At 33.0% G+C, this 58,265-nt stretch overlaps 1 protein-coding gene across 1 annotated transcript; it reads left to right on the plus strand.

Moving 5' to 3' along the window:
• The first annotated feature begins 41,219 nt into the window (after window positions 1-41,219).
• Window positions 41,220-52,500, plus strand: LOC145280043 (uncharacterized). Its single transcript, XM_080131712.1, has 4 exons — window positions 41,220-41,348; window positions 42,648-42,793; window positions 48,434-48,577; window positions 52,239-52,500. The coding sequence occupies exons 2-4, from the start codon at window positions 42,668-42,670 to the stop codon at window positions 52,320-52,322; spliced, it is 354 nt and encodes a 117-aa protein (XP_079987838.1). The 5' UTR covers window positions 41,220-41,348; window positions 42,648-42,667; the 3' UTR covers window positions 52,323-52,500.
• The last annotated feature ends 5,765 nt before the right edge of the window (window positions 52,501-58,265 follow it).

The raw sequence follows: 58,265 nt of genomic DNA on the forward strand, positions 1-58,265 counted from the left end.
TTCTTTGAAGTCAAAAACAAAAAACAACAATTTCTCTTTACAAAACAACCAAACCAAACATCATGAATAAATATTTAAATATATAAAATTTGAAGCATAAAAATCTTTTCTTTTTTTTTCAAAATTACTGGATTTGGCATTAAATAACCTGAAAATGGTTGATGTGCCGTAAAACAAAACAATTCAACCAAACACCATGAATAATTATTTGAAGATATAAAGAACCTGAAGCATAAAACGTTTTTTTTTTGTTGTTTTTTTTTTCAAATTTAATGGATTCAGCATTAAATAACTTGTAACGGGTTGATATGCCGTAAAACAATAGAACTAAACCACTGAAGACGTGTACAGATTGTATATAGTTGAATTAAATGACATTTTAGCCTGATAAAAAATTTTTTTTTCTATACTTTCTTTTGTATGATAAGAATGCAATCCACTGATGTAGACTTAGTGTATGCATATGCATTCTTATTTTATTTGTGCAGTAATCGGTGTGTTCGCATGCAAAGTTTCTATCTCTGCAAGAATATGACTGAGTGTGTGTCTTTATGCATGTGTGTATGTGTGTGTGTGCTTGATTGCTGCAAATCAACATTAATGCATAAACGTCTGCACATAAGTGCACGTGTGAAATCGTGCATAAGGATGCATACACAACAATTTATATGTAGATACATACATATGCCTGTATACGCACATGCATTGTGTCATGTATGTGTATGCATGAGCTCAAGTGCATATAAGTATACACACACACACACACACACATATATATATATATATGAGCATGTACATACATGTATATACATATCTGTCCACCTACATGCATATGAATGCATATGCATCCATGCATATATGTGCACGTATGTGTATGTATGTGCATAAGTGCATATGTGTTCATGTGTTTGCATGTGTGTGCATATGTTAACATGAGTACTTATGCCTTCGGGTGTATTGGTGCATCTGCATATGTACACGTCTGTGTGCAAGGCTATCCACATGCATTTGGTCTGCATTTGCATTTGGCGTGCATATTTGCGTCTGCACGCAATGAGGACAAATGTCAAACTCGTCAAAAAAATTTTAAAACAAAAATAATTTTGAAAATCTTTCTTGCATTCAAAATCAAACAAAAAAGAAGAAAAAAGAGAAAAATGTCCGATTTTGTCCTACTTTTTTTGTGTTCTTCTTTTTGTGAAACAAATTAAACTAATCTAACCTCTTTTTATACAAAAAAAAATGTGACTTTATCATTAAAAAGAAAGTGAAGTATCTGTTCCGGTGCTACATTTAGTCAATTTTGTCTAAGTTTAATGAAGGAGAAGTCCTTCTAGACCAGATTCTAGACCAGATGTTCTCACCCAAGGATAAAAAAACTAGCTCCTGGCCAAGATCATATTGTAGTATCTGTTCTGATGCTACACTTAAATTAATTTGTCCCTTAGTCAATGGAGGGGAAACCCTTCTATACTAAGGCAATTTTTATTTTTGCCTACTTCCAGAGTGCTCCTTTTTGGGGAGCTGGTTTTCCTCCACATTAAAACCGACTTTGTGTTACATTTTGCTTTCGTGGGGAAGCAAATAAATACCTTTACCCCTATGGGGGTGAATAATTATATAGTCGGACGGTGGGTGAATAATTGAAGTACCTGATAATTTTTAAATAATTATTTCTTTTCAGATTGTGCCATGTCTAAGAAACGTAATACAGATTAACTTCATAATTTTCTGTTTAGAAAAAAAGTTTGATTTTCTTTTGTGATATGAATGTATAAAACTAATTGTATACAAAACCTAAAGTTCTAAACCATGAAAAGGATTATATCATTTAATCATTAGAATTCTTTTGAGATGAGTAATTTGTATATTTTATTTATTTATTCACGAACTATTATCCTCATATCTTATAGTTGTTGTTTCATGACGTTTCAGCCAACTATTCCTCTGGCCTTTGTCAGGTGGTTAACTGCGACGAAGGCTAGAGGATTAGTTGACCAAAACGTGATGAGACGACAACAATTACAGAAGGCAGTAATTACTGAAGATACGGTCGGGTTAGTTCAACAATTTTGAACTTTGAGAACTCTACCAAACTCCTCCGCCAAATTTTGGTTATAAACAATTGAAATTTTAGATATAGGTTCCTTGGACATGGATCTAACTTAATAACTTGATTTGAGCCCAAAACAATAAATATTAAGGGGCCATAATAAGGATCAAAGTTTTAAAAAACTGACCTTCGTGGTCTCTACCAAATTACTCAGACAATTTCTGGTCTAAACATTTGAAATTTTACATAAAGGGTATTCAGAGATAGAGCAAGCTTTTTAATCGGTTTGGGTCGAAAATTTGAGCTACCAATATATAAATATATGTATGTATGTTTGCATGTCTACCTAAAACTTTCGACAATAGCGACGGATTTTCACAAGATCAGTATTATTTTGAAGCTCAACCCTTCAGACGACAAATACCGAAAAATTGGCTAAAAACATTAATTCCTTCACCCTCAACTGAGCACTTTTCTACACGGAGGGGTCGCTTTTTTCGTCGATATTTTCGAAAGTCATCTCCTCTTTTCGATTGTCTAGCCTTAATTTAAACCTACGTCACTTCCGGTTTGGTGGTCGTCGTAACAGTAAAGACGTCAAGTTTTTTTCCAGTTTTTTACCTCCTTCGCAGTACGGGTTTGAGCCTGCCTTCCTACTACCACTTGTTTTTGTTTTTTTTTTACTCAACACACACCTCCAAACACCCGGGCAACGCCGGGCACCCATGCTAGTAAATAAATAAAATAAAAAGTCTTCTTTTTACCTTCTTGTTTTTCTGTCACCTTATGCTCGCTATGAATTTTTTATATAGAAGTAGGGGGGTAAATGGAGAAATATATAAAGCCGAAGGTCAATTATGGAGAAAAGGTTGAGAATTACTGTTCTAGACTAAGGTGACTTTTAATTTTGTTCTAATCCACAGTTTCCCTTTTAGGGGAACTGGATTTTCTCCACTTTAAAAACCTGTCTTGTGTCTAACTTTTCTCTCGTAGGAAGGCAGCAAATAGGAACTTTACCATTAGATAAGAATGCTAGTAATGTAATAATTAGGGCTATGACCACAGCATATTCTTTTCATTGTTTTGACTCTCGAGTATATATATCTGACACAGTTAGACATGGTTAATCAACCGAAAACTACATCACTCTATATAAAAGCATATAAGATATTAATGGATACACACACGAGAGTCAAAACAATGAAAAGAATATGCTGCTGTCCTAGCTCTAGTAATAATGTAAATGTTGATGAACTAAAATCCCTTTACTTTTCAATTGAACATTTCATTGAAAAAGGACACTATATTAAGTATGTACCATATTATTTCATACAAAGAAACAATATTAAAGTATATAAAATTTGATGGGAATAAATCACTTTATACGATGTATATAGAGTCCTATCTGATGTGTTCAATAGAAAAAGATCACTATGTAAGGTATATCAAGTGCTATTTGATAGGAAAGATCACTGTATATGAAGTATGTAGAGTCCTACTTAATAGAGGTTATTATATAAAGAATGTAGTTCTATTTGATGTAAAATAATAGTCACTCATATTTTCTCAGGTCCTATTTGATAGAAATGAGTAACTGTAGATAAAATATAGAAAATCATATTTGATAAGAAAAAGGTGGCTTTTTATAAAGTTTATAAAGTCCTATTTAATTAGAAAACAGTCGCTCTTTATAAAGTTTATAAGTCCTATTTGATAGAAAACAGTTACTTCGTACTAGTAGGACCTGTTAACTGGCGTTGCCCGGTGGAAGCTTGCCCTCCTCCACCCCCTCCCACACACAAAAAAGTAAACTACGGTTGTTGTTAGTGGCCACTGCCATCCCTGAACTGTTACGGACACTAGCAGTCATGACCCGAAATGAAATAATCTGATTTTCACTGGCAATTAGTGCTGGTTTGGGGCGATAACATGGAGGTACTGTTTGAATTTAAAAAAAGCAATTAAGGGAATGCGTAAATCAGTATGAATTAATAAAAAGGTTCATTAGAATAAAAATGGAAAGTAAAAACAGAAGTTTTAGAAGTTAGGGATTCTCACTGTATTTGAACTGTTTAGAGTGATCGAAATCAGTGGTAGCAGTCCTAATTGTTTCCATTTGTTGTTCAAGTTTTCCTCTTCTTTTTAACTCTTCCACCAATAGTATTAAATTAAATTAAAGTTTCATGTCAGCTTTTTTTTAATGTGTAAAACAATTACGACTTTTTTCACTTCACTTCCTTGAGTATTGTCATGTTAAGAACCGCGTTTGGAATAGACATACCAAACTCTCCATATTAAGAATGGCTTTCACAATAGACACCACCAACCTCTCCATCTTAAGAACAGCGTTCAGAATAGACACCCGAACATACCCATGTAAAGAATGGCTTTTGGAGTAGACAACTCTCTTTTGTTAGGGTGGGGGGATGTGGAAAACTAATTCCCCCAAATTCCACCATGGTAATCGTTGTCAGCATACCCACCCACAAATGCTAAAAAAAAATTGTTGGGTGGCAGTGTCAGTAGGAGAGAAGTATATTTGTTTATTGTGTGTGTGTACAAACCCGGCAGGCAGTGAATTACAGTGCATAGTACAGGTATTTATATCTGTATAAGTACTTGTCTACGCAACATTTAAATGAGATTTTCTTAATCAGCATAGTCGAAAACCTATTTAAGTAGGCATTATAAAGAAAAATGTAGAGATAGACCTAATGTACAACCCCCCCCACAAAAAAAACTTTACATCAGTGCAATGTCAAGAATCCCTATGTAATGAAATTTACGTTAAAAATCTAGTGCAGGTAATCAGTGTAAAAAATCGGTAATTGTTAATAAAACCAGATCCTTACTTTCAAAAACGCATGCAGGTCTGTCAGTTGAGGTAAGGACAGGAAAAATGAAAAATATCTAATCAGTTTGACAAAATATATAATATAATAACTGAAATAATAATAACTGAAATAATAATAACTGAAATAATAATAACTGAAATAAACAAAATTATTTGGAAAGATACGATAAGACATGTAGAAATAAATTGTTACAAAAAAAGGTTAGGAATTTTTATATATTTTTTATTATGGGGGGGGGAATATAGTTAAGTATATTTTATTATAGGGAGGAAAATATATTTTATTATAGGGAGGAAAATATAGTTAATTATAAAAATAGTTTTACAGTTTTAAAATGGGAAGAATATATGCAACGAGATACAAATCGTCGACGAAATGTTGCATCCTTCTGCCTGTTCTACAAGTATTTTAATGTTGACTACTCTGATGAACTACAAGCCCTTGTACCCTGACAAACCCGACAAGCAGCTAAATCCCACCCCTAGGAATTTTTATATATTTTTTATTATAGGGGGGGAAATATATAGTTAAGTATATTTTATTATAGGGAGGAAAATATATTTTATTATAGAGAGGAAAATATAGTTAGGTATATTTTATTATAGGGAGGAAAATATAGTTAAGTATATTTTATTATAGGGAGGAAAATATATTTTATTATAGGGAGGAAAATATAGTTTATTATAGGGAGGAAAATATAGTTAAGTATATTTTATTATAGGGAGGAAAATATAGTTAAGTATATTTTATTATAGGGAGGAAAATATAGTTAAGTATATTTTATTATAGGGAGGAAAATATAGTTAGGTATATTTTATTATAGGGAGGAAAATATAGTTAAGTATATTTTATTATAGGGAGGAAAATATATTTTATTATAGGGAGGAAAATATAGTTAAGTATATTTTATTATAGGGAGGAAAATATAGTTAAGTATATTTTATTATAGGGAGGAAAATATAGTTAAGTATATTTTATTATAGGGAGGAAAATATAGTTAAGTATATTTTATTATAGGGAGGAAAATATAGTTAAGTATATTTTATTATAGGGAGGAAAATATAGTTAGGTATATTTTATTATAGGGAGGAAAATATAGTTAAGTATATTTTATTATAGGGAGGAAAATATAGTTAGGTATATTTTATTATAGGGAGGAAAATATAGTTAAGTATATTTTATTATAGGGAGGAAAATATAGTTAAGTATATTTTATTATAGGGAGGAAAATATAGTTAAGTATATTTTATTATAGGGAGGAAAATATAGTTAAGTATATTTTATTATAGGGAGGAAAATATAGTTAAGTATATTTTATTATAGGGAGGAAAATATAGTTAAGTATATTTTATTATAGGGAGGAAAATATATTTTATTATAGGGAGGAAAATATAGTTAAGTATATTTTATTATAGGGAGGAAAATATAGTTAAGTATATTTTATTATAGGGAGGAAAATATAGTTAAGTATATTTTATTATAGGGAGGAAAATATAGTTAAGTATATTTTATTATAGGGAGGAAAATATAGTTAAGTATATTTTATTATAGGGAGGAAAATATAGTTAAGTATATTTTATTATAGGGAGGAAAATATAGTTAAGTATATTTTATTATAGGGAGGAAAATATAGTTAAGTATATTTTATTATAGAGAGGAAAATATATTTTATTATAGGGAGGGAAATATAGTTAAGTATATTTTATTATAGGGAGGAAAATATAGTTAAGTATATTTTATTATAGGGAGGAAAATATAGTTAGGTATATTTTATTATAGGGAGGAAAATATAGTTAAGTATATTTTATTATAGGGAGGAAAATATAGTTAAGTATATTTTATTATAGGGAGGAAAATATAGTTAAGTATATTTTATTATAGGGAGGAAAATATAGTTAAGTATATTTTATTATAGGGAGGAAAATATATTTTATTATAGGGAGGAAAATATAGTTAAGTATATTTTATTATAGGGAGGAAAATATAGTTAAGTATATTTTATTATAGGGAGGAAAATATAGTTAAGTATATTTTATTATAGGGAGGAAAATATAGTTAAGTATATTTTATTATAGGGAGGAAAATATAGTTAAGTATATTTTATTATAGGGAGGAAAATATAGTTAAGTATATTTTATTATAGGGAGGAAAATATAGTTAAGTATATTTTATTATAGGGAGGAAAATATAGTTAAGTATATTTTATTATAGAGAGGAAAATATATTTTATTATAGGGAGGGAAATATAGTTAAGTATATTATATTATAGGGAGGAAAATATAGTTAAGTATATTTTATTATAGGGAGGAAAATATAGTTAGGTATATTTTATTATAGGGAGGAAAATATAGTTAAGTATATTTTATTATAGGGAGGAAAATATAGTTTAGTATATTTTATTATAGGGAGGAAAATATAGTTAAGTATATTTTATTATAGGGAGGAAAATATAGTTAAGTATATTTTATTATAGGGAGGAAAATATAGTTAGGCATATTTTATTATAGGGAGGAAAATATAGTTAAGTATATTTTATTATAGGGAGGAAAATATAGTTAAGTATATTTTATTATAGGGAGGAAAATATATTTTATTATAGGGAGGAAAATATAGTTAAGTATATTTTATTATAGGGAGGAAAATATAGTTAAGTATATTTTATTATAGGGAGGAAAATATAGTTAAGTATATTTTATTATAGGGAGGAAAATATAGTTAAGTATATTTTATTATAGGGAGGAAAATATAGTTAAGTATATTTTATTATAGGGAGGAAAATATATTTTATTATAGGGAGGAAAATATAGTTAAGTATATTTTATTATAGGGAGGAAAATATAGTTAAGTATATTTTATTATAGGGAGGAAAATATAGTTAGGTATATTTTATTATAGGGAGGAAAATATAGTTACGTATATTTTATTATAGGGAGGAAAATATAGTTAAGTATATTTTATTATAGGGAGGAAAATATAGTTAAGTATATTTTATTATAGGGAGGAAAATATAGTTAAGTATATTTTATTATAGGGAGGAAAATATAGTTAAGTATATTTTATTATAGGGAGGAAAATATAGTTAAGTATATTTTATTATAGGGAGGAAAATATATTTTATTATAGGGAGGAAAATATAGTTAAGTATATTTTATTATAGGGAGGAAAATATAGTTAAGTATATTTTATTATAGGGAGGAAAATATAGTTAAGTATATTTTATTATAGGGAGGAAAATATAGTTAAGCATATTTTATTATAGGGAGGAAAATATAGTAAGGTATATTTTATTATAGGGAGGAAAATATAGTTAAGTATATTTTATTATAGGGAGGAAAATATAGTTAAGTATATTTTATTATAGGGAAGAAAATATAGTTAAGTATATTTTATTATAGGGAGGAAAATATAGTTAAGTATATTTTATTATAGGGAGGAAAATATAGTTAAGTATATTTTATTATAGGGAGGAAAATATAGTTAAGTATATTTTATTATAGGGAGGAAAATATAGTTAAGTATATTTTATTATAGGGAGGAAAATATAGTTAAGCATATTTTATTATAGGGAGGAAAATATAGTTAGGTATATTTTATTATAGGGAGGAAAATATAGTTAAGTATATTTTATTATAGGGAGGAAAATATAGTTAAGTATATTTTATTATAGGGAGGAAAATATATTTTATTATAGGGAGGAAAATATAGTTAAGTATATTTTATTATAGGGAGGAAAATATAGTTAAGTATATTTTATTATAGGGAGGAAAATATAGTTAAGTATATTTTATTATAGGGAGGAAAATATAGTTAAGTATATTTTATTATAGGGAGGAAAATATAGTTAAGTATATTTTATTATAGGGAGGAAAATATATTTTATTATAGGGAGGAAAATATAGTTAAGTATATTTTATTATAGGGAGGAAACTATAGTTAAGTATATTTTATTATAGGGAGGAAAATATAGTTAGGTATATTTTATTATAGGGAGGAAAATATAGTTAAGTATATTTTATTATAAGGAGGAAAATATAGTTAAGTATATTTTATTATAGGGAGGAAAATATAGTTAAGTATATTTTATTATAGGGAGGAAAATATAGTTAAGTATATTTTATTATAGGGAGGAAAATATAGTTAAGTATATTTTATTATAGGGAGGAAAATATAGTTAAGTATATTTTATTATAGGGAGGAAAATATAGTTAGGTATATTTTATTATAGGGAGGAAAATATAGTTACGTATATTTTATTATAGGGAGGAAAATATAGTTAAGTATATTTTATTATAGGGAGGAAAATATAGTTAAGTATATTTTATTATAGGGAGGAAAATATAGTTAAGTATATTTTATTATAGGGAGGAAAATATAGTTAAGTATATTTTATTATAGGGAGGAAAATATAGTTAAGTATATTTTATTATAGGGAGGAAAATATATTTTATTATAGGGAGGAAAATATAGTTAAGTATATTTTATTATAGGGAGGAAAATATAGTTAAGTATATTTTATTATAGGGAGGAAAATATAGTTAAGTATATTTTATTATAGGGAGGAAAATATAGTTAAGCATATTTTATTATAGGGAGGAAAATATAGTAAGGTATATTTTATTATAGGGAGGAAAATATAGTTAAGTATATTTTATTATAGGGAGGAAAATATAGTTAAGTATATTTTATTATAGGGAAGAAAATATAGTTAAGTATATTTTATTATAGGGAGGAAAATATAGTTAAGTATATTTTATTATAGGGAGGAAAATATAGTTAAGTATATTTTATTATAGGGAGGAAAATATAGTTAAGCATATTTTATTATAGGGAGGAAAATATAGTTAGGTATATTTTATTATAGGGAGGAAAATATAGTTAAGTATATTTTATTATAGGGAGGAAAATATAGTTAAGTATATTTTATTATAGGGAGGAAAATATATTTTATTATAGGGAGGAAAATATAGTTAAGTATATTTTATTATAGGGAGGAAAATATAGTTAAGCATATTTTATTATAGGGAGGAAAATATAGTTAGGTATATTTTATTATAGGGAGGAAAATATAGTTAAGTATATTTTATTATAGGGAGGAAAATATAGTTAAGTATATTTTATTATAGGGAGGAAAATATATTTTATTATAGGGAGGAAAATATAGTTAAGTATATTTTATTATAGGGAGGAAAATATAGTTAAGTATATTTTATTATAGGGAGGAAAATATAGTTAAGTATATTTTATTATAGGGAGGAAAATATAGTTAAGTATATTTTATTATAGGGAGGAAAATATAGTTAAGTATATTTTATTATAGGGAGGAAAATATATTTTATTATAGGGAGGAAAATATAGTTAAGTATATTTTATTATAGGGAGGAAACTATAGTTAAGTATATTTTATTATAGGGAGGAAAATATAGTTAGGTATATTTTATTATAGGGAGGAAAATATAGTTAAGTATATTTTATTATAAGGAGGAAAATATAGTTAAGTATATTTTATTATAGGGAGGAAAATATAGTTAAGTATATTTTATTATAGGGAGGAAAATATAGTTAAGTATATTTTATTATAGGGAGGAAAATATAGTTAAGTATATTTTATTATAGGGAGGAAAATATAGTTAAGTATATTTTATTATAGGGAGGAAAATATATTTTATTATAGGGAGGAAAATATAGTTAAGTATATTTTATTATAGGGAGGAAAATATAGTTAAGTATATTTTATTATAGGGAGGAAAATATAGTTAAGTATATTTTATTATAGGGAGGAAAATATAGTTAAGTATATTTTATTATAGGGAGGAAAATATAGTTAGGTATATTTTATTATAGGGAGGAAAATATAGTTAAGTATATTTTATTATAGGGAGGAAAATATAGTTAAGTATATTTTATTATAGGGAGGAAAATATATTTTATTATAGGGAGGAAAATATATTTTATTATAGGGAAGAAAATATATTTTATTATAGGGAGGAAAATATAGTTAAGTATATTTTATTATAGGGAGGTAAAATATATTTTATTATAGGGAGGAACATATATTTTATTATTGGGAGGAAAATATAGTTAAGTATATTTTATTATAGGGAGGAAAATACAGTTAAGTATATTTTATTATAGGGAGGAAAATATATTTTATTTTAGGGAGGAAAATATAGTTAAGTATATTTTATTATAGGGAGGAAAATATAGTTAAGTATGTTTTATTATAGGGAGGAAAATGTAGTTAAGTATATTTTATTATAGGGAGGAAAATATATTTTATTATAGGGAAGAAAATATATTTTATTATAGGGAGGAAAATATAGTTAAGTATATCTTATTATAGGGAGGAAAATATAGTTAAGTATATTTTATTATAGGGAGGTAAAATATATTTTATTATAGGGAGGAAAATATATTTTATTATTGGGAGGAAAATATAGTTAAGTATATTTTATTATAGGGAGGAAAATACAGTTAATTATAAAAATAGTTTTACAGTTTTAAAATGGGAAGAATATATGCAACGAGATACAAATCGTCGACGAAATGTTGCATCCTTCTGCCTGTTCTACAAGTATTTTAATGTTGACTACTCTGATGAACTACAAGCCCTTGTACCCTGACAAACCCGACAAGCAGCAAAATCCCACCCCTACACAGAGATCCCTAGGTGTAAGAAAACTTTCTACTCCAATAGTTTCTTTCCCAGAACTGCGAGACTTTGAAACTCCCTTCCGAGATTCTGCTTTCCCAACTGTACTGACATGCAGAAGTTCAAGTGTAATGTGAACAGACATCTTGCTACTCATCTCCCTTCATAATATCCCTGCAACTTATGCCCCTGATAGTAGCCCCCTACTTCAAAGTGGCACTGTGCCTTGTTTGGGGTGAAAATGGAATTTTAAAAAATATATATATATAATTTATATAATTGAGCGGAGAAGTTTTGATTATGATTTTCTGAGCCATGTAATACACAGGCCTTAAACTATCAACTTTGACTTCTTTGATTTCTCAACTAATGAATGCCCCTTGTTTTACAAGGACTCTAAAATCTTCACGAACATTCTATGTTTTTGTTATTGCTGTAAACATTTTAAGCATATATAAAATATCTCTTTTGTGAATGCATGTCTTCTGAACTCATTATTCTTTTTTGTTTATCCTGTAACATGTCTCTTGTTTTCTCAAATTTAATTATAAACCTAAAAACCTTTCTCACTTAAAATATTTCTTTTGAAACTAGCTTATTCTAAAATATCTCGCCCAAATAAAGACCCAAAGAAACCATTTCTCTAAATCTTTATTCTGAAATCAGGAACTTATACAGAATTTTGAACTGAACCACTAATTTAATCCATGGGGATAGAAGATTCAATCCTAACTAAGTGATTAGAACTAATAATAATATAATAATTGATTAACACTTCTATCTAGTTATGGCTGATGGAATGAGAACAATTTACTCACGTGAATAGAAAATTACAGGTAGAAATGTTAATTTATTTTGGTATTAGTTATTATCGCCTGTAGTAAGGATTGAACCTGCAACCTCCAGAAGATTATAACTTACAACTGAACTGGGCCAAATATTTCATCCACTATACCATGAGTCCTTGCAGACTGATACACCTGAAGAAGGTCGGAGGTTACATTAAACGTTGTCAAGATAATAGGCAAGATGAGAACAGTACTGCGAATGATCCAAGAAATACAAATTATCAATCCTCATCTCAAAAAAAAAAAAAAATTAGAAAGCTAAAAATGTCTGTTTGCTAATCATCAGTTATTAAGATTTAAAAAACATTCAAGGATAAAAACTACTGAGGTGGATAGACTGGCATTTAAATAGCGATGAATACTATAAGAGGATTCGGAAATCCTCACATACCACTCACTCAAAGCAACAGTCGACCAATAAAGCAGCAATTCTTCCCCCTTTGTCGGATACATCATTCACGGAATGTGAGGATTAAAGAAGTAAATAGGGAGAAAGGGAGAGTTATGAAGCTACCGGAAATAAACCCACAGTCCACTTCTACTTCCCATCATTAGACTGGGTTCGTGTTCAAGAGTGATGGAGAAAATTTGTCTGTTATCTGAATCATCCGTAATTATAAAAGTTTTATTTTTTATAGGTAAATCCTTTTCGGATCATAAACGAGTAAACTTGTTTGCATGGAGGTTTTATGTATTATTTGAGTTAAGTATTTAAAATCCAACATGGATTATTACACAAAACTCATCTATTATATAAATCTCACCTGTCTGTTTAAATGTATGTATGTATGTATGTATGTATGTATGTATGTATGTCAGGTCATGTCATATGCTACTGGTACCATGTAACCCAGTACTACCTGCCTCATGGTCGGGTCACCGGCGACTAAACTGGTTCCCCCACCAGTCTTGTTTGGTGAGGAGGGTGGCTAGTCTCCCTGAAGGATTAAAAACAAGACCTTCCAAAGGGCGAATGAACTCTTTTTCTGGGTCAACGGCCAACTAGCACAGTGTATATTTGTGTGTGTGTGTGTGTGTGTGTGTGTGTGTGTGTGTGTGTGTGTGTTCGTGTGTGTGTGTTCGTGTGTGTGTGTGTGTATTGGGGTGGAGAGGGCTCCCGTAAGCCGTGGTGAAGGCAACCTTTCTAGGAGAAGCAAATCTCTGATTTAAAAAACAAAGCAGAAGACCAGTACCCGCATTAAGCTGGTCTGCAGTTTAATTTGTTGCTGGCTATCTTGCTCTTGCTTGTTGCTGGATGTCAACATTTTGAACCGAGAGAGAGACTTAGCTGTCGTACAAAGCTAAGACTCTGTAATATCATCTTTGTATAGATACTCCCTCAGGCATTTGGGCTCATGGATTTTAAATGTCTAAGGGAGTGGCACTCGTCTGACAAGACTTTGCAATCATCATGTATGCCTAAACTTTTGACAGAGGCGACAGATTTTCACGAGATCAGTATCGTTTTGAAGCTCGACCCTTTAGATGACAAATATCGAAAAATTGGCCAAAAGCATAAATTCCTTCTCCCTCAAAACGGGGAAATTTTGAACAAGGAGGGGTCGTTTTTTTTTCACCAATATTTTCGAAAGTCATCCCCTCTTTTCAATTGATTAGCCTTAATTTAAACCTTCGCCACTTCCGGTTTTGCAATGCATACAACGGCAAAGACGTCACGTTTTTTTTTTTGTTTTTTTTTTCACTTTCTTTTCCTCCATTGCAGTAAGGGTTCGAGCCTGTCTGCCTACTACAACTTTTTTTTTTTTTTGCTCAAAACACACCTCCAAACACCCGGGCAACGCCGGGCACCCAGGCTAGTCTTATATAAATAGTGATTTTTGTCTGTCTGTCCATAAGTCACAAATTTTTTTTAAATGTAACAAGTACATTACAAAATTTGTCTTATTTCTAAATATCAGATTTTAACTTGAAATAAGTATCATTATTATTAATAGTAATTACATAATAGTTACTTATGCATTTACCAACCTACAGTTTACACATTCTCGGGTGTGCTTGGCTGCTGATGAAAATAACCAGAAGGATTCGAACCTGAAACGTTAAGCCACTACGAGAAAATTATAATTATAAACAGGAAAAACATAGAAATACAATAAGTAAAATTACAAACATGTATCTAACCCTAACCCTAACCCAAAACCCTAACCTGTGTCATAAAAATTAATTTTTTATTTCTTCCAATTTATAAAAAAAAATAGCCTTTATAGATTCATATTAGCTTAAAATAGACAGCTCGTTTGTTACCACTTGAGAAACGCTTGATCGACCAAACCAATTTCATGGAAATCGTGGGTAAATGCAGAAAGACCAAATAATATAAATAATAATCTATAATATAAATCTCACCTGTCTGTTTAAACGTATGTATGTTTGTATGTGCGTTTGTATGTGTCACAAAAACTTTCGACAGAGGCGACGGATTTTCACGAGATTGGTATCACTTTGAAGCTCGACCCTCTAGACGACAAATATCGAAAAATTGCTTGAAAATATTAATTCCTTCATCCTCAACTGGGCTCATTTCTATAGTGAGGGGTCGCTGTTTTTGCCAATATTTTCGAAAGTCATTGCCTCTTTCTGATTTAATCTAAACCAACGTCGCTTCCAGTTTGGCGATGGGCGCAACAGCTAATGCATCACTTTTTTTTTTTTCACATTCTTTTCCTCCTTCATGGTATAGGTTCGAGCCTGCCTGCTAACTCTTTTTTCTTTCTTTTTATTTTTGTGCTCGCAATTTTCCCCCTTTTTTTTTTTTTTTTTTGCTCAACCAACAGCCTTACAAACACCTCTACTTTCTTTTCCGTCTTTGCATCATGGGTTCGAGCCTGCCTGCCTACTACAACTTTTTTTTATTTTGCTCAACACACACCTACAAACACCCGGGCAACGTCGGGTAGCCAAGTTAGTAGTAAATAAAACATATGCTATGAGCAGAACTCGAAACTGAACCCTTTGGGTTTGAAGTTCTGTCAACTGATCTGTTTCGACTTTCTTAAAAAAAATAGAGCTTAAAACATTATTACACTACAACATGGTAGCCTTCAAGTCCAATGTAAACAAGTTCTTGTTGAACCGTCCCCATAAATGGTGAAATTCTACACAATTCACACCATTAACGATTGCTATATTACAACCCTTATCATTAACCCTTATTAATTATTCATTGACCCTTATTAATTATTCATTAACCCTTATTAATTATTCATTAACCCTTATTCCTTATCATTAACCCTTATTAATTATCATTAACCCTTATCCTCGATTGGCCTTCGGGCCTTGATACGTGGTGACTCCCATGTAGAAAAATAATAATTTTTAACAAAATAATTACAACTTTGCCGTGACGTCAAAGACTTATACCCTGTTTCAAAACGTGAATTCAAATATAAGAAATAATTAAAACAAAAAAAAAAAAAAATGAATAAATGGGTGAACATTAACAATAGCGTTGGAAATTATTTTAATAGTCCGAAACAATAAAGTTAGTAACCATACGCAATCAAAGGAAGCATACTTTTTATCAGTTGATAAAATTTAGACTTTTATTAGAATCAAACCATTTTTGTGGCTTTTTATTTTTTTTTCATGATATTTTCATTATTTATTTATTTGTTTCTCTTTCTGAAAATGAAAAACATATATGTATAAATTTTGTAACAAAATGCAGGTTAAAATTCAACACTATTTGACCTCAACCTGTAAACTAAACAAGGTCACTGGTCAGCAAAAATTGTTTACTGTTTCAGGTTTCATAATATTTCTGCCATTTTGAACATCCGTCTATTGACATGATTGATAAAATGAAAGTGAATTTTAAAGTATAATTATGTTAATCTGTCCGCACGTATCTTTTGTACGCATCACTTTGACAAGATTAGATAATCCCTTAATTCAAAACACAAATGTCTTCACTGGCAGAACCATCTAGCATTGCCTGCCTATCAAACACATTGAATTTTCTACGTAAGATTTACATACTTGCCTGGCACAGTCTGGGCAGCTTCTACAGGGTGGAACGATAAAATTATCGCCATAGAAAAGACGCCATGATTTCATTTCTGTTTGATGAAAACTGGTTTCCTTTTTTTTTTTTTTGTTGCAGTTGGTCAGTTGTATACAAATTCCAAGAACGATAACAGTCCGCTATCATGTCTGAAAGTGACACAATGTTCAACGAGCAAGATCCGAGATGCGTCGCTGTACCAACTGGTTCAACCCTTGAGAGCACAGCTCAACGCACAGACGACCCATGGTTATGGTCTTTGATGTGGTTTCAAGCGAGGGCCACATCATGCCACCTCACATCTTTGAAGTCAGCTTGAAAGTCAACACCAAAGTGTACCTGGATGTGCTGAAGACTGTAGTGACCCCCTGGTGCAATCAGGTGGCAGCTGGCAGACACTGAGTGTGACAGCAGGACTCGGCGCCGACCCACAAGTCCAAAGAGGCCCAGGCTTGGCTTCAGAAGAAATGCTACAACTTTGTACCCTTCTTTCACTGGTTTCCCCTCCTCCCACGACCTGAATCCGCTGGACTACTTTGCTTGGTGATACGTCAAGAACATCACCAACATGACCTCCCACAACACCAAAGCAAGCCTGATCGCCGCCATCCACCAAGTATTTGCCAAGCTCTCACCAGCGCTTATGGAAAAGGCATACTCCCAGTTCCGGACCTGTATCAAGGAGGTGATTGAGGCTGAAGGCGGCTACATTGAATAGATGTCAGCTCTACTACATAATCAAGTTACCTGAATTGACGTTTTTCAATAAAAGTTTTAAAATAAAGCAGCAGTGTTGTATTCATACCAGTTGAAAACACATCTTCGACAATCAGTCCGTTCTTGGCTATTTTTGAGTAGGGGATGGCCTTGCATTTGTCATATTGAGGTATATTTCTAGATAGTCCTAGAAGGTCTACTATCTCAGGTCTTCCATCTTTCAGCTGGAGGCGCCCCAACTGGAGAATACAATTTTTAAAGACCAGAGTGATTGGCTCGACTCTCTCCCACCTTCTGACTTTGTGTCAAATTTTTTTGTGTTGGGAAGGAACATGCATACAAGTAAAGCTCTCTGGATTTTGTTTGTCTGTTATTTTATTTATAATAGATGATGCCCAAAAGAGATGATGTCAGAAAGTTATGACATCACAAAAGACCCACACCCTACATTAAAACAGGTGGAAGACTGCAAGACATCTTATGTTGATGACGTCATTATTATGCGACAGTATCCATTAAAGAAAGGTTGGGAGAAATTAACTCATTTTTCCTTATTTCATGAAGTTTCAATAAATAGCTCATATATTATTTTGTTTCCTCTGAGTATTTGAACCATTCATTAAAATTCCATGGAATAAAGGAACTTTTTTTAAATTTTAGTATTCCTTGTCGAAAAATAAATTTGTTGTAAATTTTAATTTTACAGAATTTAAATCCAATTTTCCTTATGTTATTGCTCTATTTCAAATATTGAGCTTTTTCATCTGGTTAGGATTTTTATGTAAATATTAGTATTAATATTTATACTTGCTTTAAGTTTACAGAATTATCCAATTTGTAAACTGAAATTAAATTTTCTTGTTTATGTGTGTGTGTGTGTGTGTGTGTGTGTGTGTGTGTGTGTGTGTGTGTGTGTGTGTGTGTGTGTGTGTGTGTGTTATTTTGTTTACAATACTTTTGAATGAATTCAATTATTTAAACGAAAGTACATTTTTTTACCTAAATGCGAGTTGGGAATAATTTTCCTTTTTACCAATTTGGTACTCCCAAGTGGGGAGCGGCATATATATTGTTTAAAATATAATTATATATATATATATATATATATATATATATATATATATATATATATATATATATATATATATTATACAAACCACATCAAAACAAATGTGAGGGAACAAAAATTCTCGCAAAATTCTATCAAATCAGTTTTTTATTTGCAGCATGTAATTGTTTTGGCCTACCACTAAGATACACATTAAACATTACAGATATCTTGGTGGTAAGCAAAAAGAAAACTATGCTACAAATAAAAAAAATGATTTTGGAGAATTTTGCAAGAAATTTTGTTCCCTTTCATTTGATTTGATGAGGTTTACATATTCAAATACTTAACGGATTGGACTTGTGCTGTCAATAATCCTTTTGCAGGGGCTGCAGGCAATTTTAAAGGGGGCATTGGTTTCTAAAACATCTATTTCATTGAAAGTAAATAAAATAGTGACTTCTGTGAGCAATGGCAGCGGTACATTTTCAAGTGAACCACAACTGAATGTTTGGTTTCTCTTAAGATTTCTTGAAGGGTATGAAGCTCTCTATACTAACGATGAACCAGTCAAATAAATCGGATGTGATATAGGACACATTTTTTTTTCAAAGATAGAATGCAAAGGAATTTTTTAAATGAAAGTTGTGAGACTGTTCCAGTAGGCCATTGAGTATCGATACATTGTGTGATGGAGATTGACATCAGAAGTCTTCTGATACTTTATGTTAATCTTAATTAAGAAAACTGATCGAATGATCACCGGCAGAGACAAAACGGTAGATAAGCACAGTTCAAGGCAAGCTATCAGAAAAAAAAAAACATCAAGAAGACTTGCAAATTATTCGTCAGCATTGAGTACGCGGGTAGGTTTGTCAACAATCTGTGTTAGATCATAAGCAAGGGAGAAATCGTGACAAAACCAACTTTCACCATCTATCATTTTTGACCAGACTAGCCATTCAAATTGTTAACATTGAAATCTCCACAGACGTGAACATTGGCAGAAAGATGAGCTGACATTTCAAAGATAGTAACTCAGTTATTTTTGGGGGGATGACAGAATGAAAATAGGAATGTGCTGCTGTTAGTGCTACTCAGAAACACATATAAGACAAAGTAGGAGATGACCTTGCATCTGTCAGGCTGAGATATATTTCTAAGTAGTTCTAGAAGGCCTACTCTCGTCTTTCAGCTGGAGTAAGTTTATTTGTTATTGCCTGAGGCGCCCCAACTGAGGAATGCTGACGAGGCTGTCCAGGCAATTTTTTAAAGGCCAAAGTGGTCCTCCTTTATGGGCATTGGCTCGACTCTTCCCCACCTTCTGACCTTGTGTCACATCTTCTTGTGTTGGGAAGGAAGTGAATACCCTTACGAATAAAACTCTGTGGATTTTGTTTGTTATCTTATTTATAGCCATGCATAGTGGACGATGTCACAAAGAGATGACGTTAGAAAGTCATGGCATCACAAAAGGCCTACACCCTACACTAAAACAGGTGAAAGACATCAGCAAGATATTTTATGTGATGACGTCATTATCTTGTAACAGCATCCATTAAAGAAAGGTTCTTTGGAAATGTCGCTGCCACATGAAAGACGTTCCTAATCTAGACACAAATTCTAAGTCCATGATGATCTTTAGAGTCAGGTTTTGATGCCATGTTCAAGTAACCTTTCATCATGAAGTCATTTAAAGAAACAAACATGCCAATGCTAGTGTTATGTTGATGAATTGGACTATCTTGGGTGTTATTTGCACAACGTTTTGGTCGCTGCAACCTACAACCTTCTTCAGGTGCTGAAAACATGTTTTTTTTTTTTTTTTCTAGAAAAAAAACAATGTTTTCAACACCCCAAGAAGGTCGTAGGTTGCAGCGACTGAAACGTTTTTTTTGTTTGTTTTTTTTTTGCTCAACATACACCGTCAAACACCCGGGCAACGCCGGGCACCCATGCTAGGACAATATATCCGATATTATGTACCTGTTAATAGAACAGCTTCCTTGGCAGTTACACCAAAGTTTGAGTTCTTGAATTATCAGGCGGATAACGTTAAGCTACATTAAAACGTTTACCTTTGGCATCCTTAGTAGTGATTTGACAGCAAGAAAAGGGAGAGAATTGCTCAAGTATTCTCACGCTATATACCACTTGCGTTAACAGCTTTTTCTTCCCCCTTTGTTAGAAACATCGCTCGTAGAAAATGAGGACTGAGTGAAAAGGTAGGGGAAGCAAGAGAAAATGCATCCATAATGCGTTTCCTACTCTCCATTAGTTTCGCTTAACATAAAAATAGAAGCAACTTGTAAATAAATAAATATTGTACTTAACATAAATATTTTTGACCATTTTAGGGAAGTTAAAAATGAATTTACTTATTAATTAATATTTAATATCCATTGTTAGAATTTCACAAAAATCAGAGGTATCTGAATTTTATGACAGCTTCCACGGTCCTCTTTTTCCCCTTTGCAAAAGACTACATAAAACTAAATATAACTCACTATAGTTGATTCGTTCGCCATCTATTGGCTATGGATATTCAACACAAATCTAAAATATGTAAATTTTCAAATAAGAAGTTGGGGTTAGGGTTAGGGTTAGGGTTAGGGTTATTATTCTCCCTTATAACCCATAAAATATTAAAATAAAAAAGGGGGAAAAAAACTGATATGTGGGAATATTTACGAAGTGATGTTTAAGGGCTTTCAACTCCTTTTTTAAACGCTTTGCATAAGACTAAAGTAAACTAAATACAGCCCACATTACAACCCTTTACGCCTGGTAGTTGTGTTCAAAATTCATAATGACTGATTAATTAGTTTAGAAGTGAATCTGGTCCATCATCATTTTTGCTTGGCCATACATATATAATAATTATAGTCTTTTTTTTCCTTACTGTAGTAGCAGTAGCAATAATAATAACTAGCGGGACCTGTGGAAATTCCACAGCGGGCTCTTTCATACATAATATATTGATTTTGGCATTCTGTGGATGTTCAGCATAAATGGAGATTATTATTGTAGCTCTTTTGTTAAAACTGCAAAAGTATTTATCTAAGCTAGCAGGGACCCCCTGCATATCCCGGTCATAAAATATGCTTAAATATGATATTTTAATTCATACAGATTTCATATGTATTATTATAGAGTTAATGTTCTATAGATTCTTATATATTATAAAGTTGTGTTTTAAAAATAAAAAATATATGAATCCCTATAACTTTGGTGCATCAGCTTGAATTGAAATCAAAACAAAAGCTTATGAAGAATATATATATATATATATATATATATATATATATATATATATATATATATATATATATATATATATGGAACTTGAGTTTCTTCAGCTATAATCGAAACCGAAACCAAAACTTATGAAGAATTCTTGGTAAAATTATTTATAGAAGGAAAAATAGGTGACTTGAGTGCCATCGGCTATAATTGAAACCGAAACCAAAACTTGTACAGAATTCTTGGTAAAATTATTTATTACAAGAAATGGAAGGTCATAACAATTAAACGACAGTCACTCGGAAGAAAAATGAAGTAAGCGTGACACACAAAATAACACACATGTTATCGTATTAATATATAGATAATAAGATGATGATGATGATGATGATGATGATGATGATGATGATGATGAAGAAGAAGAAGAAGAAGAAGAAGAAGAAGAAGAAGAATCTATTGATAGCATTGGTTTCTCCAATATTGTTCCAGTCAGAATTATTTCTAGAAAAGCATCGCGTGGGACCACATGAAGGTTGCTAATATCCTAAGTGAAAGTATGAAATGGACTGTATTCGTAGTTGGAACACGCAGGTTGTCAGTCTCAGTCATTAATCACTTGACCATCATCACCTCCCACAAATATATAGATGTTACTTTTGCACGTACCTAACTATTTAATTGCTTACAAAACATAATTTAACAGGGTTGGGTGTATTTCTCATTGGCAGCCATTTAAATAAGGAGGAGTGTGGGAGCTTTACTTTTTTATTTTTTCACAATAATGTTATCTATATATGTTTGTATAAATAAAGATATTAATTGCACGGAGAGACATAATATGAAGATGATATCATGGCTGTGAAATGCGAGTCTTAAAGGCAGGCTTAATTCTGATGACGTCAGAAGAAGATTAAATCTGGACAGTATAGCGAGATGCACGCAGAAGAGTATACTCTAATAGTGTGGCCACGTTGAAAGAATGGATGAAAGTTCCTGGATTAGTAGATGTAGAACAGTTGGGGAAGCAAGGTTAGTTCACAGGCCAAGGAAGGCATGGGAAGAGGTGATAAAAAAGTGACCTGAGAGAAAGAGGGATGAATAAAGATCTGGTCAGAAATAAAACGTTTTCAAATTTGTTATCATAGCAATTTTCAGAACAGTGGACGTTTTGTGGAATTTGAGTTTGGGCCAGATTAAGTAAAATATGGTCCTTTTGCAGAGCCTATCATTCTACTGAGGGAGATAACTCCATTTTACTATGAGATTCGTTCGTTTCTTTTCCATGCAAGAATTTGGAATGCTAAAACCAACGCAACCCGCAACTCCGATGAATTGTTTTTATCCAATTTTTTTTCATTCTTCTACTTTTTATTAAGAAAACGAAACTTTGATCTTCCATTTTTGCCTTCTCAGCCAAATGTACGACTAGGGAAAGTGAAAATTGTTTCTTTTGTACCAAACGGTTATAAACAACGTTTTTTTTTTTTTTTTTTTTTTTTTTTTTTTTTTTTAAGAATAATTTAGATCGTTTCAAACAGATTTTGAACACTGTCGTCGCAAAAGAGCCAATAATATTTTACTACTACTGAATATTTTCGAGAACATTTTAAGTCAGGAGACACAAAAGAAACATAAGAAGGCCTCCAGAAAGCTGCTAGATCGAGTGCCCGCAACTTTGAATTTAATGATTCTAAGGATCAATGTTTTTATTACCTTTTCTTTTCTTTTTTATTTTTATTTCTAACAAAGTTTAATCAGCTGATTTTTGTTATGGTTCTTTCGAATACTTTTATATCACAAATTTCTTATTTAAATTGATTTAATAAATATTTCGACACACATTAAAAAGGCTATGTTTAAAGGCCGTGCTCTTCGTCGAAGTTTATTTTCTGTAATTGCAAAGCGATAAGAAGTTTCCAAGGGAAATAACTGTACTTGACTTATTTGTTTGTGAATCCAAGGGAGATCACTCTAATTAATTTTTTTTAGCTACGTGCATTGCATATTTTTGTATAGCTAGAGCGATCGCCTTTTGAATACATCCGACCGATGATAGTGCACGTGAGAAACCAGCCAACTTTAAAGATGTCCAAAAATGAATGCGATCATGCTCTAATAAGCAGAAGCATAATGATGTTCTGAGGATAATAATCGCTACCACAAAGAGATATTGTGAGACTGGCTATAAAAGCTTGAATGATAAACAAGAAATACATTTTATAAGAACGTTTTGAAAGTACCAAGTTCAAAGGGACGTCATTGTTTTATGGTTGTGCATACTAACACGCTACACCAAGTTTTAAACAGCAACTCGTATTTTGAATTGAAATATTGTTCACTATTCAATATTTCGGTCCATAAAATTCAAAGAAAGTTTTCGCTGTCAAAGTCACAAAAACTAAAGATCATCATTTCTGTAACAGGATTTACATGTGACTGGATACCACTTGATATATGAACTTGATATTCTCTTGAAACTTTCTCCTTCAAAAGAAGCTGAATTATCTTGTTAATAGAGGCTAAACGCTAAGAATCCATGTCAATGTTAACGGCCTTGGGTGAGCTCCTACAGAAATAAAAATTTTAAAATGTTAAATGCGGCATCAGCGTAGATCTCAGTAGAGTGACGTTAAATCAACAAAATTCAGTGATATCATGAAATGCTGAAACAGAACACCCTGTCTTAGCGATAATGATGCTTCTGCCCGAAACTAAAGGGATACATCACATGTCGTCATCGTTTCATGGTTGTGCCTACTAGCACGTTATACCAAGTTTAAAACATCAAATCGTATTTTGAATTGTAATAACATTTACTATTCAACATTTCGATGTCGCCACATCTATTATATCTATAAAAGTGAACGTGTCTGTCTGTCTGTCTGTCTGTCTGTGTACATTTCCCTACGCAATAACTCTGTCAATTTTTAGTCTATAGACTCGAAATTTGAAATACCGGGTACTGAGATTTGGGAAAATCGATGTGACGGGTGTCAGCCAGAAATTTTGCTTTTAAGGGGTCAAATTTCAACGATTTGACCTTTAAGAACTCTACCAAACTCCTCCGACAATTTTGGGTCTAGACACTTGAAATTTTAGATATAGGTTCCTTGAACCTGGATCTAACTTAATAAAGTGATTTGAGCCCGAAACTATAAATTTTAAGGGGTCATAATAGGGGTCAAATTAAAAAAAAATTGACTTTTTTTGTTTTGCTAAGCGTACACCTCAAAACACCCGGGCAAAGCCGGGCTAAAATGCTAGTCATCTATAAAATTCAAGAAAGTTTTCGCTGTTGAATTAAACACTTCTTTTGTGGAAAATATTATGACGTCCATAGGTAAAACGTGTAATAAATGACTGAGCACTGCCTATATTCTTAACATATATATATTAGTGTTTGAACGATTAATCGGAATCGGGAATCGGAAAAATCAGAATATTTGAGGGTATCGGAATTGGAAAGATTTGCACTGATTTTCCGATGCCAAAACGATTCTTTTAATTGTCTTTTTTTATTTGATTTCGTTTAAAGCTAAATTTACCATTGCTTGTAATAATGATAGAATAAAAAATATTTATTGATTTTAAAATCACCAGTGAAGCTAAAATCGATAGATCGTCCCCCGCAAGTATATTTTTACATTTAGAAAAATATTTTCACATTTAACATGTGTGTTTTTAATGCAATCAGAGAAAAATACAACTATAAAGTTAAATTTTTAGAGATTTATAAAGAATCGGAATCGGTAATTGTATTAGAATCGGGAATTTAATACAGAATCGGTAATTGTATCGGAATCTGGCAAAATATTGGAATCATCTCATCACTAATATGTATATACTGCATAATCACATCACACACCGGTTCTCATTAAATTACTGAAATTAAGTAACACTGAGCCCGATAAGTACCAGATAAGTAACCATTTGGGAATACCAGGTGCTGTATGTAGGAAAATGTTGACACTTCCTTGCAAGAGCTGCAAAAACCTAATTGTCATTGTGTTAGGCTGTACACGTTTGAACACATATTAACATGTCGACACTTGGAACCCAACACGTGTGGGACTTTTCGTTATGGCTGTGATATCATCCACATCTCTAACATGATCGTCTTCTCTAACATGCTCGTCAATCTGTGCACATGTTCTTTTTATAATCTTTTTCTTTTTCTGGATTTGTATTACTGTACACATAGATTCGAAAAAGTTGTCAAAAAAACAAATATATAACAAATAAATGTTATCAAAGGCAAGAGAAGTTACTTTTCTACCTAACTGGATACTTTTCTAGTGTTTTTTATTTATTGTAACATGTTTATTCAGCTCGAAAAACATACAGTGTTTACCGATGTATTGGAAAATTCAAAATGGCGCCCGACTCTCTCTTTGACAGGGTAGGTTTGGGAAAAGGAGTTATAAATAAAAAAAACTAGATAAAATACTGTTAGAAACTCGCTCAATACATGTTACCGTGACATAGGCTGATATATATTCGGTGGGTTTTTAACAGTATTTTGAATATTTTTTTATTTTTAACTCTTTTTCCTAAACTTGCCGTGTCATAGAGAGAGTCGGGCGCCATACAATAACATACATACAATAATACAAACCCCTTATTATCCTTATCCTTACTGTGCGTCATTTTGCAAATGGCCCGGCATTTGCATAAAGCTACCATACACATGTCCGCATTCTGTTATAATTATTTCTCCTGATAGGATATACATGCGACTGGGGACCGCTTGTGAATTTGATATTCCCTTGAAACTTCCTTCTTTGGAGGAAGCCGGTTCAATCTGCCTTAGGGTGAATGCCTCTGGCTTATAATCTTAATAGAAATCGAGTGCTAAGGATTCATTGCCGTGTTAATATCTGCATGACCTTGGGTGGTCTTCTACAGGAAAACAAATTTTAAAGGATTCGAAATGAACCAACATAAATTTCACTACAGTGACGTTAAATCAACAATATAATAATATAATATTATAAGGTGCTGAAATGGAACATCCTATCTTAGCAGTAATGATATTTCTGCCATGTTTGAATTCGAACTCATCATTTGACAACGGCGTTGTTGGGGGGAAAAATGTTGCTGTTTGCTACAGTACATGCATATTTATTAATCGCAAATATGTCATTTATTTGTTTATCTTTGTCTGTGATACTTTTGAACGAATTCTATTATTTACATGAAAGAGCATTTTACCTTAATGCTAGTTGGGAATGATTTTCCCTTCACTAATGGGATACTTCTAGATTCATTAAAAACTTAATTAAAAAAATAATTGCATGTTATACTTAAATAATAGAACAGAATATGTCCTTTGATAGGCAGGGGAGGTAACTGCATTAAGTCAGCCGGTAATGACGGATCGCTTGATTAAGGAAGTAAATGTTTATGTAATAATGTAGTAATATCTTATTAATTGCGACTTGACAATTAAGTAGATTTTAATTGAAATCGACATAGGAATTAAAGTAGATAACATTGGTTTTTAATTGAAATTCAATTTTGCGCCTTTTGTTTTCGTTCCGAACATTTATCAAAATGTCTAATTCTGTAATAGACTTGGATTTTGAGATCATTTTTCTGTTGGGTTAAAAAATATAGACTTACATAAATTTGGATCTAAATAAATGAGCTTTGTTACGTTCATGGGTGATTATCGGAATTAGGATGACACAGTGCTAAGTGAACCAGTAACTTTATTAAGCGGCCATCTTACATTAAGAAATCTTCCTCCTTTTGTTGGAGAGTTATCTAGGCAGGGGAGGGAACTAGGGAGGGCGGTCGTAAGGGTTTGGTTGCACGCAACAAATAGAAAAGTAGAAAGTGTGGTAAACGTTTCAAAAATTGATATTTATAAAAATATTTGAAACTGGTGTTGCAAATTACGTAAATCAATTCTAGAGAGTTTAAAAATAAACAAGTATTTTGTATACCCAATATCCCCTCCCACACACACACATGTGCACACGCATGAATCGTGATCTTGTAGCGATACATTTACGGCTCTTTAGAAACTTCATAATTTATACTTAAAAATGGTATAAGCTCGGTTATCATAAAGGGAAATAACTATGGTTTACTTATTGCGATATAGTTCTGAGGGAGGTAACTCTGGTTGACAAACCATTGAATTAAATGAATGTATATTTGAATTTTTTCACTTTAAAGTAAATCTGTATAAAATTCAATGTGTTGGGGGTAGTATTTTTAGAATAATTTATACATGTGTCAATTAACTCAATAATAATAATAATAATAATAATAATAATAATGTAAACATGTGTGTTTACATTATTATTATTATTATTATTATTATTATTATTATTGGCTCACAAGGAGCTTTCAGGTTTTCAGAGATCTTTCCCTAAAAACAACCTGTAGTGTTCCCTGGAAGCTGAGTGACAACAAGTTTCCCCAGGTTTCCAGTACTCGCCACTTCTTTCGATAACATTTGCAAATAAATTTGCATTATCGCAACAGCTGCTTGCCATTGATTTCTTGTTGGCAGCAGCTATTGGTCTTTGCCGGGATTTGAGTGGCAATAAGCCTCCCCAAGGTCCCAGTTCTCTTTGCACTTATTCGGCTGAGGTCAGGTCAGGTTATCGGCCTTTCCTTCCTCCTTGACTCTACTTGGTTATTTGGTCTCGCTCTTTTGGGGGGGGGGTTAAAGAACTTAAAGATATGTGGTTTCAGTGTTCTTAGTTCCATGTATGAATGTTTTGTCTTTACAGCAGTTTTTCTGGCTCACACTTGTTGTTCCTGTGCGTTAGTTTCCACATTCAAGAGTTGTCCTTAATATTTCAGCTGTTTTCATGATTGTTGTTCGTTGTATTTTGCCAGTCATTCCTTTGATTCCAATTTCTCCCATTCTTTTGTCAAAGTTCTGTAGGATTGTTCCTTGTGCTCCTACTATTATAGGTATTATTTTGATTTTCTTCATCTTCCATATCCCTTTCAGCTCTCTGGCTAGCTCTGTGTATTTGTTCTGTTTCTCCTTTTCTTTGATATTCACCCTATGATCAGCTGGAACAACAAAGTCTAAGATTTCACAGGATTTTCCTCTCTTGTTAATCATTATGACATCCGGTCTTCTTGCTTGGATGAGTTTATCAGTTTGTATGTCCATGTCCCATAGGACTTTGTGATTCTCGTTTTCAAGTACTGTTTCCAGCTTATGTTTGTACCACTTGTCTGTGCATTCAAGATGCAGTTGTTTGCATAATTCCCAGTGTATTACCCTTTCCACTTGGTCGTGTCTGTTCATATATTCCTTTTGGGCCAGTTTGCTGCATTCACTTATTATATGGTTTATCATCTCGTCTCTTTGTCCACAGAGTCTGCATTTGCTGTTTTCTTGTGTTTTGTCGATCTGGTTGGTTCTTATCAAGTTGTCTTGTGCTGCTTATTAGGGATTCAGTTTCTCAGTTTATGTGTCCTTTTCGCATCCATGTCCAAGTGTTTTCGTTGTTTCATCTTTTGTTATCCTTCTGAATTTTCCGTGTAGTTGTTTCTCTTCCAACTTTTTTTTTCTTGTCTTAACCTTTGTCTCTGTTTTCTGTTTTATTGATTTTTTCCGTGTCTCACTGCTATGATTATTCTTTCAGTGTTTTGCATTAAGTATTTTTCTAGTTCTTTTTTTTTTTTTGCTGTCATTCACACAGTCTTCTATATTAACCAGTTCTCTCTCGCCATCTTTCCTTTTTACGTAGAGTCAGTCAACATCATCGTTTGGATGCTGTGCATTGTGCATGGTTATGAGTTTCCTGGTCTTCTGATCGAGTTGTCTCAGTTCTTCTTTAGTCCACCCTATAAATGGTCCAGAGTATCTTACTAGTGGTACTGCCCATGTATTTATGCCTTTTATTAGGTCTCTGCTATATAATTTAATTTCGAGAAGTTTTCTTGTTCTCCTGAGGTATTCCTTTCCAATTCTCTCTTTCATTTCTGTTGCTTTGATGGTGTCTACTTCCAGTACTCCTGGGTATTTATAGGCGTAGTGTTCCCCTAGAGCCCTCATCTCCATTTGGTTGCATAGTTCCATGCCTTCTGTCGTCTCTAGTTTTCCATTTCTTATAACTAGTAGTGCGCACTTTTCCATAACAAACTCCATTTGGATATCCTGGCTGAAGATCCTGGTGGCATTTATTAATGTCTCTAGTTCTAAGAAACAAATATAGCAGAAATCTAATTAAATGAATAAATACTTGAGCAGTATCTCTAGTAAATACTCTGGATTTATCATAATGTGGACAAAAGAAGAACCAAGAAATTAATGACCATACACAAGGCACAATACCCAAAGGATGATGCTGACCAATTTTATGTACAGGGAGGGAACTATAAAATTGTCACCCGAGAAAAGGCGGCATAATTCCATTTCCGTTTGATGAAAACCGGTTGGGTTTTAGCAGTTCTTGCAGGGAGATGTCAAAGTCCTCCTACATACAGTGCCTGGTGTTCACAAATAGTTACTTGTTTGGTACTGACCAGGCTCAACGTTGCTTAACTTCAGTAATCCAATGAGAACTGGTGTGTCAACATGATTATGCTGTATGTACAGGGTGGAAAGATAAAATTGTCATCCTAGAAAAGACGATATGATTCCATTTCTGTTTGATGAAAACTGTTTTTCTTTTTGTGTTGCAGACCATCCACTAGTTAGCCAATCGTGTACAAATTCCAAGAGTGATAGGAGTCTTCTATCATGTCTGAAACTGGCACAATATTCAACGCGCGAGGTTGGAGATGCACCATTGAACAACTCATGCTTTCTACCAATCCAAGTTATGATAACAGGACCATCGCCAGCACCCTCAAAATACGTCGCTGGATTGCCACGAATAACAGGGAGGTGCCCAGGGTGATGAAAACAAAGTTTTTGGCCACGATTATGGTCTTTGGTGGGCTTTCAAGTGAGGGCCACATCATGCACCCTCATATCTTCGAAGTCGGCTTGAAAGTCAACACCAAAGTGTACCTGGATGTGCTGAAGAGTGTGGTGATCCCCTGGTGCAATCAGGTGGCCGCTGGCAGGCTCTGGTGTGGTAGCAGGACTCAGTGCTGGCCCACAAGTCCAAAGATACCCAGGCTTGGTTTCAGAAAGAGTACCATGACTTTGTACCTTTCTCTCCCTGGCCTCATCTCCTCCCTGACCTGAATCTGTTGAAGTACTTCATTTGGTCAGATGTTAAGAACATCACCAACATGACCTCCCACAACACCAAAGCCAGCCTGATCACCGCCATCTGCTGAGTATTCGCCAAGCTCCTGTATAGAAGTGGTGATTGAGGCTGAAGGCGGTTACATTGAATAGATGTCAGCTCTACTACATAATCAAGTTACCTGAATTGATTTTTTTCAATAAAAATTAAAAAATAAAGCTTTAGTGTTGTTTTCTTTAGGGCGACAACTTTATTGTTCCACCCTGTAAAAAAAAGGGAAAACGAACTAGTAAGCATTAAAGGTTGTGTGAATGATACGACGAAAGAACTAGGAAAATAAATCAGACAAAATACAAAAAGGCTGATTACCGCTGCTAAAATGTATCACCAAGAAAAGAACCATAAAAGGCGGCAAAATGAGAAACAAAAAGATAAGTAAAAAAAAAAAAAAAAAAACTGAAATAAAAAAGAAAGACACTTGGACACCCACACAAAATCAATGCAATCAGAATTAACTATGTAAGAGCCCATATAAATAAAACCCAGGAAAACTGTAAATGTAGACTCTGTGGACAAAGAGACAAAACAATAAATCACATAAGTAAATGTAACCAATTATTTCAAACACATGCGGCACAAACATAACTGTGATGGGAAGACCTTCAACTTGGAACTATGGGGCAGAAAAACTTGTCATAAGGCTGATGGAAATATGGAATATAAAGAAAATTACTGTAATACCAATAATTGTAGAAGCACTGAGAATAGTTCTTAAAACATGAAAAAAAGATTAAGAGAAATTGGAATCAAATGGAAGATTCATACTTTATAACATCGCTGATGAAAACAGCTGCAATAATAATGATAATAATAATAATAATAATAATAATAATAATAATAATGATTCTGATTTCGTTTATCAACGTCTCTCTGGAAAGGGATGGGATTCATTTCTAGAGGATTTCCCTTAATCCTGGCTTCAAACCAGGAGCTTCAAAGATTAGGGGTTTTCCTAAGGATGTTGGTGGTACCTATAATTGCAGAGGTTTGAAGGCTGCCTAAAAGATCGGGGATTTGTAGCTTTTTCCAATTGTCCTTCCAGACGACTTGATACTACTCCTAGTGTACCAACTATGACCAGGATTATTTGTGTTTTAACCCCGTGTATACACCTTATTTCCAAGGCCAATGGAGCATAATTGCCCCACTTCTCATTCTCCTTCTATCTCACATTCCTGTCCCAGGGTACTGAAAAGTCTACAATCTACCAGTTTTTTTAGACCTTGTCAATCACGACCAAATCCGGACGATTATGTTCCAATTGCTTGGTCGCTATGACACTTTTGTTCCACCATACCTCTACTTTGCCATCCTCACTTGTTCTCACTTCATTAGGAACCTCCTCAAACCATTTTCCAGCATACTTCACCGCAACTCTCTTACACACTTCCCAATATATCCGGAGTCCCATGCAATTGTGTCTTTTGCGGTACTCTCTCTGGGCCAGTCCACTATAACAATAATAATAATAATAATAATAATAATAATAATAATAATAATAATTTGCAAATGATATCGAAAGAGGCGGAGAGTACTGGAAATCTGGGGAGACTTGTCATCACTCAGATTCCACGGGAACAGCACAGGTTGTTCTCAAAGATAAATCTTGGATGTTAACTTGTGTTAAAACTCCTAGTCAGTGAATAATAACACTGTTTTTACCCTGTAGAAATGACCTTCCAGAGAATATTATTCATAAAATTAACATTTATGCTGATGACATCACCCTCTATTCTGGTATTGCTTCTCGCCCATCTTTCTCAGATCAGTTGAAATATGCAGTTGATCTAGAAGTTGATCTGGGTTCGGTTATGGATTAGGGTAAGAAATGATGTGTTTCGTTTAATCTTGTTAAGACTCAGCCATTGTCCTTCAATCGCATCTCAGCTATTGTCCTTTTGTCTCTTTTTTTCCTGAGATTCTTATGGATGGTTCTGCTCTCAATGAGAAATCAACTTAAACGTCTTGGTCTTTCTTTCTCATCAAATCTTTCTTGGAGTTCAGATATTCAATCCATTAGCCTTTCTGCTTCTCATAAAATCGGTTCTCTCTATCGCTCTAAACTTCCTCACACAAAAGCAATTCTCGATCTCTACAAATCTATTATCTGACTATCAGTATGGAGTACTGTTGTCATATTTGGGCTGGTGAATTTGTGCGCCATTTGAGAGTTTTTGATAAAGTACAGGAATGCATCTGTAATTTGATTGGATCAACCCTTTCTACTTCCCTGCAATCTCTCACAGACGTGATGTTGTTAGTCTCAGTCTTTTTTACAAATACTATTATGGCATGTGTTCTTCGGAATTCCCTGCTTCCTTTATTTCAGCTCGTTTGACTCATTAGCTTAGTGGTCTCCATCAATTCACTGTTTTAGTTCCTCATTGTAATTTAGCTTCCTATTCCAATAGTTTCTTTCCAAGGACTGCAAGTTTGTGAAACTCTCTTCCTGGTGACTGTTTTCCTTCTACCTACAGCCTTGGTCTTTTCAAGACTAAGGTCAATAAGCATATTCTGTTTTTGCAATAATCATCTTCAGTTCTTGATAGTTCTTTACATCAAGTGGCTTCATGCCATGTCTCGTGGGATTTCCATGAAAACAATAAATAAATAATAATAATAATAATTCTCTGGAATTTTATGTTTCAATGAAACCGAGAGATAACTCGCAGTAAACCAGATATTGTAATTGTGAATAAAAAGATCAACGAAAGCCAAATTATTGATGTGGCTTGCGACATCAACTTAGCAGGCAAGAAGAACAAAAAACTACAGAACAATCTGAACTGAGGGTGGAGATTGCTAGGTTGTGGAACAAGAAAACTTCCATTGTGCCAATTATCATAAGTGCGCTTGGCTCAATTCCAGATGAAACATTTTGGGAATCAAGTCCATCACCGTACTCCAGTAGCTGTTTCTGCTTGGTACAGCAAACATCCTACACCAAGTGCTTTCCATCTAATTGATCCTTTTAATATGCTTATTAGCTTTGGTGAAGAAATCCACTCTTGAGTGAGAAATTAACTGGTGTAAAGCATCACAACACTGTAAAGTTAATGAACATAATAATAATAATCTATCTATAAAAGTGAACGTGTCCGTGTGTCTGTGTGTGTACATTTCCCTATGCAATAACTCCGTCAATTTTTAGTCTACAGACTCGAAATTTGATATACAGGTTACTGAGATTTGGGAAAATCTATGTGATCAGTTTTCGGCCAGAAATTTGGCTGTTAAGGGGTCAAATTTCAACAATTTGACCTTTGAGAACTCTACCAAACTTCTCCAACAATTTTGGGTCTAAACACTTGAAATTTTAGATATAGGTTCTTTGGGCATGGATCTAACTTAATAACTTGATTTGAGCTCAAAACAATAAATGTTAAGGGGTCATAATAGGGATCAAAGTTAAGAAAATTTACCTTTTTTTTTTTTGCTCAGCATACACCCCCAAACACCCGGGCAACGCCGGGCCTCCATGCTAGTCTATATATCTATAAAAGTGAACGTGTCTGTCTGTCTGTCTGTGTACATTTCCCTACGCAATAACTCTGTCAATTTTTAGTCTATAGACTCGAAATTTGAAATACCGGGTACTGAGATTTGGGAAAATCGATGTGACGGGTGTCAGCCAGAAATTTGGCTGTTAAGGAGTCAAATTTCAACGATTTGACCTTTAAGAACTCTACCAAACTCCTCCGACAATTTTGGGTCTAGACACTTGAAATTTTAGATAGAGGTTCCTTGAACCTGGATCTAACTTAATAAAGTGATTTGAGCCCGAAACTATAAATTTTAAGGGGTCATAATAGGGGTCAAATTAAAAAAAAATTACTCTTTTTTTTTTTTTGCTCAGCATACACCTCCAAACACCCGGGCAACGCCGGGCTGAAATGCTAGTATATCTATAAAAGTGAACGCGTCTGTGTATCTGTGTGTCTGTGTGTCTGTGTGTGTGTATGTGTGTACATTTCTCTACACAATAACTTTCTCAATTTTAAGTCTAAAAATTCGAAATTTGATATACATAGTACTGAGATTTGGGAAAATCTTTGTGATCGGAAATTTGGCCATTAAGGAGTCAAAGTTCAACGATTTGACTTTTGAGAACTCTACAAAACTCCTCCGACAATTATGGGTCTAAACACTTGAAATTTTAGATATAGGTTCCTTGGACATGGATCTAACTTAATAACTTGATTTGAGTCCAAAACAATAAAATTTAAGGGGTCATAATAGGGGTCAAAGTTTTTTAAAAAATTGACTGCTTCGGTCTCTACGAAATTACTCAGACAATTTCTGGTATAAACATTTGAAATTTTACATAAAGGGTATTCAGTGATAGGGCAAGCTTTTTCATCGATTTGGGTCGAAAATTTGAGCTACCAATATATGTATGTATGTACGTATGTATGTTTGCATGTCTGCCTAAAACTTTCGACAGAGGCGACAGATTTTTACAAGGCCAGTACCGTTTTGAAGTTCGACCTTTCAGACGACAAATATCGAAAAATTGGCTAAAAACATTGATATCTTCACCTTCAACTGGGCACTTTTCTACAAAGGGAGGGTCGTTTTTTCGACGATATTTTCGAAAGTCATCCTCTCCCTTTAATTGTCTAGCCTTAATTAAAACCTACGTCGCTTCCGATTTGGTGGTGGTCGTAACAGCAAAGACGTCAGGTTTTTTTCCCCGTTCTTTTCCTCCTTCACGGTTGTTGTAAGTAAAACAAATACTGTATACCCTTTAAATAAGGTTTTTATTAGCACAAAAGAACGATACGTCGGGTCTGACGTCAACACTATAAAGTAACATGGTGGACACTACTGGAGTAGTATACAGAGCTAGCGCTTCGTCATGGAGAGTGCTATTGGGAAGTTTCGTATCCATACGAAACACAATACAACAGTGATACGGGTTCGAGCCTGCCTTCCTACTACCACTTTTTTTGTTTTTTTGCTCAACATACACCTCCAAACACTCGGGCAACGCCAGGCACCCATGCTAGTAATAATAATAATGATAATAATAATAAGAAGAAGAAACCTTGCAGTTCTTCACCCACTTCTTGCAACAATGCTAAATGACTGTTTGACGACAGGTAGTTTCCTTGAGTGGCTGACATCATGAAAGGATATGAACTTGGAAAAAGGACTTCTTACAATCAACCATTTACTATTCATGAATGACCTTAAAGTTTTTGAATAAACAAGAACCAGCTTGATACCCTAATGAATATGAGTAAGAAAGTGTGCAGTCACACACACACACACACACACACACACACACATGCTACAACTAGAAATTATCCGACCCTCAAAAAGTGCATGGTCTTCTCCCTTACACATGGTGCAGAAATCGATCAGTACATCCTGGCGCCCATGCAGCGATTTCAGAAGACTAAATGCACAAACTGCACTGGACAGATACCCTATTCCTCACATCCACGATTTTGCAATCGGATTACAGAATGCGACAACGTTTTCAAAGTTGGATCTAGTGAAGGCATACTACCAAGTTCCCATAGCAGAGGAGGATATCCACAAAACAGACTTGACCACACCATTTGGACTTTACGAATTCACTCACATGCCCTTCGGACTTCGAAACGCTAGTCAAACTTTCCAATGTTTAATAGACGAGGTTTTCAAAGGATTGCCATTCATATTTGCATACGTGGATGACGTCCTGATTGCTAGTAAAAACCTTGATGAACATAAACAGCACCTGGATCAAGCCTTCCAGAACTACGTCACTACGGCCTAAAAGTAATCATTGAAAAATTCATCTTCGGCCAAAAGTCAACTTCCTCAGACACACAATCCATAAGGGCGGAATATCATCACTACCCAAAAAAGTGAGTGCCATCGCTAATTTTCCACAGCCCACATCTGTTCGACAAGTCCATCGATTTATTGGGATAATCAACTATTACAGGCGATTCTTACCCAACTGCTCTGAAATTCTCATGCCACTAACATCGCTGTTGCAGAACAAGACCAAGAACCAACAGTTAACATTAGATGGACCAGCCTTAGCAGCTTTTTACTCAAGCGAAGAAAGCCCTAGCAAATTTCACAAAGCTGACTTAGATAAATGACAAGGAAGATACCAGACTCATACAACGGACGCAGTCATACACCAGCTGACCGATGATGGGATGACCCCTATATCATTTTTTTTCAGCTAAGCTAAACAAAACTAAATTCCAGCTCGCTAAGCATGGAATTGATAGCACGAGAACAGGAATCAGACACAACGCTTAAAGATGTTCAGGAAAACACATCGTTACAACTCGAAAAAATGCCCGTACCCTTCAGTACAGCGATTGTTTATTGCAACATGGCAAAGAAACAACCACGACCGTACATGCTACCTAGCCTCAGACAACAAGTTTTCCAACATCTCCACAATTTATCTCACCCAGGAAAAAAAGCTACTCTAAAGCTAATTACGCAACGTTTCATGTGGCCGAATATTCGAAATTGGACTAAGACGTGCATACCTTGTCAAAAGCACAAAATTCACAGACACACAAAATTACTGAGTTCCTTTACCACACCCGATGCTAGATTCACCAACATCCACATCGATTTGGTAGGACCGTTACCAACTTCAAAGGGATACACCTACATCCTGACTATCGTCGAAAGATTCAGCAGATGGCTTACTACCATAGCCGTTAAGGAAACTTCAGCTTCAACAATAGCCAAGAGCCATACTTCATGCTTGGATAGCCATTTTCGGAGTACCCACAGTTATTATGACAGACAGAGGTTCGCAGTTCCAATCGACACTCTTTGCAAAATTCAATCAATTACTGGGAACGAACCACATCAAAACTACGGCATATCACTCATCCTCGAATGGCTTGGTTGAACGCTTTTCATAGGCAGTTAAAAAACTCCCTGACAATGAGTCTGAACAGCACAGACTGGGCAGACAATATACCTTTGATACTATTAATGATACGGAACTCTGTAAAAGAAGACTTACAAAGCACACCGGCGGCGGTAGTCTTCAATTCCACTTTGACTCTACCAGATTAATATTTTGATCAAAACATGGAGATCTCACCTACAACCACGTTCGTAACAGAGTTGAAAGACAAAATGTCTCGTCTAAATTTCAGACCCACCAGGAGGACAGACAGACGATCCTATATCTGAAAAGATCTTCACACCACCAAGCACGTTTTTGTCAGGAACGACTCAGTGAAAAAGCCAGTTTGTCCAAATTATTTGGGTCCATATCCAGTTCTGGACAGGCAGGATAAATATTTCACTGTTTCAAAAAATGGGAAAGGGACACCATCGCACTGGACCGACTTAAACCGGCATACATAGATGAAGATTTTCAAATCATTCCTCCACTGAAGCAACCTCTTACAGAACTTACTGTTGTACAGAACGCCGATGCAACTAGCAAAACAAAAACCGGCAGGAAAGTACACTGGCCGAAACGTTTAAAGGAATACGTTACATATTGAAAAACAAATAGAGAAAAGCATTTATATCTTTTTTTCAATCTGGGGGGAGTATTTGTGCAGTCACACACACACGCACACACACACACGCACACACACACACACACACACACACACACACACACACGCACACGCACACACACGCTCGCGCGCAAACAAACAAACGTTTATTCATTTCAATTTCCCTGCGCATTTTGCACAAAAATAAGTTCTTCTAGCAATGGCATAATTTCAAATACGTACACACACTTTTTCTCATGACAACAAAAGTAAAATGAACATATTTCTGGTGGACATAGTTGATGACAGTATCACGTGACACAAGCGATCAATGAGAAAATTTAGAAGATTGTCTTTTTAACGCTTTTCCAAAAACTAAAATATCAGCAGTAGCAATCTTGTTTTGGAGCTGGTCCAAAATGTATAAAAACGCATCAAACATTCTTTCTTCCCTTCTTTTTCCCTTCTTCTCAGTTCGACGTCACACGAGAACATGCTTTTCGTTTTCATAACATCATCGTTGTCAAAGCCGTCAAAACCACGATTACACCGCAATACGGACACTCAAAAATCACTTATGCACACATGCATCCATTCCGCACATTTTGTAATTAATAACAACGAATTACTTTCCGCACAAATTACTTTCCTCATGGGACTTTTGAATAAGGCGAACTTCTCCAGTTAAAACACCAACCTGAAATAAGGACATTATTTTCACACAAGACTTTTGCCTTCTAATCGAAGGACTTTCATTAGGCACCGCCAAAAATGGCCGCAAAATCAAGTTGTTGTTGTTTTTTAAAACTAAATTACATTTATTAAAATCCATTATTTCTTAGTAACTTTTTTTTTTCCAGAAAGATAAAACCCTGAATTTTATCATATAGAAAACAGAATAATGTAAAACTTTTTCTACTATTTTTAATTCAATTTTAAATGTTAAATTTTCCCAAAAAGGTAACAATTGACATTTTTTGTCTTGCACAAAAAACGTACTTAAATATTTAAAAAAAAGGGTTTTGGAAATAATTAATTTATTTATTTATTGTCTAAGATTTAGGATGATTTTCTAAGAGAATATGCAAAAATATTATAATATAAGTACCTGAATTTCAAATAATTCCACTTATTCATATAGGTAACCAGATATTTCGCGTGGACGTAGAGTTCAGATCGACTCTGTTTACGTTTTCGTTTGATAAGGAGAAAACTATGGAAGACCAAACAGGCCAAAAAAACTTATTTTTCAATGACGAAAATTTCAATGTATTATTAAGCTGAGACTGGCCAGTACCAGATGGGTGACCATTTGTATGATTTTGGTTTTTAATGTGTATGTGTGTGGGGGCCAGGCTCCCCAAAATGGGGGGAGGGAATTTAAAGCAGAATAAAAAAAAAATTATTTCAGCGCGTTTGGCCCACCGTAGTCGAAAGGCGGCAAACGTTTTCAAACGGGATCGAAAAAAATGATGCTATTTTTAACACAAAGGGCACAATATTTATCGAATTTTTTTTTTTTTTGTATCGATTATTCAAAGCATGCCCTGTTTAATAATGGTCATGCATTATTCGGCTCGCTAAAAAGAAATTGTTAATTTTTTATCAAAAATTTTAAAATGGCTTTTTTCGTATAAATATTAAAAAAAATTTTTTTTTTTGTTTTGCTTAACTTAAATTAATTATGTTACTTAACATATTCACCGAATTTCACACTTCAAAACTCAAAAGCGGGGTAATTAAACACAATCGAAGTTCTGATATTCAGACGTCACAATAAGGTATGCAAACAATTTTTTTTTTTTTTTTTTTTTTTTGAATCTATAATTCTGTCCCTTACAACAACACAATATGTTTTGTTCAGTTTCAGATGATTATTTTAAGCATATTTGTTCCCACTTCAAAACAAGGCGGGTTTTGTAAGCAAATATATATATATATATATAAATATCGTTTATGAAAAATAAGTACACTGTTATAAAGTTCATTCTTCTTCTAATAATCGCTGAAAATTCCGTATTGATCGGATAATTATCTGATTTTTGGTAGATTTTTAAAAAGACGGTCCGTCAAAAAGTACTGACCTGCCCCCCCCCCCAGTTTTGGCGGTGCCTAGACTTTTATCTAACATTCTAATCATAATGACTTTGCAAGAACTTTCACCGATCGGACCTTTCCTTATTCATCTTGTTGTTTTTGTTAAGAAATAAATGCGGTGCATTTTAAACCAGAAGGAGGTGTCGTTTTGTTTTATTCCTTTTTTTTTTTTTTTTAATTATTATTTTGAGATTTAATTTCACTTGAACTTCTTTTCCTCTACAAAAGTATAGGAAGTAGACGGTGGCAGACGATTTTGCATCCCTGCTGGAAAAAGTTCCCAATTATTGTTTGTTTCAATACTTTTCCCACATGAAACTGACTTCATGTCTAATTTTGTGAACTGATGAAACTAATCTGAAATTAGTACAGATTCGTTTTAAAATGATTAAACCTTAAAATAAAAGGTGCTTCTTCGTTATTAGACCAGAAATCGAAATATTGAATTTCATTAAAAAAAACAAAAAAAAAAAAAACGGTATCTACTTAATTGTAATGTCGAAATTAGTAACATATCCAAAAATTACGAAAAACGATGAAGTAGAAAATTTCTTATGAAAATAGATATTTCGAAATAAATTTCACATTATAAAACAGTGTGAAGTCAGAAGTAACTGCAGTTTGTCTTGTTTCAATTAATGGCGGATATCACTGAATCATGAAATTATGAAAGTACAATTTTTTTTTTTTTTGGTGGGTAGGTTGTAATAATGCAGTAATATTTAACTAATTGCGATATGATAATTAGGTAGTTAACATGCTTTTAGTTGAAATTGACATAAAAAGTAAATAGATACCATTAGTTTTTAATGAAAATTCAATTTTTTGACTTTCGAATTTCGCTCTAATAACGAAGAAGCACCAAATAAACTTAAAAATGCTTTCCACGTTGATTAATTTGTTATCAAAAAATTAATATTGACATTGCTATAAAATCATGATTTTGATGGAGCAAAAAAAAAAAAAACTTAAAAAATAAAACAATGCAAACGAAGGGAGATAACTCTCGTGAACCTTTTCGTTTATCGAGACTCGGGAGAGTTACTTGCTGTTTGGAAAATTAAAAGAAGGAACATGAAAATTCCATAGAGGTGAGATTTAATCTTTACTCGTTGTTTTCTGTGTTTAATTTATTGAGTTATATATTTCCCATACACTGCTAACTGTATGGATCTATATATATATATATATATATATATATATATATAGACAAGATGCGATTTCGTGATAATTTTTCGTTTAGTTCAAACCATTATCGGAAGAATCCGACTTAAAAAATTTCAATGGACATTTTAGGTCACAGTTTTAACCCCCTTTTTTTTCCTTTTTTTTTCTTTTAGATTAAATAAAATATTACATTGCAATAATCTGAGATTAATTTGAACTTTTTTCATTTGTAACTAAGTCAAACGTGTATTGTAAGTTATGTATATGAAAATTGTTTTCGGCATAAAAAGATAGAATCGACGAAAACATCCTAAAATGACAGTAAAAATCAGATTAGTAGCGGAACGAAAACTTAAAAAAAATAAATAAAAGAATAAAATCATTGCAAATGGCTGCTGCTTCTTGAATTTATTTATTCCGATAATTCTTTTTAAAATCATGTTTATTTTCATAAACATTTCGCTGGGTTAATATTTTAATTTTGTTAATCAGGGTCCCTTCGCGTGAACCGTTATTTCCTTTCTTCGTTGCTTTTTACAGAAGATTGGTGAATCCCCCCCCCCCTTTTTTATTTCACCCAAATGATAATTGTTCAGAAAAAAAGGGGGTGGGGGCGCATAAGAATGGGTGGCTCGAAGTCCGCAGCAAACAGTGTGAAATAAAATTAGGCGGAGTTGTACAACCATCACCCCCATGCGTAATTTCTATACTGAGGCTTTTTGAAATTTTTTCACTGGATTATTATTGATTGGACACTAATTAACCAGATTATGAAAAAAAAAAAAAAAAATCATTTCGACATTTGAAAGGGGTGCTCACTTTTTAGTTACAACGTTCTGGTAAATCGGTCTTTGATAAGACGGGACGGGCGCGTTTGAAATAAATGTTTCTGTTAAGAGCACAATTAAACCATGATACTTGACTTTTGCATTTTAAACTTTAATTCAAGGCATTATATATAAAAATAATTTTTAAAATCAGCAGTATTGTAATTTATTAGAACTGAAAAAAAAAAAAATCAGTAGAAGCTATTATTATTTTATCTGCAAAACTCCATTTATCGACTACAAATATTTTGTTCTGATAGTGTAGAAGCACCCCAAAAATTAGTTCTATCCATTTGAATGTTTGCATCGATAAGTTTTAAAAAAATAACAAGTTTGAGAATTGTATTTCATATATTTGTTGCCCTCTTAATAAATTTTATTTTCTTTGTTTTTCAGTTAATTTCCCAGTGAAAACAATGTCCCTGACTTCCTTTAATTCAACTTCTCGGTTTCTGCTGATTGTCATCATTCTGAATTTCTTCATCAGTATCCAGGCCAAAGAGTATAGCTTCAAACAATATAAATTCAGGAAAAAAAGAGATGTAAGTATACCCCACCCCCTTTTTTAATGAGAATTTCAGGGTATTTAGCAGAGAAGCCAACAAACAAACAAAAAGAAGATTAAAAAAAATATACCAAATAAATGTTACCAAAGGCAAGATAAGTTACTCTTCTATCTACCAGTATAAGTTTTGTGTGTTTTAACATATTTTAAAGCTTTTATTCGGTTAAAAAAAAAAGTAGTGCCGAGTTAGTAAGTTAAACCGATAACAACATGCCAACCCCTGAACATGCCATCTTCGAAGAGTCATTAATATCTCAAAAGTCCAAAAATAAATAAAATATTAATAAAAATCCATCTAATAAATGTCACGGCGACACTTATTAGGTGGATTTCTATCGATATTTTGTTTATTTAGTAATGTCTGTATAGGTAAAAGAGTAACTTATCTTGCCTTTGGTAATATTTATTTATATGTTTGAATTTTGAACACTTTTTTTTCATTTGTTGGCTACTCTGGTAAATACCTGAATTTCATTTTTCATTTTAATACTCAAGTGATTACACTTGATGGCAGTTCAAAATAAAATAACAAAACTATTTGATATACTTGAATATTGGGAAAAAATATTTGTGTATCCCAAGAATTAGGGAAAACAAGTGAAGCTTGCATGGTCCCTGTGAGTGCACAGTGAACGAGGCATAAAAAAAATGACTAAGTTCAGCATTTGCCCCCCCCTCCCCTCACATTTTGCCCCAAAAGTCCTCAGGGGATGTCAAATCCTGGTGAAAATGAACAAACGGTGTAGTTTTAGGCCTTAATATATGTAAATTTGAGTTCTGCACCATGCAAAAAGAGAAATAACTAAGTCCATCTATTACCCCTTCCCCCTCATTTAGCCCCAAAAGTTCTGAAAACCTTAACATATGTAAATTTGAGTTCAGCACCATGCAAAACTGCTAAATAGACATACAGAGAAAATTTTGGACAAATATGGTAAAATAGTCCCAAAAATTGAGTGTTTTTATTAGCCTTAAAAGAGCTCCTGGGGCATGCTCAAGAGTTATCACAAAGTATAGACAAACAAAATTATATAGAAATCAGTTAGTTACAATTTTTCAGAAAGTTTTATAAAAATCCAAGGCATCAGTTTAGCCATTTTAACGCAAAAGATACCCCTGGGGAGGAAACCGGAGTTTTCCCGGAAAATCTGTTCTGTTACAAACGGATGAATGGACAATGGTGAATTTACAGGTCCACCCTCCTTTTGTCAGGGAACCAAAAAATATTGAGTAAAATTTTAATCAAAAGTAGAATTAATGGTACTTGTATAGTTTAATCAAGACATTAAAAAATGAAAATATTGAAAAACGGTTATATTGTACATATCCGTTATGGAATGTAGTTCTCCGAAAAAAAATTTCACTTAATTTCATCAAGTATTCTTTTTTTTTTTTTTTTTTTTTTTTTTTTTTATAGCGAAAAAACAATTTGTTATGATACCGAGCAAAAGTTTCTATTTTTAGGAAGAAAAGCTAATATTAAAGATGGGGAGGGAGTGTCGGTGCTTTAAACTGAGTTATCTCCCCATGGCGTGTACAAAAAATTCAAAGATAGCTGACTTCAATGTGCTGTCATAAAAACGTGTTTTTCCGCTGTAAAAAACAAAACTACTCGATCAAATTAAGTGAAATTTTTTGAGGGGGAGATCGTCAGCACAAAATGGATATGTACAATATAACCTTTTTTTTTTTTTTTATTCAATATTTTTTTTTTTTTAATGTCTTAAGTCTGCATGGAGTCATCACATTTGAAGAAGGAAGATAATCTTCTACAACACTGGGTCCCATGCGATTGTCAATTGATTGTAAAAGGAATGTGAATAATATATAAAACTTTATTATTTAATGTAAGAAATGTTTCCAGAGGACAGGAGGACGCAAAAGTAAATTTCTTCCTCAGTGTCACCATTTTCTTTTTTTGCGACAGGTTGCATATTTTTCCATGTGTAGAGAAAATTGAATTGAATTTATTACGTGTAATGTCTGTTGGGAATATTTCTATTATGATGAGCACATATACTAAGTGTCGTCGCCTTCTTCTTCTATGAGAGATTTAGGAGAATGGAAGAAAGCGAGAGAGAAAAGGTGAGGGAGAATCATCACACAGGCGATGATAACAGGCAGCCACTTCCCTCTTTTCTCACCAATCCTACCATCTGTCAATTTGTTGTATAAAAAATGAATGTATTTATAAGATTTTAAGGACTGAGGTTGCTTCTTGATTGGTGGTTTTAATGTGGATCACCATATTTGAAAGGTTGGGAACTACTGTTCCACAACATGTTGGCATAATAGTGTTGCTTCAATGTATAATCAGAAATATGAATGAGAAATGAATGTTATTGATCCTCCAACAAAAGAAGGGTGGACCTGTAAATTCACTCTTGTCCGTTCATCCGTCCGCACTTTTCTCAATAACTACAGCTTGGAATTTTTTGAAATTTTGCACAAACATTAAACATGATATGAGTAAAAAAAGTAACAGAGCGGATTTTCTGGGGGAAAATCATTGAGTAGAAAGTTATTTCTAGTTAAAAGTAATTTTTTACGGAAAATTGAGTAAAATTGCATTTTTCTTAAACGTTAGAAAATAGGCAGTAGGAGGCTATATGCAGGGGACATAACCTTGAAAGAAATATTTTAGATTACTTGTGTCATGACTGCAATATTTGTTGTCTATAGCGATAGACTTTATTTTTTGACTAAAACCTAGTGATTGATGATTCCAATATTTTTCCCCGATTCCAATAAAATTACCGATTCTTTATAAATCTCTAAACATTTAACTATATAGATATATTTTATCTCCGATTACTGTAGAAATACACATGTTAAATGTGCAGATATGTTCCTAAATGTAAAAATATACTTGTGGGGGAAAATCTATCGCTTTTAGTGGTTTAAAATCAATAAAAATTTACTATTTTATCATTATTACAAGCAATGGAAGATTTTGCTTTAAACAAAATCAAATAAAAAAGACAATGTAAAGAATCGTTTTGGCATCGGAAAATCCATACAGATTTTTTACGATTACGATACCGATTCCAATACCATCAAATATTCCGATTTTTTTCTGATTCTCGATTCCGACTCCGATTGTCCCAACACTACTAAAAACACAGCAGTTATTCTACTCTATGAATTTTTTGTAATTTTTGGATATATTACTATTTTCGACATGACAATTAAGTATGTAATATTTTTTTGCTTAAAACGATATATTTAAAAATAAAATCAATTTCTCGACCAGATCTTAACAAACATCATCTTAATCCAGTTATTCAAAAAGATATTATGATCTTTACAAAGTGACAAAAAATAAAATGAGAAAAAATGTATTTTGTTTCTTTGCATGGATTCCTTGAGACGTAATTTATTTTTTAAAATGTTGAGAAATGTTAATCTACGGATTCAGTAACGTACAATTAAAAAATATTTTCAACTATTTGGAGTGATCATAGTTAAAGATATTTTGGTACTTGTACATTATTATCACGGAACAATTCTTTTGGTTTCATTTTGAAGAGTGCAGAACAGGGGGAGATAATACAATTTTAGAACTGGGGAAAATTGAAAATGTCAACACAACAACAATACAATAACACGAAAAAAAAACATTCATTATCTGAACATTTATTGAAGTAAAATAAAATTTAGAAAATTTGGCACTTGTGCATTATTATTATGGAACAACTTTCCAAAATTTTAACTTAAAAAAAAAATTGAAAATTTAGGGGGAAAAATATGTTTTCTCAAAACGAAAATCACACACATTCCAAGAATGATTATTTATTTTAAAAAAATTTTTTAAGTAATGCATTTCGACAACTTTCATTTATTTGTGAACTATTATCCTCATGATCTAGTTGCTGTTTCACAATGTTTCCACCAACTATTCCTCTGACCTTCGTCAGGCGGTAAACCGCGACAGGATAGGAATGCTGAGTCTCTTAACTGTATCCTCAGTAATTACTGCCTTTCATAGTTGTTGTTGTTTCACCACGTTTTTGGTCAACTAAGCCTCTGGTCGGCTTTGGATAGGATTGAAACCGTTATCTCCAGACAATGCTCACCTGGAACAGCAGAGATTCAACGTTTCTATCCACTGCGCCACAGGCTCTGAAGACCAGAGAAATAGTTGGCCGAAACATTGTGAAACAACAGTTAGAAGATGAGGATAATATTCCCAAATAAATAAATAAATGAATTACTCCTCTCTGAAAAGGATTCCAATCATTATAAAAAAAAATTGTTCATTTCAGAATTTTTCTGTCGAAAAAATACTTTCAAAAACTTCTATTTTGTGTTAAAATTTTCTAAATTTTAGTTTACTTCTATAAATGTTCAGATAATTAATGTTTTATTTTGTGTTCTTGTATTGTTGACATTTTTTATTCTCTCAGTTCTGAAATTGTATTGTCTCCTTTGTTCTGCACTCTTCAAAATAAAACCAAAAAAGTGCAGCTTTTTTTTTTTTTTTTCATTTTAAAAATAAAAAAGATAAAAGTCCAATTAATTAGATTCCAGCCATTCCTAAGAATATTTGCATAGAAAATTAAAGATATTTTTTTTCACAACATTTGTAAAAAATATTTTTTTTTAATTGGAATTCATTATTGAGATGAGTATTATTTATTTTTTATTGCAGACTATTTCCCTCATCTTTCTTAGTGGTTGTTTCACGACGTTTCGGCCAAAAACATGGTGAGACGACAACAACTATGGATGGCAGTAATTGCTGAGAATGCAGTTACCACCTGACGAAGGCCAGAGGAATAGTTGGCCGAAACGTCGTGAAACAACAACTAAGAAAGATGAGGATAATATTCCGCAATTAATAAATTAATATTTGTAAAAATGTTAAGATTTAGAACTTAAAAAAAAAAATTCTTTTTTGTCATCACAAATTGTTTTATTGTTAACTCACAGATTATCTGGATATAAGAAAAACTATATATGTAATTGTAAATCTGAGAGTTTTGGTTGGTTGTTTGCATATTGAGTGTTTTAGATCGAAAAAAAGAGCAAATGAAATGAGAAGCGGTACGAGGAGGCATATAGAGAGAGTGGCAGCAGCAATTGTGATGCAAGAGAAGGACAGTAGGAGGATGTAAAGAAGGGAAAAAAGATGTTTCTATTGTTCCTTTCTATGCAATTATTCATGTACAGTTGTAGCAGAACTGAACAAGACTGTGTTGGTTCTATTGAGGTTACAAAATAGAATGTGCACAAGAACCACTGTCATTTGAACCCGGAATCCATTCAGTACAAAGAAAAGAGAGATATGCAAATTGTGGTATTGTCGAGATTAAAAGTCTGCATATAAGGACATCCCCCCACCCCCCCGAAGAATGACGGAACGTAATTGTGATTTTTGTGAAGGAGAAGATTGCTTTGCTTACTCGGAGTTAGTTTTTGTATGCATCAGTGGGAAGAAAAAACGTGACGGATTTTTTTTGTTTGTTTTTGTGCACAAAATGGTAGTCGCCAATTTAAAACATCAATTTCAACTCTTCAACAATGTACCAACATTGACCTAACAGGTCACAAGTCATTAAGTAAACTACAAATGTGTGTATACATTTTTTTATTTATTTATTTTTATGATTTTCAGGATAAACATTATCGCCATGCCAAAAGTCAGTGTGAAACGTCTCCAAATTGTCAGAAGTTACTAACTCGTCCATTAGACCATACACGCTGTGTGCGCATCTGTATATCCAAGTCGTGCTATGAAACCCTCTACGCTCATGATGAGGTAAGCTCAACCTGTACTATTTCTGATTGCACCAAGTTTGTTTTTTTATCAGACCACGTTAGCTCTCATCAGTTTCATTCTAGTTAATAGCAAAGGATCTGTAATCGTTAAGAGAGATTAATCGGGTAGTCAATTTTCATATTTGCTATGGAGATGGGAAGTTAGCTATAAAAAATCAAATCATTAACTGATTATTTGTGAAACTTAAAAAACAAAAAATTAATGCTTTTTTTTTTTTTGTTCTGAGTAAGTTTAGTTTCGCTAGTTTCATAACTCTTGTTTCACTCCTATATGTTTGGTGACAAAGGGGAAAGAACTACTGATTTCTGGATTGGCTAATGTGGTGATTTTCAATTATTCAACTGTGATTTCGTAGCCGTTACGCTCGAACCATGTACATTACAGTTCAAACCTCTCTCGGACCTCCTACACCGTCCCGTCCGGCACTGTCAAAAAGGAACAAACAAACAAAAATGAATAAATCTGACCCGGCTTTTCTTATTTTTTTAACACAAGTCCTTTATTACTATTTTTTCTTTCTCCCTGTCTTGACACCAACTTAGAGTCTCTCTCTGCCACTGTGGGGCCACATGTCAATCTCACCTGACAGTTTTTTTTCTTTCTGCTCCACTACGTACATGCTGACCATAGACAACCATTTGTCGTCTTCGACTTTACACATTCATCTTTTTCAACCGCACTTTTTCTTCTCCTGATCACGTGGTATCTTTTTTTTTTTTCTTTTCTCATTGCGCCAGCTCATGCACAGTTCCTGATTTGCAGCTATGCCTTTTTTCAGCTACTGCTGCTAATATCCATTATATATATATATATATATATATAAATATATATATATATACACACACACACACATTTTTTAATTAATTCAACCCACATTCATTGATGTTTACTGGCTAAATGCCATTCAGTTAACGAGATATCAACAACAAAAAACAAAACATGTTTCTGAATTTTTGAGATGAGGATTGATAGTTTGTATATAGACTATTTGAACTATAATTCTCATTTCTCACACCATTTCGGTCAATTTAACCTCTGACCTTCTTCAGGTCTTTGCGCAGAAACCACTGACATAACAGATAAAGCACTTGGTAAAATTTAGTTCTAAATGACATTTTTCTGTGGATTGATGGTTCAATTCTCAGTGTGGGCGATACTCAGAATGCAATTGCAGATTACTGAGGACTTTTATCCAGTCATAACTGATGGAATGAGAGCATACTATCATTATGGATTAAATAAAGAGTTCCGTTCGAAATTCCAATGTAGATTCCAGGGTTCAAGAGAAAGATACCCGAGTTTGACGGAAAGCCTAAGTTTAACAGAAAGATTCCACGAGTTTGACAGAAAGATTCCCTGAGTTTGACAGAAAGATTCCCTGAGTTTGACAGAAAGATTCCCTGAGTTTGACAGAAAGATTCCCTGAGTTTGACAGAAAGATTCCCTGAGTTTGACAGAAAGATTCCCTGAGTTTGACAGAAAGATTCCCTGAGTTTGACAGAAAGATTCCCTGAGTTTGACAGAAAGATTCCCTGAGTTTGACAGAAAAATTCCCTGAGTTTGACAGAAAAATTCCCTGAGTTTGACAGAAAAATTCCCTGAGTTTGACAGAAAAATTCCCTGAGTTTGACAGAAAAATTCCCTGAGTTTGACAGAAAAATTCCCTGAGTTTGACAGAAAAATTCCCTGAGTTTGACAGAAAAATTCCCTGAGTTTGACAGAAAAATTCCCTGAGTTTGACAGAAAAATTCCCTGAGTTTGACAGAAAAATTCCCTGAGTTTGACAGAAAAATTCCCTGAGTTTGACAAAAAGATTTCCCAAGTTCGACAAATTACACCTGAAGAAGGTCAGAGGTTACATCGGCCTAAACATTGCACTCTGTTACAAATTGACCCTTGATAAATGGTGACTCATTAGTACAGCTATGACAACAGCATATTCTTTTCATTATTTTGACTATTGAGTATATATCAGTTAATATCTTATATGTTTTTAGGTAGAGTGATGTGGTTCTCAATTGATTAACTGTGTCGGATATATACTCGAGAGTCAAAACAATGATAAGAATATTCTCTTGTCATAGCTCTACTCATTAGTAAAAAACAAAACAAAAAAAACGTAAAATGATTCCAACTTCAATAACAATAACAACAATTAAATGCTGAATGTTTCTTTAAAAATCCTTTTATGCATATAAATTTGTTTTTTATTCAACCAAATATTTTAATAAAGATATCGCTATTACATAATAATTCTAAAAAAAAAAAACGGGTATTGTTTTTTAAACAATGTTATATTTTTCAATCAGACCAAACATAAAATCGAAATAATTTTTTTGAACGTTAGCCATCCTAAACTCTTAAATTCATTTGATGACTCCATTTTTGCGTTCTTTTTTGAGAAGGGGGAGATTTTCTCCTGAAATTATCAAAGATGTTGCATCATATCAGATATTTTAACATTCAGCCCCATATTTTCTGATTTGAGATGTGAAAGATCTTTTGAAAAATAGATTTTGTGAAGATTTATAACCCAAATACTGTTTTCGATTATTTTTGTTCATACTTTCTTTCATCATTCTGGTTTTTCTGCATCCTTCATAAATAGCCATATAACTAATTTTTTAAACATTTAATTGATAAAAATAACACCTCATCCACCTCCCAGATCTCTATTATATAAAAGGAACTTTGTGTATGTATGTATGTGAGTTCTCTATGGACTCTGAAATGGCTGGGCCGATTTTTTGGAAATTTCATATAAAGGTACTTGATGTGTTTGCGAGTATTCTGTATCGGAATGCATGTGATAAGTATCGAATATCAATTAGCAAAAACATCTGATTAAAGAAAGAAGCCCGATTATGACCAAAATTGACACTTTTTTTTTTTTTTAACAGCCTAACATCACAAGTGCATTTGAGACGTTCTATCATCACACAAGCAGAAAGACCCAACTCATAAAATCAACTATTTTTTTTTAAATAGGGGCACATTTGAAATTAATGTTTCTGTTTAGAGCACAATTGAACCATGATACTTGACTTTTGCATTTTAAACTTTAATTCAACCCATTATTTACAGATAATTTTATAAAATCAACAGTAGATTCTTAACAGTGCTATGTAGTTACAATATGTTATGGACTAAGTTACTGCAGGGGTGGGAAGGTCTCTAACTAAAGCATGCAATCATTTGATTTGATTAAAAAATGATCGATTTCACCGATAATAAAAGTATGGAAGTTGGAACAGTAGTTGATCCTCATTTAATCCCAGATAACATCGGGTCTCCCTGCTAGCACAAACTTAAAAAATTGATGTAGCTTAAAAATTAAAAACGGCCGAAACGTTGTGACAATAACAACCAAGATGAGGAAGTCAGTCCGACAATCTCAATCAATAAAAACACCATCTCAAAAATACAGACAATTACTACAAGTGCAGACTTTCTTTTTGCCGGCACTGTGTATAGATATAATGCTTGGGGCAGAGAGGAGGTTATTGCTGTAAGCCTAAAAGTTTGCGAACGAGCAATCCAACAGAAACTACAACTTTATATATAGATAAAAAAATTTTTAATAGTTTTTTTTTTTTTTTTTTTTTTCATTCAGAATTTTTATTTTCTCTTTCTATTTCAGTTGGAAGAAGGTGAGGTTGATGTCCGGATCAACTCTTTCAAGGGATGTTATTTTTATGAACTGCAGCGAGGAAGAGGGTTATAAAAAATAAAATAAAATCGTGCCAACAGAGACCTTTTTAAGATTTGCGTATTTAAGAGAACTACAAACATTCTGGGACCAAAAAGGAAAAAAAAAAATAAATTAAAAGAATTGATTTTTTTTTTTTTTTTTTTTATTCAGCTGATGCATTTCAATTGTCAATAAATACAGCTTTATCTTTTTTTTTTTTGTCTTTTATTTATCCCCCCCCCTTCTCTAACTTTCCACTTCATTCAAACTGAAAATGATTCCTTTTTATTTATTCCATAGACACTAAATATTATTTGGATCATTCATCGATACCTTAAGTTTCATGGAATTACTAGAGACACAACCCATAGGATTAAAGATACCAAATGTGAACAGTTCATCAATTGATGTGTGACAAAGACTGTGGACTGGATAACGTCAGGTTGTCTTGCTTGTTACAACAAGAATCTATCAGTTCTCTTGGGTGGTCCTTTTAACACAAATTCAGATTTCATTGCTGAATCTAACAGTGATGATGATGATGATGAAAAGAATAAATCTGTTTTCTTAACAAATAATCAAAGCCCAAATAGAAAGGACATAAACTAGAAGCTATAGAGCTAAATTAAAGACATGTTTTTTAGTCAATTCAGTAGAATTCGTTGGTGAAGATAGTTGGTTGACAACCCGGACGACATCCGATGGCCTGGGTGAAAAAGAATTAATTTAAACCTTTATAATCCTGCATTCAGAAGTCAGTCTGATTTACCAAGCCTATGAAGGCTCCTAGCTCATGTCTTTACTAAGACTGTACCTGTAACAACGTTGAATAATTAATGTTACTAAAAAGACTGCCTTTGTGATTTCTTTTGTTGTTTGGTTGTGAAATGAATTCTTCCCTAGACCAATGTTTCAGGATGCAGCAAAGGAGAACAATGCACCTGCCTATGAAAGAGGACTGCTTCCTCAACGTCCAACATCAGACGACCAGCCGAAGTACCCTTGTGGTAGTGTTACCGACCAGCTGTCATGAGAGCAGAACTGCCACATGAACTTAGGGTTATGCATGAGTTGTGTGTTCAAGTAGAAAAGTGATGAGTTCCAGCAACCAGCGGACGTCTGGCATAGATACTAAGGTCCTAGCCACTAGACGAAGAAAAGATGAAGACAAAAATAAAAACAGGATGATCAAGCCACGACAAGGAGTTACGAATAAGTCTTCGCTAGTTTAAAAACTTAATTCACAAGGAGTTGGAGAGTTAAATGTTCTCAAAAGTTTTGAGGAAGATTAAAAGTTCGTGGAAACTTGAAGGGTCCAGATCAAAGTTATTGAATTTTATTTGACAAGTTTATTATTGAATTTTATTTTATTTTATTATCAAAAATGTAACCCCGAGCCATTGTGAGTGGGGTTACCTTGAAGGTGCGGCCCAACTCTGCTCCCAGCGACGGGCGCCGCAGCCCATAGGGTTATAATGTAATGATATTACATCAACTAATTAAACTATACCTTTTCCAATTCAAAATGCGAGTAGTTCAAATTCTTATAAATATAAAAAATATTTTATAAACTATTTTTGCAATAAAATTGTTAACATTTTATAATATAAAAAAAATTCAAGTCATTTATTAGTCCTGGATATGACCTTAAACTATATCTGATGGTGAGGCCCTAACTTGCGGGCTTTGGGGAGTGTGGAGCCACCCTCTAATTGGCATTGCTCCCAGCTCCACTCTGACCCGGAGTGGTAGTACCTGTTAGGGTCCCAACTATGGGTTAAATAGAAACCGACTTGAAAACAACAAATATGTTCTATTAAAAAAAATTTTCTTAAAAATCTTTGGATTCGGCATTAAATAACCCGAAAAGGGTTGATATGCGGTAAAACAAAAATAACCAACCAATCAAGTCATTTATTAGAACACATCTAATGCTACAGATGCAGGAATTTTAGATTGAATTCCAACTATGAAACGATTGTATACTTCTGGTGTAACCCTTCCCAATTCTTCCTCAATTAATGAAGTCAAAGCTCTTGCTCTTTGTTCAGTAATTGGTAAGCCATCTCTACTCTCCGGTGCAAGAATACTCACAATTTTAGCAGCCAATTCCTGCTTGACGTAAGCTTTGATTAAAGACCATACTTGTTCAATTGGATTAAATGTTGGACTGTATGGTCCCAATCTAAGTATTTCATATTCTAGAAATTCTTCACTAAAAACTTCAATGTTTGATTGACATGGGGCATTGTCAACAACCATCACAACTGGACCCCATATTGTCTCTTTGCAGCTTTCAAACATTCTCGCATCCAAAAAACTGCGCTTTCCTTTCGAAAAGATCCTCTTTGAATTTCATGGTACATAAGGCCATGGGGACCAATACATCCAATAACGTGAATATTGGCACCCTGAGTACTGGCTGAAACGGTTACATCGCCTACGCTTTAGAGAATGCCCATCTCTCCTGGAAATATGAACATTAAAGTTCGTTTCATCCATAAATAAAATGGATTTTCCAGTTGATTAGTAATTCAATAATTTTGAACAAAGTAAACTACGTTTATTTTTATTCTCAATTAAATTTGCCCTCTAGAGCACAAATCTTACAACATTAAGCATATAAATCATCACATCTAGATGCTTCGCTACTGTAGATTTGGACAATTTAAACCCAAACTGGGCTTCAATCCTTTCATACATCATATTTAATGTGATCCGAGAATTTTCATCTACTAATGCTTTAATAAAATCCAAATGCACCTGTTTGACCTTACAATTTCTAGGCCCTCCTCTTGTATCGGTGGTTTTTTGGAATAGAAAGATTTTCCGCTAATTCTATGAAACTGAAGGTACTGATGGATGATCAAAATGATGTATATTGTCCATTGAATAAAAATGTGCTCTTGCTCAAGTAATTGAGCACTCGACTTTTTTTCTCCTACAACACTGAATTACACTAAGAGAAGAATTTTGCATTCTTTGAAACTCCATGGAATAAGGATTTATTATCTTTGAGGTATGTCGAAAAATAAATTTTACATGTAAATTTTAATTTAGTTTTCAATTATGCTTCTTGTGTCAAGCTCTACTTCCTATTGAGCTTTTTTATTTGGTCGGAATTAATATATAAATATTAATAGTTATATTAAATTGAAGAATCAGAACTTTTGGGGGTATCGGAATTGGAAAAATTTATGCCTATTTTCCGATGACAAAAAGATTCTGTTAATTGTCATTTTTATCTGATTCTGTTTAAAGCAAAATCTTCCATTGCTGGTAATAATGATAAAATAATAAATATTTACTGATTTTTAAACTATCAGTAAAACTAACATCTATAGATCACCCCTACTCCGCCAAGTGAATTTTTATGTTTAAGAAAATATCTGCACAATTAACATGAGTTTTTACGGTAATCTAAAATATGAATCTCGCCTGTCTGTTTAAATGTATGTGTATATGTATGACTACAACTTTCGACAGAGGCGACGGTTTTTCACAAGATTAGTATTGTTTTGAAGCTCAACCCTTCAGACGACCAATATCGAAAAATTGGCTAAAAACATTAATTCCATCACCCTCAACTGGGCATTTTGCTACAAAGAGGGAGTCGCTCCACTCTTTTCGATTGACTAGCCTTAATTTAAATCATCACCATAACTGGCGAAGACGTCACCTTTTTTTTCTTCTTCTTTTTCAACGTTCTTTTCCATCTAATTCTAACTAATGGATAAAATTGTTTGAATGCCCCCTTCTCTCACATCCAATTCATCTGAGTTTATCATAGATATTATATTTTCCGGAAGTAGTGCAAAAGCACTATATTTTGAACTGTTTAAAACAGTAATTTAGATTTTAGTTAACTGTTGTTCTTTGAATCATTAAAATATACTGTTGTCAAAAAAAAAATATTGTCAGTTTTGATCTCAAACCAACTAACTGCATAGACAAATACATAACTGCAGAACTGCACGCCTTTGGAACTCTGTTCCGTCTGCCTGCTTCCCACCGAACTACAACTTGGATGTCTTCAAGTCCAATGTTAACAAATTCCTAATGAACTGCCCCCTTAAGTAAACACTTCATCAAATCTCCACACTAACGTAATGTACTTGCAATAACCCTTATCCCTGAGTGGCTTCCGGGCCTTGATAAGTGGTGATCACTGTGTAAAAAAAAAAATAAATAAATTTGACCAAAATGTTTATCATAGTGTTTGAGGATACACAACTCTAGTCCATAAACACATTAATCTTGTGGCTTATGTTAGCCATCTTCCTTGATTCAATGAAATATATATGAAATACGTTGAAAGAAAAGTATATACATGAATTATAATTTTAATTATGAATCACACCTAGCAAAATATCTCAACTTTTACTGCATTGATTAAACAAAAATTGTAAAAAAAAAAAGTTAATTAGCAACTAAGTCTTTTAAATTTCACAATTCAAAAAGATATGTGGAGATGTATGACACAATATAACAACTTGATACAAGTTACAGAACCATGTATTTTAATTTTTTTATTAAATGCAATAATATAAACTGTTATAATAGAACTAAATTGTTTTGTATACTTTCCTTTCAAGGAAAATGAAGGTCTAATTTGCTGGCATGATGACTTTGTAATAATGTGTCTGTCTTGCTTCCTGCCCATATACAACTTTTTGAGAAAAATCAATCAAATTTGACCAGTGTGTGGCTGCAAAATTGATAGCAGTAATCTTTTCATTTTTTTTTTTTCGTTGTTCACTATTTCTGGAAAAAAACAACACCAAAAAATAAAATTATTTGAAAACACTTATTTTCTTTATATTTTTGCGATGTAATATGAATAAAACTAACTATCACATCTCAAGACAGAAAGTTTACAGCTACAAGAAGATATATCAGTCTGTCTAGCTGTTCCTTCAATCTTTTCACTTGATTGCTGCAAGAGATTTCGTGTCAACCTGTTTGGCCCTCTTATAACAAAATATATTGACCTTCTGTCCTATATAATGTTACCTTAACAAGAGCAATTGTGGATTGACTGCTTGCCGAATACTAATTATTTCCTTGACAATTAACTTAGAAATCTCACTATTTTTTAAGTGGGGATAACTGTTTTCGGGGAAATAACTAAACTGGATGACTTGTTGTGAAGTTTGGGGTGCTGTTTCATCCAAATGACAAGGTGGACCAGCAAATTTTGTGAACCACGGGTTAAAACTGAACGTTGTGCTTTTACTAACATTCTAATCTGAAAAGTAAAATAAATGGATTATAACTGAAGGAACTGTATTAGGCTATCTTCCAGTTTCATACGTAAAAAAATAAGTGCTAGTTATAAGAAATAATGAAAAACTTTGTAAAGTTGAATTAGATGTATTGAAGAGAGAGGATCAAACCAAATCCGAGGCATAGTAGTGTTTAGTTTAGACATTTTTAGCAGATTTTAGCTCCTCCTTCGATAACATGAATTTATCCATAAAGAGATTCATTCTTGCTGTAGCTGTGCCATTTTAAACAAGTGTTTAGAGTTTGAAAAACCAGTGCTTGTGCATCTGTTACTCTGCTATTTTTAATAGTATTTTCAAGTTAAATTTAATTTTTATGAAATTTTTGTTTATTAAATTTTTAGGTGAAAGTACAGAAAAGTTACAATACAACCTCCTTCCCATATTAAGAATGGCTTTCTAAATAAAGTTATTTTAGCACAATAATGCACACATAACAAAAAACCTTTAAAGGAGTTTCCTTATTTACTTGTATTAATCTTTGTGGGTTATCTGATTTTAAAACTATAATTTTAGAAGAAAAACACTGCTTAAAAACAATTACTCCCTAAAAATAAAAGAAATTAAAATTTGACACTAATTTTCTGCAAAGTATTTTTTATTAAGTAGAAAAACTTGAAAATTTACGTGGTTATGTTTCATAAAGAATGTGTAGAATAAAATTGTATGGACTATATTTTTCTTGTTGTTT

Source organism: Euprymna scolopes, chromosome 7, assembly GCF_053919585.1.
Source record: "Euprymna scolopes isolate OS-2025 chromosome 7, ASM5391958v1, whole genome shotgun sequence".
NCBI lineage: Eukaryota > Metazoa > Mollusca > Cephalopoda > Sepiida > Sepiolidae > Euprymna > Euprymna scolopes.

What these genes read in the sequence shown, in the direction of transcription:
- LOC145280043 (XM_080131712.1), top strand. Translation starts at nt 42,668, where the DNA reads ATGTCCCTGACTTCCTTTAATTCAACTTCTCGGTTTCTGCTGATTGTC. An exon ending in AATTCAGGAAAAAAAGAGAT is followed by an intron (nt 42,794 to 48,433) that starts GTAAGTATACCC and finishes TATGATTTTCAG; the next exon opens with GATAAACATTATCGCCATGC. An exon ending in CCCTCTACGCTCATGATGAG is followed by an intron (nt 48,578 to 52,238) that starts GTAAGCTCAACC and finishes TTTCTATTTCAG; the next exon opens with TTGGAAGAAGGTGAGGTTGA.